Genomic DNA, 72,089 nt, shown 5'->3' on the forward strand with positions numbered 1-72,089 from the left:
TCCTAATGTACAGGAGGTTACATTTTCGTCAAGGGCTTTTATATAGTGGAGGGAGAAGGGTGTGTTTCATAGTTTATAGCCCATGTCTCTTCACAGGGGCGGCCAATGATTGAGCAGAGCCCTAACCTTATGAAAACCCAAATCTCTCATTTGGAAGCTAAAATTACATTGAATCTTTTCACCAATAATTGTATATTTATACATTTGAATTGCACAACAATTCCATGTGAATCTGATAACTATACTGTGTAGACTTTCCCAGATACAGTTTAGGTTGTCCTGTCATCAGTCATAATGTCTCAGATGACAACCGAACATACATCATATTCATTAAGTACCAACGCATATTATCAACTGGTTCTATTACCGAAATATGGTTCCTTTCCCTCCACTTGTTTGATGTCCCAGACTCTCTGTTTAACAAAGGCTATTCAAGAGTCCCCCTGTAGAGTCAAGAGAGAGGGACGAGAGAAAGGTATTTAAGGCGGGGGTCATAAACCTTACCCACGAACGTCATGACAAGGACAACTAAAATCATAACAGCAATGACAACTGTATATGTTTGAGTGCCTGTCTGGCACTATTACATGTATATGTGTGTTCTTCTATGTGTTTATTTGAATGAGTGTGTGTGTATTTGCATGTGTACAAACACCTGCACGGCATCAGCCTCAGGCAAACCGGCATTAGTTGTAAAAACACTGCCACTTAGTGTCATTCAAATGTACTTTTGATTATGATTTATTTTGACTTTAAATTATTATTATTTTTATCTTTTATCTTTGACAATCATTCTCTCTCTTACACTTGTCTCCAATTCCACATACCAACCCCTCAGCTTCCTTCATCCCATCCCATCTATCTCTGCTGGCCACCCACTTCGGGTTTCTACGCAACACATATCTTTCAACTATACTGTGATGTTTAATGTACAATTTCAATCTATCGGATCGAATAGAATCCACAGATTGCGAGTTGAAGATAAATACTTTTACTAAGAGTATTAGTATATTAGTAATTGACTGACCAGGTCTCTCCAGATCTCCTAACAGTACTATTGTTAGGGTCAATTTTAGATCAATGCTATGTATTTTCAGTCATGGCTGAACCTGCAACCAGAAACAGGCTACCTGAGGGCAATACCAAAATAAATGGTCTATTGATTCTGTATCCTCACAACAAAATCTGCAGAGCTTCGATGATTTCATGCCCCAAATATTCAACATTTTGTTGGTGGCAAGATTTCTATATAATCATTTCAGCAGAAAAGCACGAAGTCTTGCGTTGTTTTATACACTGCTCAAAAAATAAAGGGAACACTAAAATAACACATCCTAGATCTGAATGAATGAAATATTCTTATTAAATACTTTTTTCTTTACATAGTTGAATGTGCTGACAACAAAATCACACAAAAATTATCAATGGAAATCAAATTTATCAACCCATGGAGGTCTGGATTTGGAGTCACACTCAAAATTAAAGTGGAAAACTACACTACAGGCTGATCCAACTTTGATGTAATGTCCTTAAAACAAGGCTCAGTAGTGTGTGGGGCCTCCACGTGCCTGTATGACCTCCCTACAACGCCTGGGCATGCTCCAGATGAGGTGGCGGATGGTCTACTGAGGTATCTCCTCCCAGACCTGGACTAAAGCATCCGCCAACTCCTGGACAGTCTGTGGTGCAACGTGGCGTTGGTGGATGGAGCGAGACATGATGTCCCAGATGTGCTCAATTGGATTAAGGTCTGGGGAACGGGCGGGCCAGTCCATAGCATCAATGCCTTCCTCTTGCAGGAACTGCTGACACACTCCAGCCACATGAGGTCTAGCATTGTCTTGCATTAGGAGGAACCCAGGGCCAACCCCACCAGCATATCGTCTCACAAGGGGTCTGAGGATCTCATCTCGGTACCTAATGGCAGTCAGGCTACCTCTGGCGAGCACATGGAGGCCCCCCAAAGAAATGCCACCCCACACCATGACTGACCCACCGCCAAACCGGTCATGCTGGAGGATGTTGCAGGCAGCAGAACGTTCTCCACGGCGTCTCTAGACTCTGTCACGTCTGTCACATGTGCTCAGTGTGAACCTGCTTTCATCTGTGAAGCGCACAGATTTGCCAATCAAATTTTGTCTGTCATAGTTGAAGTGTACCTATGATGAAAATTACAGGCCTCTCTCATCTTTTTAAGTGGGAGAACTTGCACAATTGGTGGCTGACTAAATACTTTTTTGCCCCACTGTATGTATAAGTTCGTATGTGTAAGCAAGCATGTAATTGAGTATGTATGTGTTCATATCCACTTCATAATGTTCAGACCATTTTACAGTTCCCATACCTTCTTTTTTCCCCCGTAAACTGAAGTGCCTGTAGAATTTAGTACAGCCACAGTGTTATGGAGCTGTCTCGGAATAGCTGTCCATCTATAAAGAGTTAGTCCACAATGATAACGGCACGCCTACCATCCTTCCTTTGTTGTCTTTGTACCGGATACATTCTATTACAAAGTTTATTTTATCTCCCTTGGAAATTTGTCATTGAGACCAAATTTGGTCCCTTTAAGCTCCCTTCCTCTGCTTTTGATCAGCTCCTTTTTTTGGTAGTCTTCAAATTTTGCGATGATCAGTTGGGGACCCTTGGTCTTGTTGCTCTGAGCTCCAAGTCTGTGTACTCGGTGGAAAGCCACCTTGTTTACAGTCTCTACAGGAAGTTTCAAGGCGAATTGCATGAATTCTCTGACCACGCCCACTGGATTATTGGATGCGTCTTCAGAAATCCCAGAAAAAAAATATTTTCATGCATGCTACGATTTTGTATGTCTAGTAGCGACTCCTTCATCACCCTGTATTCCCTGAGTAGACAGTCCATGTTGGAATCGTGAATTTTTACCTTGAATGTGATTGTCTTGTCAGGTTAAAGTTATTTTGTGAGGTGGTCGGATCGTTCCATGAAGGAGTATGTTGTTCCTCCATTGCGTAAAGCTGTTGGTACTTGTTGATTTCCCTCAGGATCTCCTTCGTGTCCAGATTGGCTCTTTACTGTAACCAGTTGTTTTACGAAAACATAACAATGAGTCTTTCCCACGATGACGACAGGTGTCTGTAGTACAGCCAGCTAGCACTCGCGGAATCCACACACAAAAATGAACACAAACTTGCAGTCCCAGCCGTAAAGACTAACCGTGTCATGGAATCCTTAGCAACAAAACTTTAGTTTGGATTAAAATTGATTTAATGAAAATGTTTTAATGATAACGTATTGAGGCTGATGATGTATTGACGTATGGCCCTCCAGGGGTTTGCGTCTTCATTAACTCCAACTGGTGTGCTAATTTCAGGGCGGTGGAAGTATCAAGCCACTTTTCCCCTGTCTTGGAATATCTGATGGTCAAATGAGGACCCTTCTACCTCCTGAGGAAGTTTTCAGCTGTTAATGTGTCTGCTGTATACATTCCACCTCAGGATGATAAAAATAAGCTGCCTCTTAACAAACTGTACCAGGCTATAAACAAGCAGGAAACCTCATACCCAGAGGCTGCCTTTATTGTTGCCGACGATTTTAATTTCACGTCACAAAGACACATGATTCCCAGCTTCCATCAACATGTCTCCAATGCCTCTAGGTGCAATAAAGTTCTAGACCACTGCTATTCTACTTATAAGCAAGCATACAAGGCCCTACCTCATCTGCCATTCAGCAAATCAGATCATGACTCCCTACTTATTGTTTCTTATTTACAAGCAGAAGCTGAAACAATAAGCACCCGTGATTCGCTCCATTGAGAAATGGTCAACAGAATCAGAGGGTATGCTACAGGACTGCTTTGCTAGCGCTGATTGGAATATTGTTTTGAGACTCCGCCGATAATGTCAACGAGCTAACCACCTCTGTCACCGGCTTCATTATAACATTGTACCCACGGTGAGGGTTCGCTGCTTCCCAAGTCAAAAGCCCCGGAATAACACTGAGGTTGGTGCTAAACTAAAGAGCAGGGCTACCGCACACAGAGTTACAGAAGACAACCCTGATACTATGGCCAAAGACAGGAATAAGTACAAGGCCCGCTATAACCTCTACAGAGTAATCAAATGAGCAAAAGGACACTATGGGAATAAGGTGGAATCATAAACTCAGCAAAAAAAGAAACGTCCTCACACTGTCAACTGCGTTTATTTTCGGCAAATTTAACATGTGTAAATATGTGTGTGAACATAAGATTAAACAACGGAGACATAAACTGAACAAGTTCCACAGACATGTGACTAACAGAAATTTAATAATGTGTCCCTGAACAAAGGGGGTTCAAATTCAAAAGTAACAGTCAGTATCTGGCGTGGCCACCAGCTGCATTAAGTACTGCAGTGCATCTCCTCAAAGACTGCACCAGATTTGCCAGTTCTTGCTGTGAGATGTTACCCCACTCTTCCACCAAGCCACCTGCAAGTTCCCAGACATTTCTGGGGAAATGGCCCTAGCCCTCACCCTCTGATCCAACAAGTCCCAGACATGCTCAATGGGATTGAGATCCGGGCTCTTCTCTGGCCATGGCAGAACACTCACATTCCTGCCTTGCAGGAAATCACGCACAGAACGAGCAGTATGGCTGGTGGCATTGTCATGCTGGAGGGTCATGTCAGGATGAGCCTGAAGGAAGGGTACCACATGATGGAGGAGGATGTCTTCCCTGTAACGCACAGCGTTGAGATTGCCTGCAATGACAAGCTCAGTTCGATGATGCTGTGACACACCGCCCCAGACCATGATGGACCCTCCACCTCCAAATCGATCCCGCGCCAGAGTACAGGCCTTGGTGTAACGCTCATTCCTTCGACGATAAACGCGAATCCAACCATCACCCCTGGTGAGACAAAACTGTGACTCGTCAGTGAAGAGCACTTTTTGCCAGTCCTGTCTGGTCCAGCATCGATAGGTTTGTGCCCATAGGCGACGTTGTTGCCGGTGGTGTCTGGTGAGGACCTACCTTACAACAGGCCTACAAGCCCTCAGTCCATCCTCTCTCAGCCTATTGCAGAGAATCTAAGCACTGATGGAGGGATTGTGGGTTCCTGGTGTAACTCGGGCAGTTGTTGTTGCCATCCTGAATCTATCCCGCAGGTGTGATGTTTGGATGTACCGATCCTGTGCAGGTGTTGTTACACGTGGTCTGCCACTGCGAGGACAATCAGCTGTCCATCCTGTCTCCCTGTAGCTCTGTCTTAGGCATCTCACAGTACTGACATTGCAATTTATTGCCCTGACCACATCTGCAGTCCTCATGTCTCCTTGCAGCATGCCTAAGGCACGGTCACGCAGATGAGCAAGGATCCTGGGCATGTTTCATTTGGTGTTTTTCAGAGTCTGTAGAAAGGCCTCTTTAGTGTCCTAAGTTTTCATAACTGTGACCTTAATTGCCTACCGTCTGTAAGCTGTTAGTGTCTTAATGACCGTTCCACTGGTTCATGTTCATTAATTGTTTATGGTTCATTGACCAAGCATGGGAAACAGTGTTAAACCCTTTACAATGATGATCTGTGAAGGTATTTGGATTTTTACACATTATATTTGAAAGACAGGGTCCTGAAAAAGGGACTTTTCTTTTTTTGCTGAATTTATTACACAGGCTCCGACGCCCGCCGCAGGTGCTACAGTCCATTACTGATTACAAAGGAAGACCCAACTCTGATCTGCCTAACGATGCCTCTCTAACAGATGCATTTTATGCACACCTTGACATCAACAACATTGAACCAGGTGTGAGGGCCATCACCGTCCTAGAGGACTAGGTGAGCTCGCTGTCCAAGGCTGATGTGAGAACGATCTTTAATCAGGTCATGGGGCCCGACAGTATTCCAGGGCACGTTCTCAGTGCATGAACAGAACAGCTGGCCTGGCATAATCACAGTAGTTTTCAACCTCTCTGTTTCAAAATGACCACAATCATCCCTGTTTGTAAGAACTCTGGCTTCATGCCACAATGATTACCGCCCTGTAGCACTCACTTCTGTAATCATTAAGTGCGTTGAGAGGCTGGTTATGGCACACATTAACTCCACCATCCCAGCCAGCCTAGAACCACTCCAATTTGCATACCGCCCCAACAGAGCCATAGATGAAGCAATTTCAATTGCCCTCCTCACTGCTCTCACCCACCTAGATAGGAGGAATACCTATGTGAGAATGCTGTTCATTGACTACAGCTCAACATTCAACACCATTATCCCCTCCAAGCTTGTCACCAAGCTTAGGACTCTGGGTCTGAACACCTCCCTCTGCAACTGCATCCACATCGGCAGTGGAGCAGATAACCAGCTTGAAGTTCTTGGTGTCCAAATCACTAGATTTAAAATGGTCCACACACACCTACAGTCGTGAAGCGCAACAGTGCCTATTCCCTCTCAGGAGGTTGAAAAAGTTTGGCATGCTGTACCATTGAGAGCATATTGACTGGTTTCATCACTGCTTAGTATGGCAATAACACCGCCCTCAATTGCATGGTGATAAGGAGGGTTGTGCGGACAACCAGTACATCACTGGGGCCGAGCTTCCTGCAATCCAGGACCTCTATATTAGGCGGTGTGAAAAGAAGGCCCAGAAAATCCTCAAAGACCCCAACCACTCAATCCACCGACTATTTTCTCTGCTGCCGCACAGCAAGAGGTACCGGTGCGTCAAGTCTAACACCAACAGGCTCATGAACAGCTTCTCCCCCCAAGCAATACGACTGATAAATAGCTAACAAGTTTAGCTTGTATATTTATTTACCTTTTATTTCAATATTTGCACTGTCACTATGCACACTCACAGGGCCCACAGACACTCACTCACACATAAAATGCATATACATTTATGCTGACTCCACACACATATACACACACACACACACACACACACACACACACACACACACACACACACACACTGCTGCTACTCAACACCTCTCCGAATTTGTCAGAAAAAAAAAAAAACTCTCCACCAGAGCTTGTGTAGCTTTTTTCAAACTACAGCATTTTTGGCTGAGGTAAGTCAAAACTGAGCGCACAGATTCGACATCTGCGAATATAGTTTTGATTCACCCGTCGCAAGTTTAGTACATTTTGTTGTAAGCTTGCAAACATAATTTAAAAAATGTCACTGGCAGGAAGAGCAGTGTGTGCCAAACTACAACAACAAAAAAGGTAAAGTTTCAGATTCTTTTACTTTTAGTGTCTCTGGCGTTCTAGTCCACAAGCCATTCAGGAAAGAGAGTGGTTAAAGATGACAGCCACCAGTAGTCTCTTGCGTCGGCGTGTCCATAACTCTCCTTCTGAGGAGTCTGTGGGAGACGAGGCACGCTGTGTCTTCCTAACTGCTCCACTTGAATGTGCTCCAGCCAGCACTCTGTGCTAGTCCGTTGATAAAGGAATGCCTTGGTGTCCTGATTAGCAATTAGCAGGTGTGTTGGGTGAGCAGCGCTGTGGCACTGTCGTCAGCTGGCTTGGTGCTGAAAGTAGTGCAGCCTTCCACAGTGCTGCTGTCCGTGGTGCTGAAGTGAGCACACCTGTTTCCTGTGCTGAGGAGGGTGGCTCTGTCCATGACACTGCACTGGGAGTCCTTCAGCCACACCTATGCCCATGCCTCTCACGGTGCCACATACACACATCGCAAAAGCACAGCCCCCACACCACTGTGCTTTGGAAAAATGGGTGGGGTTATATCGTGCCTTGTTGGCCATGTCCGGGGGTATCGTCGGACAGAGCCACAGTGTCCCCCGACCCACCCCGTCTTTATAAATTGAGTCTTCAAATAATTGACTCTGGTAAGTTTCCCACCAGCGCGTTGCAGTAGGGAAGTAAAGCGGAAGTCGAATCCATCACGTGGGAATAGATTATAGCATGCAATGAGAGGCTTTGAAGCCTTATTGGTACTGCTCAGAAAAGCAGTCCTCCATAGGAATGAATGGAATTCTACAGCATTTCATTTAAATGTTTCAAGGACAACACTACATGTATTTAAATATTTTGGTTGTTATAGTGAGGACAGTAACATTAGTACTTGCTACTTTAAGGATTTTTTCAAATATATTTTTTTATTTGAAATGTTTATGTTTAGCTCACACAATATAATAAAAAAGTATGCATTAAGTGTCTGTAATAGAATAAACGTGACAAAAGAAAGGTAGACATTTATGAATGCATTTCTATAGCTTCCTAAATATTTTTTACAATGTGGGGGGAGTGCCAAGATGGAGGCATTGGTGCAGTGTAGAACAGGGGTAGGCAACTAGATTCAGCTGCTGACACTTTTTGGCCAAGCTGATGGTCAGCGGGCCAGAACATGATTATAACAATAATTTTCTTACCTTGATTACATTGAGGAACAATCACAAATCTCTCTTTTTTAAATTCTTGGGAATACTTGGGAACAGATTTCCGAAATTAAACTAGTTTTTAGCTGAATTTCTGGGGATTTTACAGTCTTTCTTTTACCAAAAACAATAATAACAAAATTATATTTTTTTCACAAAAATGTTTTGGGGGGCCCAAAAAAAATCACTTGGGTTACCGACGTCAGTAAGATGAAGTAAACAAAGATTAAGTAAACAAATGTCATCTTCTAATTCACGTTCTGTTTGCTATTTCATGCAGCAACAGTATAGAAAGAAGCTAAACAAATGATTTTGTATTGGAATTTCTTATTGTTTAAATTTGAGAGATACTGTGTCATTCATGCAAAGTAATATAAAGCATATTAGGCATAATCATTGATCATACTGACCTGGAGGATTGGTTAGCATTTTTTATAGTTTAGAGTACATCACAGTCACTCTAAAGCTAGCGGGAAAGGGTAGCTCTGATCTTGTTCATCTAAACACAAATACACTATATATAGAAAAGTATGTGGACACTCCGTTAAATTAGTGGATTTGGCTATTTCAGCCACACCCGTTGCTGACAGGTGTATAAAATGGAGCACTCAGCCTTGCAATTACCATAGACAAAAATTGACAGTAGAATGGCAGATAGCCTAGTGGTTAGAGCATTGGGCCAGTAACCGAAAGATTGCTGGCTCGAATCCCCGAGCTGACAAGGTAAAAATCTGTCATTCTGTCCCTGAACAAGGCAGTTAACCCACCGTTCCCTGGTAGGCTTTCATTGAAAATATGAATTTGTTCTTAACTGACTTGCCTAGTTAACTAAAAACACAATAAAAATGACCTTACTGAAGAGCTCAGTGACTTTCAATGTGCCACTGTCATAGGATACCACCTTTCCAACAAGTCAGTTATTCAAATTTCTGCCCTTATAGAGCTGCCTCGGTCAACTGTAAGCGGTGTTATTATGAAGTGGAAACATCTAGGAACAACAATGGCTCGAAGTGGTAGTCCACACAAGCTCACAGAACGGGACCACCAAGTGCTGAAGCTCGTAGCGTGTAAAAATCGTTTGTCCTCAGTTGCAACACTCACTACCAAGTTCCAAACTGTTTCTGGAAGCCACGTCAGCACAGAGGCAATGTCAGCACAAGAACAGAAACTGTTCGTCGGGAGTTTCATGAAATAAGTTTCCATGCCAAGCGTAGACTGGAGTGGAGTAATGCTTGCCGCCATTGGACTCTGGAGCAGTGAAAACACTTCTCTGGAGTGATGAATCATGCTTCACCATCTGGCAGTCCGACGGATGAATCTGGGTTTGCCGTATGCCAGGAGAACGCTACCTGCCAGAATGCATAGTGCCAAATGTAAAGTTTGATGGAGGAGGAACAATGATCTGGGGCAGTTTTTCAGGACTAGGCCCCTTAGTTCCAGTGAAGTTCTTAAAGCTACAGCATACAATGACATTCTAGACGATTCTGTGCTTCCAACTTTGTGGCAAAAGTTTGGGGAAGGCCCTTCCCTGTTTCAGCATGACAACGCCCCTGTGCACAAAGCTAGGTCCATACAGAAATGGTTTGTCGAGATCGGTGTGTGAGAGCTTGACTGGCCTGTACAGAGTCCTGACCTCAACCCCATTGAACACATTCTGGATGAATTGGAACACAGACTGCAAGCCAGGCCAATCGCCCAACCTCACTAATGCTCGTGGCTGAATGGAAGCAAGTCCCCGTAGCAATATTCCAACATCTAGTGGAAAGCCTTCACAGAAGAGGCTGTTATAGCAGCAAAAGGGAGACCAACTCTATATTAATGCCCATGATTTTGGAATGAGATATTCGACGAGCAGATGTCCACATACTTTTGGACATTTAGTGTAATTAATCTCAGTCAGTGATTGACAGTAGCCTATAGGTATTATTGCATGTTAAATGAGATTCAATCTAGTTTAATCAGTTTAATTTTGGCCTATTTCATTCAGGTAAACTAGTATATTGGCTTGATAGCGGAATTGGTCTTTTTGGTTTGCTAGACATTGATGTAAACTCACCCCATTCCGTACAAATGTGCGCAACCGCAACATTCAAATGAGGCTACAAAGAAAACTAATGGGACTGTAGTGACTGTGTTGACGTCAAAATCGGGGGTGTGAACTAGGTTTCTATTCAAGCGTTGATCAACATGGTAATGGCTCTATAGTTTTGGAGAAAAGTTGAAAAAACTGACCCTCCGTTACATCTTGACGTGTCATGTCATAACGTACAACACGCATAAAGCAACTATTTCTGTCTTACAGTCTCTATCCTCCAGGTGTAGCACTTCTATCATCCTTTAAAAACAAAAAAATGGACAGTGACGGGGGTAAGGGGGGATACCTAGTAATTTTTTGCGTCATCATTAAATGAGATCATCATTCTCAAAGCCGCTGTTTACTTCTAAGATCACTTTAGCACCACCCTAAAAACCCAATTCAAATTTGAGACAACCTTCAAATGGGTATGTAATGACACATTATATAAACTCTTTATAGTGTTTTATTTACATTTTAGAGGCGATAAGGTAATAAGTTGGACAGATCGAGTGAAAAAAAAGCAATTTTTCCCACACAACCATCTCTCCTTCTCACTGTCACGCATTAGTTTCGCTTCCCCACCCGCCATTTAAAAAAAAGACCCAACGGGGCTCATTGCCTGCTTGAATTATGCAGAAACGGGCAGCGTTTAGGTCATGTAATTGATTCTGTTGGAAAGGGGAGAAATTGTGCTTTACAATGGTATTGACATTACAGTTGATCTGGAGGTATTACGTTTTTGGGGAGCTAAAATAAGGGCAATTGTACGGACCGAGGCGATGTACTAGTTTACGTTACACATCGAGGGTTCTTGGTTGAACGTGGACGCAACGTGGACGCACGCCGTGCAGTCCTTGCACACCAGGCGAAATGCAGTGGAAAGAGTGTGTCCCTTATTTTCATGGACAGATTTTGGGTGAAGTAAAACCTCTCGCTTCGCCTCTTCCTCTCTGCCATAACACAAAAACAGTTATGCAACCTATTTTCAACTGATCAATTATTTGGGATGTGTAGTCATCTTGTATAACTTACGCTGTGTAACTGGAGATGACAGAAACTACACCTCCCAAATAACATTGCGATTAATTGCTTATCTAGTTTCACGGAGTATAGCCAGTTCACTACTTAAAAATCCCGTTTCATGACTGACTTTATTTATAAACAAATACTTATCCGTTCTCATGGCGGAATCTGCAGCCTGTCCTGCATTCCAGCTTGGAAAACCTCGATATGATCAGGTAAAGCATATTTTTTGACTTTTTTGTATCATTAATCCCATTGTTTGGTATCTCTACGAGTGCACAAAAAACACTATAGATCCGACCTCTGCCTGCGATCACATCATTATGCTCGCTGCTTGTGACTTTGTACAAAAGTTGCCTCTGATGTCCGATCGATACATGTTTGTAAAATCTTTGTAGTGCCATCCTGTTTATGTTCTGTGCAAATGCAAGAAAGTATCCTACTTTCTTGAAATTAACAAGTAGCGAAAACGAGGGGTGGGGATGATAGCGGGGTTGGCCGCCCCACTGTAGCTAAATGCTGAGGCTAAAATACTTTGCGAACATCCTATGGTCCTAATAATGGCGTTTTGCGTGCCTGATCTGTAAATCAGTCTTACTTAAAGAAAAATTGGCAAAATGTTCTAGATTTTTTTCAGGTTCTTTATTACACTTGAGTAGACTGCACTGAATAGTTATATAGAACAGCCTAAATATAATTGAATAGCTTTATTATGACTTTTTATGTGACATCCGGATTATTTTTATCTCTTTGCGCCTTTTTATCTCTCGGCATAATCTGAAACCTTCATGAGGGATAAAAAAGTGACAAGTAAGAATTTATGTAGGCCTCATCACTTTGTTTAAAAAAAATGTGTTCCTTCCAACTAGTGATGCACCAATATGACATTTTTGGCCAATACTTATTTTCCTTGCCAAAAAAAACCTGATACCGATAAAGCTAATTGATATTTAACATTTTAGTGGCTTTTGAAGCATTCTAATACAGTTTAAATAGTTAACACACAAGTGGCGTCACTACAGTCCCTGGTTCGAATCCAAGCTGTATCACATCCGGCCGTGATTCCCATAGGGCGGCGCACAATTGGCCCAGCGTCGTCCGAAATTGGCTTTTTGTTCGTAACCAACTTGCCTAGTTAAATAAAGGTTACACACACCACAATGACCAAAAACCTATTTTGTTGGCATTTACGTATGTTCCCATTACCAGTAAAACATCATCAAAACATTTTTTTTTTCACTTACTTGCTGTGCTGTTTCGTTGATCAGTTGTTCAGTTGTTTCATTCTCAACCAGGATTTCTATGGAACGGCGTTTGGGTCTTTGCGTGTCAAAAAATATACTCTTTAACACTATTTGACTTGTCAAATAAGCTTGTTGACCAATCAGGACCTGAATATGACGGCACGTCACATAATAATTTAACTCATTCCTACATTTTTTTACGTAGTGTAATCAATGTGTAATAACTATCACTTGTATTTCATATGTCACAACGATTCATCGATACGTATGCTATGATGTCTCGCGCACCTACAGTGCTGGTCATAAAAAAAGCTAGCTAGCTCATGGATGCAAACAATGTTCTTCCCCAAAAACATAGCAAAACGACAATCTGTTTCAGTAGCTAAAGTTAGCTAGCTAACTATGTGTCATCGTCTAAAATAACTCAAATTTATAATTCTGTTTTTATTTGATTAATGGTCGGACCCATCTATGTGAAGCTAGCCACAATAAGGATTAGCCACAACAGTGGACTTTGCAGTTAGCCTTCAAAATAAAAGTATGGCATAATTTTACTATTTGTATTCATTTGCATCACTGTCAATGATGTACTTTTATTTTGACGGAAAACCGCAAATTCCACTATTGTGCCTAATCCTTTTTGTGGCTAGCTTCACAACACATGACATGGTCCGGCCACGCCTCATTAGCCAGATGAAGCTAGCCGGCTGCTTATAACGTTAGCTTTGGGCAACAGGGTTAAGTTGCTAAAGCTAGCTACCTCAGAAGTTGCGGTCGAACAAATTATACTTTATTACCAACGCGGTATTATAAACACATCGTTCGTGGCCGGTGTTTGCTTGTTTGCAGACTTTTTTTGTACAGCTTTGCCAGTGCTACTGTATCTTTTTTTGACACGCAAAGAACTAAACGGCGTTCCATAGTATGTATGTCGTGAAGCTAATAGCAGTGATGCTATTACTGTGTACCTCTGGTAGGGCAACATCTGAAAAATAGAACACTTGGTAGTGTGTACCGATGCTCAACCAGTCGGCGAAAGCCAACATCACCCACGACAGAGAACGGTTAATTGTCAAGGGCAATGAATTCCATTATCTTGGCTTTAATGGATTTCGCCTTTGAGTTGTCTCGCTGAAATTTTGTTACTCTTTCAAATGACTGCTCGACTTGTTGACTGCTCGATCCAAATAGCAGACATTGCAGGCTTGTTTAGGAATGCTGTGTTGCATTTATAGCGCAACATTTTACGTGGCGTCATTACTTCATGTACCCACGTTATATATGTATACACGTCAGCTTTGACATCAGTTTTCCACATCAGCGTTAAACTAGACATCGATACTGATGTTGGCATTTTTAGCTAATATCTTCCGATTCCGATATGTTCACCGATATATCGTGCATCCCTACTTCCAACCATTTAAATATGCCTCTTCTAATGACCCAAACTAAATGATTCTGCTGCGCTATGTTTGAGGTGAGGGGTGTTGTACAAAACAAAGTCATCAGTGTTTGAATAATCTGTAACCAATCAGATTATCAAAGCTAATGACATTTTTAAATGACGCTTTACCCATTTGTGTTCTGGCTCTGGCCCAACCCACCGATTGCTGGGACCAATCAGAACGGTTAGAATGTGTTTGCATTCTAGAAATCGTCAGGGAGGCATTCAGGTCATAAGAAGGAATTCCCCTTGACTACTCCCCCAAATTGGAGAAAGCAAACATTCTTTCCCATTGACTTGCATTGTAAAAGAGCCAACTTCTCTGTAGATTTTTTGTTACACAGAAATAACAAAACATACCGAAAAGCTGCTGTCTTGTTCAATGTAACCAGGTCAAAAATCCCGACCTATGGTTCGCAATGCTCCCACATAGGGAAATAGAGCCAGCAAGAAGAGCCCTGTGGCTTCAGGCTATTCTGCATGGGAAATGTGGGGACCCGGTGTCCAATTAGGCTACACGTAGCCAATGGGGTAACCACAGGTTGTTTTCACCATAGGAAGCGGGACCTCAACGTTCTATCTAATACCGATTGGGACAATCCAGACTCATTGCGAAGAAGAAACTATCCTCCATGGGCGTTGTGTAGTGTTCGGCTTGAGCAAGGAGTTTGGATAGCCAGGCAAACATCAGATAGTTCAGCTCCTAAGAATCTGGGCCATCCTGTTGCAATGTGTGCCAGATTAATGGTCTGTCTACCTTTAGACAGACTATGCCCTTCCCTGGACCACTCATGGCTGTGCCCCTGCCCAGTCATGTGAAATCCATAGATTAGGCCCTAATGAATTTATTTCAATTGACTGATTTTATATTTTGAGGTTGGACATTGCGCGTACCACTAATATCGGCCGATTCCGATATGCTCACCCGATATATTGTGCATCCCTAGGCTGAATACTTTCCGAATGCACTGTATGTGAGAATGCTGTTTATTGACTACAGTTCAGCATTCAACACTATTGTTATCTCCATGCTGTACCCTTTGTTCACCCACAACTGAGTCGTTTTGAATGACACAACTCCATCAAGTTTGCTGACGACACCATGGTTGTAGGCCTGATAACCAACAACGATGAGTCAGCTTATAGGGGAAGGTATGTGACCTGGCATTGTGGTGCCAGGACAACAACCTCTCCCTCAACTTCAGCAAAACCAAGGAGTTGATTGTTGACTTCAGGAAGCAGAGGAGGTAACATGCCCCGATCCACATCAACGGGACTGCAGTAGAGAGAGTCAGCAGTTTTATGTTCCTTGGCGTCCACCTCACGAGGACTTGACATGGACCAACAACACCACCACTCTTGTCAAGAGGGTGCAACTGCGTCTCTACATCCAGCTGAAGAAAATCGGAATGCCACCCAGTCCTCTCCAAATACTACCTCTTCAAAATATAGAGGGTTCTGACCAGTTGCATCACGGCCTGATACAGGAATTGCTCCATCCACAGCCACATGGCCCTCCAGTGGGTGGTGAAGACATCTGTGTACATCACTGGGACTGTGCTCCCACCCATCCAGGACATCTACTCGAAATGGTGCCTGAGAAAGGCCTGCAGCATCAAGGACCCACACACCCCAGCCATGAGCTATTCACTCCCTTACCATTGGGCAGACTGTATCGGCTCATGAGGTCTGATGCCAACATGCTCAGAGACAGTTTCCATTTACAAGCCACTAGAATGACCACTTGCACTGACTTTCCGCACCTCAGCACCAGGGTTAGGGTGTAACGGATTACAAAGAAAACTAACTGCAATTACCAGCTAAAATATTGTAATCAGATTACAGATATTTTTGAAAAACTAGATTATTACTTCGAGGATAACTTTTAAATTCAGAATTATTTTGGGGACACCTTTCTGTTTTCTCAATGACATTCCAATCAGCATTTAAAAAAAGGCGCATGCTTTAAGTTTGTTCTGCCTGAGCGAGTCTAACCACAAATCAGAGACCACTATGACAACGCACCAAATGTGTTTGATGGATCGCGGGAAAAGACAAGGATTAGGCTTTTGTAGGCTACAGTCCAAAAGCTTTGTATTCCAATGGTGCGACCGCTGTCGGCAGCCAAAGATAATCCTACTTGAATAAACGTTTGGAGATAAGGACTACAGCCGTGGTACGTAACCAGCGGACGGACGGACGATACTGATATCTCTTATTATTGATATCTAGACTACATAGCACATTGATGTGAATCACACTGCTGCTCTCATAGTGGTTGTTGTGGATTGCTGTTCACAAATGTATGTGTATTTTAACCCAATTGGTTGAATTGAAGAAGTTTTTAAGCTGCCCATCAATCATTGTTTTTGCGACCAGGGGTATATTTATTAGAGAAACTGTTTACAGTTTAAGAATCACACGGAAGCAAGAAGAGCAAAACAAGAGTTTCTATTGAACAAATTCAGGTAGGTCCCTTCTCGTTTCATTCCGTTTGCTTCTGTTTAAGAAATGTTTTGCATCAGAAGCAGAGTAATGAATATGCCTCCGGTGGACAGCCAGTGAAAATACGCTGTTGCAACAGCTGCATAGTCCGGATCCCAGGCTATGGAATGAAAGTTTGAGTTCCATGCTGTCAAAAACACTTTTAATTTTAAGAAGACCAGGAGTGGGGCTTTTTATTTTCTTAATGGAAAATTACCATTTTGTTTTTCATGTGCAAATAGCACTTTTTCGGTGTTCAAGCATGCCATTCAGAGAGCAGCATTTATTTTTCAACTCAAAGCAATGAGCCCAATCAGTCCTCCATGATAAAGGCAGAACTGAGCGATTTCTGTTAGTTGGGCCAACTGCAAAATCAAAATAAGCTATATTGTAAAAGTATTTTTGGTATTAATTTAAGGTTATAGTTAGGCATTAGGGTTAGCAGTGTGGTTAAGGTTAGGTTTAAAATCAAATAGTATGACTTTGTGGCTGTGCCAGCTACTAACCTGAGCCTCATAAGGGGAAAGTGATCTAAAAGTACCTGAAAGTAATCAGATTACAAGTTATTACTGATTACAGTTTTGGACAGGTAATTAATAACTGTAGAAGATTACATTTAGAACGTAACCTACCCAACCCTGCATAACACACACACACACACACACACACACACACACACACACACACACACACACACACACACACACACACACACACGCGCAACACTAGTGCTATTAACCAAAATGTCAATTCGTTTTTTTCGGAGGTCAATGGAAAGCTTCTCTAGAGATATATCAGATCAAACCAGAACTGTGTGATGTAGTAGGGAGTTGTAGATTCCAATAGGCCTATATTCTACATATTTTTGCACAGAAAATGTGACCATAACAATGACCATAATCCATTGCGTGTCTACTTGTCCGTTCTGTGTTTCTTTTACGCCTGCTATGTAAAAGAGACAGAATGCGTGATCGAGAGGGATAGACACTGAGGTATAATAAGTGGGTAGAGAGTATTTGCTTCATGAAGTATCTTTACCTGAAAATACATTATCTATGTGATTAATAGATGGTATTCAGCAGTCATAAAAGTATGCCTTATTTACATTGAAGAACTACTAAAATTGTGATTTTTGTCAGACAGCATAGCTAGCAGCTCTATAGAGATGATGACTTGGAATTAGATAATAAAGTCATCAAATAAAACAAATGTAATATACACAATTTAAATATTTTAAAGTAATGTCAATAAATTAAACTGGAGTTAATAAGTGATAAGCAGTAATGGGCAGTCACTACCATCACGGGACTTAGTGCATTTAATGTTGAAAAAAAGTAGCGAGATCAAAAACCAACCGACACCGAATCGACTTCAAAAAACACCAATCACTCAGCACTATGATACACACTGTCAAGCCCTGGTCTTAGTATTTTGTGTTTTCTTTATTATTTTGGTCAGGCCAGGGTGTGACATGGGTTTATTTATGTGGTGTGTTTTGTCTTGGGGTTTTTGTTAGGTATTGGGTTTGTGGCTTAGTATGGTTATCTAGCATAGTCTATTGCTGTCTGGAGTGGTTCTCAATCAGAGGCAGGTGTTTATCGTTGTCTCTGATTGGGAACCATATTTAGGCAGCCATATTCTTTGAGTGTTTCGTGGGTGATTGTTCCTGTCTCTGTGTTTGTTGTCACCAGATAGGCTGTTAGGTTTTCTCACGATTATTGTTTTGTTAGTTTTGTTAGTTTTGTGTAGTTTCTTCATTAAAGAACCATGAATAACAACCACGCTGCATTTTGGTCCGACTCTCCTTCACCACAAGAAAACCGTTACAGAATCACCCACCACAACAGGACCAAGCGGCGTGGTGACAGGCAGTGGCAGCAGGAGCAGCGAAAGGAGGAATGGACATGGGAGGACGTTTTGGACGGCAAGAATATGGACTATACTACTTGGGAGGAAATAGACAGGTGGGCGGTCGACCCAGGGAGAGTGCCGGAGCCCGCCTGGGATTCGCTGGAGCAGTGCGAGGAAGGTTATAGGAGAATGGAGTTGGAGAAACGAATACGGCGGCGTGGAAGGAAGCCCGGGAGTCAGCCCCAAACTTCCTGTGCTTACCGGGGGGCTAGAGAGACTGGGCAGGCACCGTGTTATGCTGTGGTGCGCACGGTGTCTCCAGTGCGGGTGCATAGCCCGGTGCGGTACATTCCAGCTCCGCGTATCAGCCGGGCTAGAGTGAGCATCGAGCCAAGTGCCATGAAGCCGGCTCTACGCATCTGGTCCCCAGTGCGTCTCTTTGGGCCGGCTTACATGGCACCAGCCTTGCGCTCGGTGTCCCCGGTTCGCCTGCATAGCCCAGTGCGGGCTATTCCACCTCGCCGCACTGGCAGGGCGACCGGGAGTATTCAACCAGGTAAGGTTGGGCACGCTCGGTGCTCAAGAGCTCCAGTGCGCCTGCACGGTCCGGTCTATCCAGTACCACCTCCACGCATCAGCCCTCCGGTGGCAGCTCCCTGCACCAGGCTTCCTGTGCATGTTCTCGGCCCTGTACCACCAGTGCCAGCACCACGCATCAGGCCTACAGTGCGCCTCGCCTGTCCAGCGCTGCCAGAGCCTTCCTCCTCTCCAGCGCTGCCGGAGTCTCCCGCCTATCTAGCGCTGCCAGAGCCTTCCTCCTCTACAGCGCTGCCGGAGTCTCCCGCCTGTTCAGCGCAGTCGGAGCCTTCCTCCTCTCCAGTGCTGCCGGAGTCTCCCGCCTGTTTAGCGCCGCCAGAGCCTTCCGCCTCTACAGTGCTGCTGGAGTCTCCCGCCTGTCCAGAGCTGCCAGTCTGCAAGGAGCTGCCAGTCTGCAAGGAGCTGCCAGTCTGCAAGGAGCTGCCAGTCTGCAAGGAGCTGCCAGAGCTGCCAGTCTGCAGGATGCCGCCAGAGCTGCCAGTCTGCAAGAGCCGCCAGAGCTGCCAGTCTGCAAGGAGCCGCCAGAGCTGCCAGTCTGCAAGGAGCCGCCAGAGCTGCCAGTCTGCATGGAGCCGCCAGAGCCGCCAGTCAGCATGGAACCGCCAGAGCCGCCAGTCAGCATGGAGCAGCCAGAGCCGCCAGTCAGCATGGAGCAGCCAGAGCCGCCAGTCAGCATGGAGCAGCCAGAGCCGCCAGTCAGCATGGAGCCGCCAGAGCCGCCAGTCAGCATGGAACCGCCAGAGCCGCCAGTCAGCATGGAGCAGCCAGAGCCGCCAGTCAGCATGGAGCAGCTAGAGCCGCCAGTCAGCATGGAGCAGCCAGAGCCGCCAGTCAGCATGGAGCAGCCAGATCCGCCAGTCAGCATGGAGCAGCCAGAGCCGCCAGTCAGCATGGAGCAGCCAGAGCCGCCAGTCAGCATGGAGCAGCCAGAGCCGCCAGTCAGCATGGAGCCGCCAGAGCCGCCAGTCAGCATGGAGCAGCCAGAGCCGCCAGTCAGCATGGAGCAGCCAGAGCCGCCAGTCAGCAAGGAGCCGCCAGAGCTGCCAGTCTGCATGGAGCCGCCAGAGCCGCCAGTCAGCATGGAACCGCCAGAGCCGCCAGTCAGCATGGAGCAGCCAGAGCCGCCAGTCAGCATGGAGCAGCCAGAGCCGCCAGTCAGCATGGAGCAGCCAGATCCGCCAGTCAGCATGGAGCAGCCAGAGCCGCCAGTCAGCATGGAGCAGCCAGAGCCGCCAGTCAGTATGGAGCAGCCAGAGCCGCCAGTCAGCATGGAGCAGCCAGTCAGCATGGAGCAGCCAGAGCTGCCAGTCAGCATGGAGCAGCCAGAGCTGCCAGTCAGCATGGAGCAGCCAGAGCCGCCAGTCAGCATGGAGCAGCCAGAGCCGCCAGTCAGCATGGAGCAGCCAGAGCCGCCAGTCAGCATGGAGCAGCCAGAGCCGCCAGTCAGCATGGAGCAGCCAGAGCCGCCAGTCAGCATGGAGCAGCCAGAGCCGCCAGTCAGCATGGAGCAGCCAGAGCCGCCAGTCAGCATGGAGCAGCCAGAGCCGCCAGTCAGCATGGAGCAGCCAGTCAGCATGGAGCAGCCAGAGCTGCCAGTCAGCATGGAGCAGCCAGAGCTGCCAGTCAGCATGGAGCAGCCAGAGCTGTCAGTCAGCATGGAGCAGCCAGAGCTGCCAGTCAGCATGGAGCAGCCAGATCCGCTATTCAGCCAGGATCCGCCATTCAGCCAGGATCCGCCAGTCAGCCAGTCAGCCAGGATCTGCCAGAACTGCCAGCCAGCCAGGATCTGCCATAGCCAACTACCTGCCTGAGCTTCCTCTCAGTGCTGAGCTTCCTCTCAGTGCTGAGCTTCCACTCAGTGCTGAGCTACCCCTCAGTCCCGAGCTACCCCTCAGTCCCGAGCTAACCCTCAGTCCCGAGCTACCCCTCAGTCCCGAGCTGCCCCTCAGTCCAGTGGGGCCCTTGGTGAGGACTACTAGGCCAAGGTCGGCGGCGAGGATCGCCTATCTAAGGACGCAAGGCAAAGGGACTAAGACTTTGTTGGAGAGTGGGGTTCACGTCCCACGCCGGAGCCGCCACCATGGACAGACGCCCACCCGGACCCTCCCCTATGGGTTTAGTTGTGCGGTCGGGAGTCTGCACCGCTGACTGGCGGGGGGGTTCTGTTACGCCCTGGTCTTAGTATTTTGTGTTTTCTTTATTAATTTGGTCAGGCCAGGGTGTGACATGAGTTTTGTATGTGGTGTGTTTTGTCTTGGGGTTTTTTCGTACGTATTGTGATTGTGGTTTAGTGGGGTTTTCTAGGTAAGTCTATAGCTGTCTGGAGTGGTTCTCAATCAGAGGCAGGTGTTTATCGTTGTCTCTGATTGGGAACCATATTTAGGCAGCCATATTCTTTGAGTGTTTCGTGGGTGATTGTTCCTGTCTTTGTGTTTGTTGTCACCAGATAGGCTGTTTAGGTTTTCTCACGTTTATTGTTTTTGTTAGTTTATTCATGTATAGTTTTATTGGATTAAAGAATCATGAATAACCACCACGCTGCATTTTGGTCCGCCTCTCCTTCACCTAAAGAAAACCGTTACACACACACACACACACACACAATCCCCCCTTTCCCAAAACATGTGTAAATATTGGACAAAATTGTGCCTTCCTTTATTATACCTATGCTAAAATGTTTATTCTACTGAGCCATTACTTTGTTTTCTTATTTCTTATTGTTGCATTGTCGGGAAGGAACCTGCAAGTAAGAATTCCGTAGGACGATGTATACCATGTGTATCCCGTACATAAGACTAATGAACTTGATACTTGAAAAGATAGTAATTTACACAGGCTATAGTGAGTCTCTTCTCACAGCTCCAAGAGGCTTAAGTGTATTTAGACCTCCATTTCGCAACCTCTGATGCAATTGCCTAACCAAAATCATTTTGTTCATGTGAAACATTGAATCATCCTGCAATAGCAATTTTGATTTTTATCATTACAAGCCTCCAGTCATATGATGTCAAACGCTGCATTTATCAATGGGTGATGGAAGGTTTCATTGTTTCACGAATAGAGCATCCGTCCATATTTTGTGGCCCAAAAATCTTCAGCACAGGTTGGCTTACGGTAAAAAAAAGGCATATGCAGTAAAATTTTCAGTTCGTTGCATCACACCAGTTAAAATTAGGCCAGGTCTTGAATCTCACTGACTCCTTTTGCTGCTGCCCGTGATACATCTCTGCTAGCTGTGTGTTGTGTATTCTCTGAAGAACTGAAGCACATGCATAATTAAAACAGTCTTCTCACATGGAGCCTGTGCTCTTCTCCCAGACAAAACTGGAGCTACAGCAGCGCTGCAGATGCAGGAACTTAATTTGAGCCAGTTTGCTACAGCAGAAAAACAATCCTGCATCAACAGGAAATTATAATTATTTTGTGGGTTATAATTAATGGACAGTTTTGTAGGGGTTGATACATTTTTCGTAAGGTAAAATCAAGTCTGAAATTTCAAAGTGTAAATTATTAACTTCAGAAGCCTTTTTCATCCTCAAATACACCACAAGTTATCCAGCAACAGGGTGATCAAATTAAGATCCCACCTCTGTACACATGAGCTGTGAAGACATTTATATATGGGCTGTGAGGACACTGAATAACCAAAGGATACACAGACTTACAGAACGGTAGCTACTGCATTCTTCACAATTACATGGCATTAGAGGTGGAGGAGTCTGTTTTCAATTAAAACTGAATGTAGGAAAGATAATGAATATGGAGGGACGAACTCTCCTGTCTTGCCTTTTGTCTCCTGCCTTTCATAAGTGATGCATGGCTTGAAGGCATCTGTTTGAAGCTGCCATGTTTCAGTCCATCTGGTTTGCCAAATTGAATCTTGGCAAGCACTGCCATCAGGCCTTTTCAAACTGTTGGCTCACAATGTATGGTCGGGCCCATCTAGTAAGGGGAAGGGAAAAACCACCAAGTTTAGTTTAGTTCATTAGGATCCCCATTAGCTACTGCACATGCAGCAGCTACTCTTCCTGGGGCCCACATAAATTCAGAACAGTTAGACAAGGTCTAAGAGTTCAGAACAGTTAGACAAGGATTTTTATATATACAGTGGTAAGAAAAAGTATGTGAACTCTTTGGAATTACCTGGACTTCTGCATAATCTGTGTATCATTTTGTTATTCAGTGTCCTCACAACCCATATATAAATGTCTTCACAGCCCATGTGTACAGAGGTGGCATCTTAATTTGATCACCCTGTTGATGGATAACTTGTAGTGTATTTGAGGATGAAAAAGGCTTCTGAAGTTAGTAATTTACACTTTGAAATTTCAGACTTGATTTTACCTTACGGAAAATGTATCAATCCCTACAAAACTGTCAAAATAATTCCAAAGGGTTCACATACTTTTTCTTGCCACTCTATGTGTGTGTATTTAATATATGAAGGCTATTCCATGTGAGAAATTGCCAAGAAACTGAAGATCTCGTACAACGCTGTATACTACTTCACAGAACAGAGCAAACTGACGTTAACCAGAATAGAAAGTGGAGTGGTTTGAGAAACAGACGCCTCACAAGTCCTCAATGAAGTGAAGAGGCAACTACGGGATGCTGGCCTTCTAGGCAGAGTTGCAAAGAAAAAGACATATCTCAGACTGGCCAATAAAAAGAAAAGATTAAGATGGGGATAAAGAACACACACTGGACAGACGAACTCTGCCGGTACCTGCCTTCAGTTTCTTGTCAATTTGGAATAGCCTTCATTTCTCAGAACAAGAATAGTTTCAGAAGAAAGTTCTTTGTTTCTGGCCGTTTTGAGCCTGTAATCGAACACACAAATGCTGATGCTCCAGATACTCAACTAGTCTAAAGAAGGCCCGTTTTATTGCTTCTTTAATCAGAACAACAGTTTTTAGATGTGCTAACATAATTGCCAAAGGGTTTTCTAATGATCAATTAGCCTTTTAAAATGATAAACTTGGATTAGCTAACACAACGTGCCTTTGGAACACAGGAGAAATGGTTGCTGATAATGGTCCTCTGTACACCTATGTAGATATTCCATAAAAAATCTGCCGTTTCCAACTACAATAGTCATTTACAACATTAACAATGTCTACACTGTATTTCTGATCAATTTGATGTTATTTTAATGGACATAAAATGTGCTTTTCTTTCAAAAACACGGACATTTCTAAGTGACCCCAAACTTTTGAACGGTAGTGTATGTCTCAAAATAAGAGCAGTGGTGAAAAAAGTATCCAAACTGTCATACTTGAGTAAAAGTAAAGATGCCTTAATTGAGAATTACTCAAGTAAAAGTGAAAGTCACCCAGTAAAATACTACTTGAGTAAAAGTCTGAAGGTATTTGGTTTTAAATGTACTTAAGTATCAAAAGTAAATGTAATAGCTAAAATATACTTAAGTATTGAGAGTGAGTATAAATCATTTAAAATTCCCTATATTAAGCAAACCAGACTGCACCATTTTCTTGTTTTCATTTATTTATGAATAGCCAGGTTCACACTCCAACATAATTTGCCAAAAAACTAAGCATTTGTGTTCATTGAGTCCACCAGATTAAAGGTAATAGGGATGACCATGGATGTTCTCTTGATAAGTGCATGAATTTGACAATATTCCTGTGCTGCTAGCCATTCAAAATGTAACGAGTACTTTTGGGTGTCAGGGAAAATGTATAGGAGGAACGTAGTGAAGTAAAAGTTGTCAAATATAAAAAGTAAAGTACAGATACCCCAAAAAATTAATGAAGTAGTATTTTAAAGTATTTTTACTTAAGTACTTTACACCACTGAATAAGAGTTATACATTGGAAAGATACCAAGAGACACTAGGCATGAATGTAAACAAGTAAGAAGGACTCTGCGAAAGAGGGGTGACGAAAACATGCTCAAGTGCACTGTGTCTTAAGAGTCAACCCACACATCTGTTCTGTCTTACTTTGTATCCCTCAAATATTTTCAAGTAATTTAACTCTAAACAACAGTTAGCAGTTTGACCACTTTCCTTCAATCCACATCATTTGAAATTGAGACGTTGATTCGTTATTTAAATGTTGAATTTGGGTACCCACAAACAACACGTTATTAAAGATCATCTGACTATACGACTAAAATGTATTAAGGCATTCATAAAGTATTCATAAGCCCTACATAGCTTCACAAAGCATTTGTAAGTAATATAATACTACGTAAAGGTTGATAGAAATTTGGAAAATGTTGCATAAACTTTTTGTCACCCTTCACATAACATGTGATTTGCTTATGGAGGATTTCTGAGGCATCCATATTTGCCTTATGAAGGATTTATGAAGGCTTCAATGAGCCTTAAAAGTTATATTTTGTTTAGAGTGGGACTGGATTATTGAAGATGTGCACAAGCAATTTAGTTACTATCGTTAATGGTATACAATAAAGGATTGAATTGGGTGGTTTGAATTTTTTCCTGCGAGGTCTCACCCACTCTGTGCACCACTGATAACATACATAGCCATTGAAGATGTTCTCTCCCTCTTTCTCCTGATTTCCCCCTCATTCATTCCCCCTCACATACAAGTGTGCTACCTATTTACAGAGAGATGGGGTGTTAAGATTTGGTATTGCATTAGCTCATCAAGAATTAACTACTTGCTTTGTCTTTTCCAGAGTTCATTTCTTGGCCGGCTGAAACACTTTGTAGAGATCATTGACCCCAGCACACTCTTTGTGTCTGAGGTAAGGTACAGTCGAAAACATCAATCCACATACTGTTTTACTACTTCAGCAATTGTTTTTTGTAAGAGACCAGACTTGCATATGAGACTTGGGAATGGTGGCAACAGGAGAATACCGTCCAATACTTTAGATCTGGAATCAAATCAGATAACACAGGGTCGGACTAGGAACAGAAATTGACCTACAAATTTCTCATACACCAGCCCATTTTTCCCTCAAAGGCCCCATTGTTAGCCCAAATAATTTTGGGACAGGCCCACTGGGCTAAAGATGCCCGATTTCCTTCTATGAGATAACACATTAACTCGAAACCTACCTATTATTAATTATCTTGTTGACTCAAATTACTTATCTCTCCAGAGACGATTGACAGAATGCATTAAGCTCCTGGATGAATTTAAACACGGAAAACTATCACCTGGAGTTTCTGATCTACAGGTTAGCTTTTTGTTTTTCAGAAATTCCTTTGTCAGTGTTACAGAATATATACTTTTCCAAAATGTAATTTTATTTTAAGCATAATGTTTATGACACTTTCAATGTGTAGCTGTAACACATTCAGCTGCCCAGCTGCCCAGCATTTCCCCTCACTGCGCTGAACTGACATAGCTGTTTTTTTTTTACTATTTAGCTATGGGAAGCCCAAAAGGTCACGCAGGTAAGTTGTGGCACACGTCTGTTCATACATGACCCCATGTACAGTTGAAGTTGGAAGTTGGAAGTTTACATACACCTTCACAAATCCTGACATTTAACCCTATTAAAAATTCCCTGTCTTAGGTCAGTTAGGATCACCACTTTATTTTAAGAATGTGAAATGTCAGAATAATAGTAATAATTATTTTTTTCAGCTTTTATTTATTTCATCACATTCCCAGTGAGTCAGAAGTTTACATACACTCATTTAGTATTTGGTAGCATTGCCTTTAAATTGTTTAACTTGAGTCAAACATTTTGGGCCCATTCATTCAGTTTTGGCCCATTCCTCCTGACAGAGCTGGTGTAACTGAGTCAGGTTTGTAAAGGCCTCCTTGCTCGTACACACTTTTTCAGTTCTGCCCACACATGTTCTATTGGATTGAGGTCAGGGCTTTGTGATGGCCACTCGAATACCTTGACTTTGTTGTCCTTAAGCCATTTTGCCACAACTTTGGAAGTGTGCTTGGGGTCATTGTCCATTTGGAAGACCCATTTGTGACCAAGCTTTAGCTTCCTGACTGATGTCTTGAGATGTTGCTTCAGTATATCCACATAATATTCCTCCCTCATGTTGCCATCTATTTTGTGAAGTGCACCAGTCCCTCCTGCAGCAAAGCACCCCCACAACATGATGCTGCCACCACTGTGCTTCACGGTTGTGATGGTGTTCTTTGGCTGGCAAGCTTCCCCCTTTTTCCTCCAAACATAACGATGATCATTATGGCCAAACAGTTATATTTTTGTTTCATCAGACCAGAGGACATTTCTTGAAAAAGTACGATCTTTGTCCTCATATAGATACTTTTGTACCTGTTTCCTCCAGAATCTTCACAAGGTCCTTTGATGTTGTTCTGGGATTGATTTTCCCTTTTTGCACCAAAGTACGTTCATCTCTAGGAGACTGAGTGGTATGATGGCGGCATGGTCCCATGGTGCTTATACTTGCGTACTATTGTTTGTACAGATGAATGTGGTACCTTCAGGCGTTTGGAAATTGATCCCAAGGATGAACCAGACTTGTGGAGGTCTACCATTTTTTTCTGAGGTCTTGGCTGATTTCTTTTGATTTTCCCATGATGTCAAGCAAAGAGGCACTGAGTTTGAAGGTAGGCCTTGAATTACATCCACAGGTACACCTCCAATTGACTCAGGCTAATTGACATCATTTATCAGAACCTTCTAAAACCATGACATCATTTTCTGGAATCTTTCAAGCTGTTTAAAGGCACAGTCAACTTAATGTATCTAAACTTCTGACACACTGGAATTGTGATACAATGAATTATAAGTGAAATAATCTGTCTGTAAACAATTGTTGGAAAAATTACTTGTGTCATGCACAAAGTAGATGTCCTAACCAACTTGCCAAAACTATAGTTTGTTAATAAGAAATTTGTGGAGTGTTTTAAAAAAAAGTTTTAATAACTCCAACCTAAGTGCATGTAAACTTCCAACTTCAACTGTATGTGTTGCCATACATACATTTTCCCTCTCCTCTTGGAAGCATGATGATGATGTCACACTCTTTCTCATATCTGAATGTAGGCCATCATTCATCCTGACACAGGAGAGAAGATTTTCATGCCTTTTCGAATGTCAGGTATGACTTCCAAGTGAAGATTTTCACCAGAGTGACTTTTATTTTGTTAATGGTAATTTTTACCCTGATTTTATATCTTTTTTTGCATCTAAACAGGTTATGTCCCATTTGGAACACCAATTGTAAGTCTTATATGAAATTATTAATGTATTTCATATGTATCTATGGATACAATATTCAACTTTGTCCTGAAGATGATTAGTGTATGTAAATACGTGTAACATCTGGTATGGTCACTTGTTTAATAATACACTGTTGGTTGTACTGACTTTTTGGTTTTGAGGGAAGCAGTCATTCTGGAGACCTTGCAAGACTAGAGCAGTTGCACTATTGTCTCCCTGTCTGGCCTAATCTAGGTTGTGGGCCTTCTTCTTCCAAATCAGACTGTGGTATCCACCATTTTCTGGCAGGTAAAGACATTACAAGCAACCTTTTCAGCAATAACGGTCCCATGTTGTTAATATCCACATTGGATACGCTCTCCTTCCCAGTGAGGTAAAGTGATGTAATTGAATTTCACAGAATGTTTTTTTTTTCTCCTTTCAGTGGCTTAACCAGAGTCACAATGCCTGTGTCAACTACTCAAACCGCAATGCTACTAAGGTAGTGTATGATGCTACCAAGGTAGTGTATGAGAGGATCATCTATATTATTTACGGCTTGATTCTCAGAAAAGCTATTGAATTACAATTCTGTGTAAGTGTTTTTGGTCCACATACTGTGCTGCTCCATAGCAACTAGCACTACATCTCCTGCATCTGGCACTGTAGACTTCCTTCATTTTAGCCATGGCTCATGTCCATTAGGCACCAAATAGAAGAAAATGGACTGAAACAGCGAGGGACTGCCTGGACTTGTGCAATAATAGACACACATGTTTGTTTTCCGTTGCAACACGTTTAGCTATGGTTTGCTCTAATTAACACCACCCAGATGTACTGTATAGAAAGTGTTTTGAACATGTGACTGATGTCAAAGTGTACATTTTCCATTCAAGGTTTTGGTATTCAAGAGAGTGATTTTAGCCAATGTTAGCCTTACGTAAGAGGCTGTGAGATACTAAGTCATTCGTGTTGTTGTTCATATTAGCCTACACCGACTTCCACGTTTCTTCAAGGTTACTTCGGAGCTGTGACCAGTGCTGTCTCTCTTGCGGTCAGTTGATGATTATTATACATGTATGGGAATGAATATTCAGTTTCAGCGATTCTGTCCGGCCTATTTCTGCTATATGTAACGTGTTAAATGGGTTTAGAGCACAGGCGGCCAATAGCACCTTCATTGGGGAGGACAGGCTCATAGTGATGGCTGAAACGGAATGAATGGAATAGTATGGAACACATCAAATACATGGTTTCCATGTGTTTGATACCATTCCATTCCAGCCATTATTATGAGCCGCCCTCCCCTCAGCCGCCTCCTGTGGTTTTAGAGTGTATCCTAAACTTTGTGCTGTGTTGTTCAGGTAGGACTGAATGTACTGATTCAGAAAGCCAACAGGTTGAGTCCAGCGACCCGAATGATAATACAGAGACTCATCCCTTTCCCAGCTGTGGGTAAGTATTTGTAAATCATTTGAATAAAAACACATTAATATAGTATTAATGTGAACATCTAGACTTGATTTAAAATCAGTTTGTCACAAAGTAATATGAGCTACAGGTGCAAATGAATAGGCTGCATTGCGTTTACTTTTGGGTTCATTCTCCGTCTGTCCTGTATGTAGGTCTTCTCCTTTTTGTTAATAGAGCTTTGCTATAAATGCATCAATCACAGGGATAAATCACCTTTAACAAGAGCTGCAAAACATTTGGTGTCAGAGGAGGCAGAGCTTTGCTGCCGGTTTCTTCTCTATAAGCTTTGTATGGTTAGCAATGTGTAGCTAATAGCTACCCTCCTACTACATAGATCTCTGTTCAATATTGTCAAGGTTGTACTATATATAAGCTCTCCCCAGTTGTAAATGTGAAACCTATGTGCTTACTAAGGGCCTGTCTATAGACCTCACATGCTGAAGCAGAATACTCCAAACAAATCAAGATGAAATAGATACATTGGCCCTGTTGGAATACTCTTAAAATGCATCCTTCCTTCCTGCCATCCCTAAAGTAGTCGGCGGCAGGTAGCCTAGCGGTTAGAGCGTCAGGCCAGTAACTGAAAAGTCAGTGGTTCAAAGACTGGAGCTGACAAGGTGAAAAATCGGATGTGCCTGTGAGCAAGGCACTTAACCCCAATTTGCTCCAGGGGCTCCGTACTACTATGGCTGACCCTGTAAAAAAATCTAAATTTCACTGCACCTATCTGACTATTCTAGTTGTCTAGTAGTGTCAGATCAGTGATTACTTCAAGAATAGGAGGAAGGAAAGATACGTTTTTAGAGTATTCAAATGGGTAGGTCTCAATCTCAGCTGAATGTCAGACATTGCCACTGTCACAACCAGTATTCTCTGCTTACTCAGTCAGTGCCAACATTTGCAACGTGGGCCTCATGAGGCACAATGAGTTGTCGGAGGGCGTCAACGTGCTGGACGAAAATGGGAACATATTGGGCTCCTCAAAGATTGCTGCCAAACATGTGAGTGGCTGGTCATCAGTGAGACCTCTCGCACAAGCCTTTATAAAAATACTGTTTCCTTCCTGGCCACAGAGAGAAAATGAATGGAGTCATTCCACTCGCTAGCTATCAAACATACTGTGCAGATACAGTGCCTTCAGAAAGTATGCATACCTCTTGACTTATTCCACATTTTGTTGTGTTAAAGCCAGAAAAATAACGGCTAAATCGGTCCGCTAATATACAGCATCAGTCAAAAGTTTTGACACACCTACTCATTCAAGTATTTTTCTTTATTTTTACTATTTTCTACATTGTAGAATAATAATTATGGCAAGAACAGCTCCTAATATGGACTTGGTCTTTTACCAAATAGGGCTATCTTCTGTATACCAACCCTACCTTGTCACAACACAACTGATTGGCTGAAATGCATTAAGAAGGCACACCTGTTAATTGAAATCCAGGGGGTGCCCCTACTATGACAATATTTGTACATTATTCTTAAAAAAAATCTTTAAGCTCTGTCAAGTTGGTTGTTGATCATTGATAGACAGCCATTTTCAAGTCTTGCCATAGATTTTCAAGACGATTTAAGTCAAGACTGTAACTAGGCCACTCAGGAACATTCCATATTGTCTTGGTAACCAACTCCATTGTATATTTGGCCTTGTGTTGTAGGTTATTGTCCTGCTCAAAGGTACATTTATCTCCAAGTGTTTGTGGGAAAGCAGACTGAAACAGGTTTTCCTCTAGGATTTCCCCTAGCTCTATTCCATTTATTTTTATTTTTAAAAACTCGATGACAAGCATACCCATAACATGATGCAGCCACCAACATGCTTTAAAATGTGAAGAGTGGTACTCAGCGATGTGTTGGATTTGCCCCAAACATAACACTTTGTATTCAGGACATAAAGTTACTTTCTTTGCCACATTTGTTGCAGTTTTACTTTAGTGCCTTATTGCAAACAGGATGCATGTTTTTTGAATCTTTTGTATTCTGTGCAGGCTTCCTTCTTTTCACTCTGTCATTTAAGTTAGTATTGTGTTGTAACTACAATGTTGTTTATCCATTCTGTTTTCTCCTATCATGGCCATTAAACTGTTTTAAAGTCACCATTGGCCTACTTGTGAAATCACTGAGCGGTTTCCTTCCTCTCCAGCAACTGAGTGAGGAAGGACACCTGTATCTTTGTAGTGACTGGGTGTATTAATACACAATTCAAAGTGTAATGAATAACTTCACCGTTCTCAAAGGGATATTCAATGTCTGCTTTTTTATTTTTACCCATCTACCAATAGGTGCCCTTCTTTGCGAGGCATTGGAAAACCTCCCTGGTCTTTGTAAACACAGATTCAACCTGTGTTTAACATTCACTGCTCGACTGAGGGACCTTTAAAATTGTCCCTCAAAATTCTGAAAACATAATTCCACTTTGACATTATGGGGTATTGTGCATAGGCCAGACAATTTTAAATTCAGGCAGTAACACAAAATGTGGAAAAGTCAAGGTGCGTGAATACTTTCCGAAAGCACTGTATATCAAATTCATTGTTTTAGCATATTCAATCAGTATTTAGAATTAAAGATACCCTGACCAAGATGGCCATCCTGTAATCATGTCCATTCTAGTGTTCTATTTAGTTCTCTGTTCCTGGCAAAATATTTTGTCTGCAAAATGTCGACATTTTATATTCGATGCAAAATGTGTATTTTTAATGTGTGGAGAATCAGTTTCTGAATAGTCTGTCTGTGACTGAAGTCAGTATGATTCTTCATATGAGGTTCAATAAAGTAAGAACAGGTTTATTTTATAATTTATTATTAGTAAACATAAACATATTTATGTGTTTTTCCTCATATGTCCATATGCTGCATCCTTCAAACCTCATGGGAGGGGGAATTTAATCCAACATATTGCAATATTTTGAATTGAAGCATGTGCACAATATTGTTCTTTCCCCCCAGGCAATTATGGAGACAGCCTTTACCAGAGTAGTCCTCCCGATGCCAATATTTGTCCTTCCTCCCATCATTATGTCCTACCTAGAAAAGTAAGTCATGCTTCTAGATGGGTCAGAAATATTTAGTGTACTGCCTTGTCTAGTCCCTTCATTAATATCAGAATAGTGTCAGTTGAGTTATGGTCATCCCAATACCTAAAGCCTGAAAAATAGGGTCCTGGATAGGACAATGTTTTCACCATATTAACATTCTGTGGCATTTCATTTTTTGGAAGGGTGGAGGTGTAATCATTTTGTAATCATGTGTAAGAAATGTTGTATTAGTGTTGAGATTGTACTCAATAAATGTGTGCTTCCCTTCTTGTCTGTTAGACTTCCAATGCTGCAGATGAATCGGAGGCTGTTGCTGCCCATCCACAGCCTGGTGTGTCTGGCTACCTTCAGCCTCTCCCTGCCCCTGGCCATCAGCCTATTCCCACAGATGTCTCAGGTACCACTGCTGCTGCTATCCCTGGAGGCTGGCTGGACAGCTGGGAGGAATTAACCTCACACACACTTCACTTGTCTCTCTTGTAATTAAGAACGAACGATAAAGGTTCTGGATTTAGAGGTACTGTGACAGGCTATTAGGTGTTGCAGACGGTTGGTAGGCGTATTGTGTGTTTACATGTTTCTCTGGTTCAACTTCAACAGATAGAGGTGTCTCAGCTTGAGCCGGAGATCGCAATGGCAACCGATTGCAAGGTGGTGACCTACAACAAGGGACTGTGATGACTGGCCCCCGAGGAGAGAGTAGAGGACAGGGCACTGAACAGAGGTGCAAATTAGCCTCCTTTTTGACTGGCTGTAACGGACACTCCAGGTCTCTCTCTGGTGTAGGGTGAAGTTGCCCCTAGATGCTGATCTTGGCTCAGTTTTGTATTTTCCCACTAATGGATTGGGGAGGAGAAGCTTATCCCAGATCTGAACCTGGGGGAAACTTCACCCTGGATCTCTGTCTCCCATAGCATGGTAACAGCTCCAGGCACTTTTTGGTGCATTAAAATAGTGTTGCATAGATAATGTACTGTCTTAATCAATGGTTTTAATACAACACATTCCATGGAATGTGAAAATTATGCAAATCAGTAAGGATTGAGGGAGGTTAACAGAACAATATTGTTGTCATATGTAATATGTTGTAATATGTTATGATGGAACTTTATAATGTAATGCCCATACCATACCAGCTATATCGCAATTGGTCATGCTGATCAACCCAATTGTTTAAATTTTTATGAGATGTTTTTGTTGTTGACCTGAAGTTTAAAAAAAAATATGTTTAAGTAAAAGATACAATCTAAAATAGTTTTACAATCCCATGAATCAGTGTTGAGTGATAGATCCTGACAGACTGTTACATACCCCTTGACCTATTCCACATTGTTTTGTTACAGCCTGAATTCAAAATGGATTAGATAGATTTGTTTTCTCTCACCCATCTACACACAATACAGAAATATCTAATTTACATAAGTATTCACACCCCTGAGTCAATCACATGTTAGAATCACCTATGGGAGTGATTACAGCTGTAAGTCTCTACGAGCTTTGCACACCTGGATTGTACAATATTTATACATTATTTTTAAAATTCTTCAAGCTCTGTCAAGTTGGTTGTTGATCATTGCTAAACATCCATTTAAGTCTAGCCATAGATTTTCAAACGTAATTAAGTAAAAACTGGAAGTAGGCCACTCAGGAACATTCAATGTTGTCTTGGTAAGCAACTCCAGTGTATATTTGGCCTTGTGTTTTAGGTTATTGTCCTGCTAAAAGGTTGTTGATCCATCCTCCATTTCTCCTATCACAGCCATTAAACTCTGTAACTGTTTTCAAGTCACCATTGGCTGGCCTCATGGTGTAATACCTGAGCGATTTCCTTCCTCTCCGGCAACTTAGTTAGGAAGGATGCCTGTATCTTTGTAGTAACTGGGTGTATTGATACACCATCCAAAGTGTAATTATTAAGTTCACCATGCTCAAAGGGATATTCAATGTTAGCTTTTTTGTTGTTGTACCCATCTACCAATAGGTGCCCTTATTTTGAGGCATTGGAAAACCTCCCTGGTGTTTGAATCTGTATTTGAAATTCACTGCTCGGCTGAGGGACCTTACAATTATCTGTATGTGTGGGGTACAGAGAGGAGGTAGTCACTCAAAATCATGTTAAACACTATTCTTGCACACAGAGTGAGCCAATGCAACTTTATTATGTAACTTGTTTAGCAAATATTTTCTCCTGAACCTATTTACGCTTGCCATAACAAAGGGGTTGAATACTTATTGACTCAAGACATTTCAGATTTTCATTTATAATGAATTTGTAAAAAAAACTCTAAAAACATTCCACATTGACGTTATAGTGTGTGTAGGCCAGTGACACAAAATGTGGAAAAAGTCAAGGGGTGTGAATACTTTCTGAAGTCACTGTATAACAAAAGATGGGCATCCTGTAATCATCTCCATTCTACTGTTCTATTTAATTCTGTGTTCATGGAAAAATATATTGTCTGTAAACATAATCTCAATTGAATCCATTTTAAATTCAGGTTTTAACATAACAACATGTGGAAATAGTCTAGGGGTGTGAATACTTTATGAAAGCACTGTATAATGTGAAAGAGCAGGCTAGGCTATTCTGTAGGCTACTTGAGTCTGATGTAAAGATTACAAAGATGCCCCTGTCCAGAAACGGCCCCTAGCCTCTACACCCCGTACCACAGGCTATGGTTGAATCCCAGTTCTCCACCCTCGTCCCTAGGTGTGCACCATCATGGATTTAAAAGCACTGGATTGGTGTAAGATTCCACCACTATTATGGGGAATGTGCAAGTGCACACTTGGGGAGAAGGGTGGAGAATCGGGATGCAGCCTAGGTCTGTTTCTTGACTAGGGCCATTCTAGGACATTCTAGAGGAAGTCGGTTTGTGGACCATGGTTGCTAAAAATAAAGTTTTCTATTCTACGTTTTATATTTTTGTACATTCCTTTCCCGATGATAATTGCATGAGAAAGGGTACAATACAGTATTGACTGATTGAAGAAGTTATATGACTGGTGCACAGTTATATTGCACAGTACAATGTTTTTGTGTGCATATAATATTACCAGAATATATTGTACTAACCAATGTGTTATCCATTACCTCCTCTACATACAGTGCCTTGCGAAAGTATTCGGCCCCCTTGAACTTTGCGACCTTTTGCCAGATTTCAGGCTTCAAACATAAAGATATAAAACTGTATTTTTTTTGTGAAGAATCAACAACAAGTGGGACACAATAATGAAGTGGAACGGCATTTATTGGATATTTCAAACTTTTTTAACAAATCAAAAACTGAAAAATTGGGCGTGCAAAATTATTCAGCCCCTTTACTTTCAGTGCAGCAAACTCCAGAAGTTCAGTGAGGATCTCTGAATGATCCAATGTTGACCTAAATGACTAATGATGATAAATACAATCCACCTGTGTGTAATCAAGTCTCCGTATAAATGCACCTGCACTGTGATAGTCTCAGAGGTCCATTAAAAGCGCAGAGAGCATCATGAAGAACAAGGAACACACCAGGCAGGTGCGAGATACTGTTGTGAAGAAGTTTAAAGCCGGATTTGGATACAAAAAGATTTCCCAAGCTTTAAACATCCCAAGGAGCACTGTGCAAGCGATAATATTGAAATGGAAGGAGTATCAGACCACTGCAAATCTACCAAGACCTGGCCGTCCCTCAAAACTTTCAGCTCATACAAGGAGAAGACTGATCAGAGATGCAGCCAAGAGGCCCATGATCACTCTGGATGAACTGCAGAGATCTACAGCTGAGGTGGGAGACTCTGTCCATAGGACAACAATCAGTCGTATATTGCACAAATCTGGCCTTTATGGAAGAGTGGCAAGAAGAAAGCCATTTCTTAAAGATATCCATAAAAATTGTAGTTTAAAGTTTGCCACAAGCCACGTGGGAGACACACCAAACATGTGGAAGAAGGTACTCTGGTCAGATGAAACCAAAATTGAACTTTTTGGCGTAAAAGCAACACAGCTCATCACCCTGAACACACCATCCCCACTGTCAAACATGGTGGTGGCACCATCATGGTTTGGGCCTGCTTTTCTTCAGCAGGGACAGGGAAGATGGTTAAAATTGATGGGAAGATGGATGGAGCCAAATACAGGACCATTCTCAAAGAAAACCTGATGGAGTCTGCAAAAGACCTGAGACTGGGACGGAGATTTGTCTTCCAACAAGACAATGATCCAAAACATAAAGCAAAATCTACAATGGAATGGTTCAAAAATAAACATATCCAGGTGTTAGAATGGCCAAGTCAAAGTCCAGACCTGAATCCAATCGAGAATCTGTGGAAAGAACTGAAAACTGCTGTTCACAAATGCTCTCCATCCAACCTCACTGAGCTCGAGCTGTTTTGCAAGGAGGAATGGGAAAAAATGTCAGTCTCTCGATGTGCAAAACTGATAGAGACATATCCCAAGCGACTTACAGCTGTAATCGCAGCAAAAGGTGGCGCTACAAAGTATTAACTTAAGGGGGCTGAATAATTTTGCACGCCCAATTTTTCAGTTTTTGATTTGTTAAAAAAGTTTGAAATATCCAATAAATGTCGTTCCACTTCATGATTCTGTCCCACTTGTTGTTGATTCTTCACAAAAAAATACAGTTTTATATCTTTATGTTTGAAGCCTGAAATCTGGCAAAAGGTCGCAAAGTTCAAGGGGGCCGAATACTTTCGCAATGCACTGTATTTAAAACTGGAATCTTTAGTTGCTAAATTCATTTTTGGACTTAACTTAATTATATATATCCATTAATTCTTGAAGAATATAACTTATAAATGCCTCATTAGTTTAGTTCAAATGTACCCCATCAGAACCCAAAATATAAGATTATTTTACTCCAATGTTTGTAAACAATGTAAACAAATACTGTGTAGCCTCAACATGGTTAAAACTATAATTGGTATATCATGGATGGTCAGTCCTTGCATCAATAGCTTTGTCTATGAATTTGAAAGTGGTGATATTTTTCCAGACGCATCATCACTCAGCTTTTAACCAAATCAGAGGTAGGGTGACCACTTTATTTCAATTAAGGATTATATTCTATGTATTTTCTGCTACTCAAAATGTACTAAATTTTATCTATGATTCAATTGCATATCAAAATGTTTAGTAATATTCTAAAATATATAAACTTTTATTTGTCTTCTGTCAAATGCATGTATGTGTGACAGTGAGCCATTTATCTTTGCGTGACAATGAGGGTCAGCTTCCGCATAATTCATTCATTTATCAGGTGCTGTAAAATATTGGAAAAAGTTTGGCGTTCATGATATGATTCATTACATTTCATCGAAGATAAAATCATGTCAGAATTTTGCAAGGCACTAATTGTAGTCAATCTGTATACAAGAAAAATACTAGCTAAATCAACCGCTAGAGGCCACTAAATGCCTACGGGTAGACTCTTCTAAAAACGTCCGAGTTGAAAGGTCGAAGGTTGTTTTGAAGATGGCTGCCCCCCAAGATGACATGTTTTCTCTCTGCGTCGACCCCACTAAAGTTAGCAGTTGTGTGGAAGTCCGATTTATTGACAAGATTAAGGTAATGTGCAGACAATGATTATTTTGAAAAGGCTAATTTCAAGTTTATCGGATCTAGCACCGTTTTGATGCCAAATTCATTGGCACGCATGCTGTCAATCTGTAGACTGGCTGGGCAAATCAAAAAATTATTCGCAGGACAGAATTTGTTGTCATTTTGTTGACGTTTTCTGGCAGGCTATAGCTACGTAGTTACTTGCTAGCTGTGTTAATGTTTTAGATTCATCATGGTGTAACCGATGTGAAATAGCTAGCTAGTTAGCGGGGTGCGCGCAAATAGCGTTTCAATTGGTGACGTCACTCCCCTTTCTCAGCAAGGGCCGCGGCTTTTGTGGAGCGATGGGTAACGATGCTTTGAGGGTGGCTGTTGTAGATGTGTGCAGAAGTTCCCTGGTACGAGCCCAGGTAGGGGCGAGGAGAGGGACGGGAAGGTTTACTGTTACAATGGCTTATTGTAGTTAGCAAATTACGTTAACCACCAATTACAGTCACTACCGTCATGCCACATGGATTGCTATCTGATTCCTTTTAAAACTAGCTAAGCTTTTTGTCTATTTAAACAACTAGCATCTTGAAACGTTAGCTATCTAGGTATGCACAGAGATACCTTTTGGGGGGCTAATAAAGTGCAACGGCTAGCCTGTTCTGAGTCAATAGGATACACTTTGTGTGGATAAAGTATGGGTAGGTGCATATTACTGAAATTGACAATGCTTTTTATATCTAAACATTTGGTTTTTATTTTAGGGCAAGGGGTTATTCGCCAAGAAGGCCATCAAGAAAGGAGACACCATTTTTATTGAGCGCCCTCTTGTCTCTGCCCAGTTCTTGTGGAATTCCCTGTACAAGTACAAAGGTGAGGTGTTATAGGTTCAAGATTTAGGTGATTGACAGACTGAACACATCCTCCTTCCTAAAATCGTGGAGCAAAAATGTTCCAGCATGCTTTGCTTTCGCATGCTTTGCTTTCGCATGCTTTGCTTTTTAGATTAACATAGGCCAAGGGGGAAACCTCACATTTTGAGTCTTTTGAATGGTCTTTAATATTTAGTGACATGACCCTTAGTTGTCTCATTTATCATCCATCCCTGTCTCTTCTCCAGCCTGTGAGTTTTGCTTGCGTGCTCTGGAGACAGCCGAGGATAATGCCCGTAGACTCAGTGGCATCCCTGACCTCAGTCTACCCCACCCCGAGCTGTGCAAAGTGCATCCAGAGCTGCACCAAGCTTGCCCACAATGCCAGGTGTGTGCCTCTCACAAGTCCTCCTCATCTGCACTGCCAATTAAGGACTGGACAGTACTGATCGAAAAACACATTGTAACCCATTTTTGAAAGTGGGTTTTAGCATATATTTTCGTTTGTCTCCTGCATCTTCGCAAACTGAAGTTTAATTGTAAGGATGTTTTTTCTATTAATAGCGTAAAATTAAGATGTACAGAAAGACTCATGTGAAGGCCAAATTACAGAGGAGGAACTTCTTGATGCAATTAAAGCCTTTAAGTCCAGTAAAACTCCAGGGCTGGATGGCATACCAGTTGAGGTACATCAAACCTTTTTCCATTATTAGCATGTTTTGATCACTTCTATAAAAATGGTAGACTATTGAATACTCAGCAAGAAGGTCTGATTTCACTATTACTGAAACCGGACCCAGGTGGTAAATCCAGCCCACCTAAAAAACTGGATGCCCTTTACACTTCACTGTTGTGATGCAAAAATTCTAGCAAAATGCATAGAATAAAAAATTTTTTGAAACTAATTGTCAGAAAAGTTTTTTTTACATGGACGATACATAGGAGATAATATAAGAGAAGTACTGGAAACAATAGAACACTATGAAAAATCGGGGAAACCGGGCCTGGTGTTCATTTTGAAAAGTACAACTAGGATTTATGTATAAATGGAGTATCTTAATTTTGGAGGATCTCTTATACAATGGGTTAAAGTTATGTATAGTAACTCCAGTTGTAAACGAGTAAATAATGGCTACTTCTCAAAGTATTAAACTGTCAAGACGAGTGAAACAATGTTGTCCACTATCAGCATATCTATTAAAAAACACGTACCATTCCAGTGTTTAATTGCTATATTGTAATTACTTTGCCACATATTTATTGCCTTAACTCCCTTATCTTACCTCATTTGCACTCACTGTATATAGACTTTTTGTTTTCACCACAATGCATTTTAATAGAAAGTTAGCAAAATTAGATATATTGTGCCATGAAAAGGTCTATTTGTGGAAAAATCACCCTGATTAATTATTTAGTCATATCCCAGTTTACGTACTTACTCATGGCCCTGGATACACTGAACGACTTGTTTTTTAAAAATTGTATGAGCAAAGAATATTCAACTTTATTTTTAATGGCAAGCCAGACATAATTAAACGTGCCTATTTATATAATTCATATGAATTCAGAGGGCTGAAATTTAAATATTAAAGCATTGAACCTTTCACTAAAGGCTTCAGTCATACAAAAGTTGTACTTCAATCTGAACTGGTTTTCCAGCAGATTAGTAAGAATAGCTCATCCCGCATTCAAAAAAGGCTTTTTTCCTTTTAGTCAGATTACAACACCTTTCACTTTCAGTTATTTGAAAATGAAATAATCTCTAGAATATCCCTATTTTTGAAACAAGCCATGGAAAGCTGGTTGCAATTTCAGTTTAATCTACCTTAAAAGACAGAACAAATATTACAACAAATATTATGGTTAAACTCCTATACTAATTGATACAAAAAATATATATTTTATTTTTGGAAAAATCATAATTATCTAATCTTTGTTAATGATATCATAAATGCAACTTATGTCACACATACGGCTAACATTAATATACGGAAATGTCTGCTTTATTCAAAATTACAGCCAACTGATTGCAGCATTACCACGGGATGGGGGAGAAAGTAAGGAACTTGTCTGTCGGCCCTCCATTAGACCAAAATTGGTTAAAGAAAAAATAAATATACCAGTTTCATTTAAGGACCAAAAAATGGACAGCTGCGCCATAAAGGTTGCAAAATAGTTGGGATGAGATTTTCAATGTTCCTGATTCCATGGCACATGGTTTATGAACTGATGGATTCAAAACGTATAGTTGTCCCATTTAAATTATTTTGCTAAATTCTTGCAACCATTAAAATGTTATGTATATGGGGGAAACATCCATCCCAGCTCTGTTGATTTTGCTGTGGGGATACAGAATCATTAGATCACTTGTTTTGGTACTGTCCACATGTAGCGTGTTTTTGGTCACAGGTTCAGAAATGGCTTAAGATTTACAATATTTACCTGGAGATGGCACTGCAAATAGCACTGCTGGGTGACTTGAAAAGCCATAGTCAATCAATCAATCTAATAATACTCTTAGTAAAAATGTTAATCTTACATTTTTTTCTATGAGAATAGAAAGGTTCAGAACTTTAAAAAATATTTGGGAATGAGATTGATGGGAGGATTTGAGGGTATCAGAAGGGTGGTACAAAAAAAAGATAACTAATGTCTAATATTCTGTGAATGTATATTTTATGTATAAGCTTTAAGTAGAGGCCTAAGTATGGTTGTCCATTAGATTACTCCAATTAGGGGAATAATAATAAAGGGGAAATTAGAAAACATACGGGGGATTGGAAATTATGAAGACAATGACATAGATTGTGGGTTCTATTAATAGTCATTTCAAGCTGATCTACCCCCTAAAAAATACAAATAAAAACATACATTGTATTGGAAAGCAATATGGAAGATTCCTACTTTGCCTGTGTTTTCAGATCAGTAAAGATTAAGGATTAGAAGCCACTTAAATGAGATGTACCTGCCCAATGCCACATGGAGATGTGTTGATATGCTGTAGCTACTTCCTCCAATCTAGTCCAGTGTCTCGTTTTGGGTTTCAGTGAGACTTTGTTTCCCCCTGCAGGTGATGTACTGTAGCAACGAGTGTCGGCAGGCTGCGGCAGACCAGTACCATCGGGCCCTGTGCCTAGGCACCTCCCAAGAGGACCCAAACCACCCCATCAGCAAACTAAAGGATGCCTGGAGGTGAGAGATGGATTTTCTGTTTAATTGAATACCACTAGATGGGGCCCATATTTTTCTTGGGCTGGATTTAATATTTTTACTAGCTGTCAAATCCTTGCTTCCTCATTTCCTCTAATTCCTCACCTCCCTCTCAAAGCACCCTCCCTTGCAACTCCCTTGCTTTCAATTAGATTTGTGTAAATGAGGACGAGAAAGCAAGGATTTGACAGCTAGTAACTTTTTCAGATCCAGCCCCAGTAATATTTTGTCTGTTATTGCTGCAGTATGAATTGACATTGTCCCTTATCTGTCCCCTAGGAGCATGCACTACCCTCCTGAGACCTCCAGCATCATGCTCATGGCCAGGATGGTGGCCACTGTCAAACAGGTGAGCCTCCTCTGCCTCCTGCCTCAGCCTTTTTTTGTTGAGCTTCTCCAGTTCCAAAGTGGGTTGCACTTTGTATTTGCATTCTGTCTTTGTGGTGAATGTTAGTTTGAGATTAAGGTTTTTGGAGATTGAAAGATCTTCACAATGCCTGGAGAAGCATTTAACCTGTCAGTTTGATATAATAAACCTATATTCTTTGCATACCTGTGCATAATATGTATTTCTCAAACATAATAATAATAATAATGTTTGAATCATTTGTGTCATGCAGGCCCAGGACAAAGGGCACTGGCAGAAGCTGTTCTCTCAATTCTGCAGCCGTGCGGCCAACGAGGAGGAGGAGGAGATTGCACATAAGCTGCTGGGAGAGAAGTTCCAGGTAAGCATAGAGATAATGGCTGTGTCTAAAAAGGTTAGCTACAAGCTGTTAAATCCTTGCTTCCCCCATCCTTGTTTCCTAAATTCCCCTTAAGGCTCATTGGAGGTCTGAGGAAAGGACCTTGGAACACTCCTCCAATGTGCTTTGAGAAGAATTGAGGAAACCAGGTTTTGAGCTTCAAATTTGGTTTAAAAAAAAAATGTGGTCAGTATTACCTTTGAGTCACCATTGGAATAGATTTTAAAACGGTTACTTAATGACTGTTACCTTCATTTTGACATATTGTATTGGGTTTGTAGGGGCAGTTGACCGTACTACGAACCCTGTTTACAACGGCACTTTACGACGATCATCTCAATCGGGTGAGTGTGGCACCATTTCCCCTTTCACAACCAATTTATTAATAGACATAAAGTCGTGGCCAAAAGTTTTGAGAATGACACAAATATAAATTTTCACAAAGTCTGCTGCCTCAGTGTCTTTAGATATTTTTGTCATATGTTACTATTGAATACTGAAGTATAATTAAAATTACAATTATAATAAGTGTCAATTATATGAAGTTGATGCAGAGTCAATATTTGCAGTGTTGACCCTTCTTTTTCAAGACCTCTGCAATCTACCCTGGTATGCTGTCAATTGACTTCTGGGCCACTGATGGCAGCCCATTCTTGCATAATCAATGCTTGGAGTTTGTCAGAATTTGTGGGTTTTTGTTTGTCCACCCACCTCTTGAGGATTGACCACACGTTCTCAATGGGATTAAGGTCTGGGGAGTTTCCTGGCCATGGACCCAAAATATCGATGTTTTGTTCCCTGAGCCACTTAGTTATCACTTTTGCCTTATTGAAAGGTGCTCCTTCATGCTGGAAAATGCATTGTTCGTCACCAAACTGTTCCTGGATGGTTGGGAGAAGTTGCTCTCGGAGGATGTGTTGGTACCATTCTTTATTCATGGCTGTGTTCTTAGGAAAAATTGTGAGTGAGCCCACTCCCTTGGCTGAGAAGCAACCCCACACATGAATGGTCTCAGGATGCTTTACTGTTGGCATGGCACAGGACTGATGGTAGCACTCACCTTGTCTTCTCCGGACAAGCTTTTTTCCGGAAGCCCCAAATAATCGTAAAGGGGATTCATCAGAGAAAATGACTTTACCCCAGTCCTCAGCAGTCCAATCCATGTACCTTTTGCAGAATATCAGTCGGTCCCTGATGTTTTTCCTGGAGAGAAGTGGCTTCTTTGCTGCCCTTCTTGACACCAGGCCATCCTCCAAAAGTCTTCGCCTCAACTGTGTGTGCAGATGCACTCACACTTGCCTGCTGCCATTCCTGAGCAAGCTCTGTACTGGTGGTGCCCCGATCCCGCAGCTGAATCAACTTTAGGAGACGGTCCTGGCGCTTGCTGGACTTTCTTGGGTGCCCTGAAGCCTTCTTCACAACAATTGAACCGCTCTCCTTGAAGTTCTTGATGATCTGATAAATGGTTGATTTATGTGCAATCTTACTGGCAGCAATATCCTTGCCTGTGAAGCCCTTTTGTGCAAAGCAATGATGACAGCACATGTTTCCTTGCAGGTAACTATGATTGACAGAGGAAGAACTATGATTCCAAGCACCACCCTCCTTTTGAAGTTTCCAGTCTGTTATTCCAACTCAATCAGCATCACAGAGTGATCTCCAGCCTTGTCCTCGTCAACACTCACACCTGTGTTAACGAGAGAATCAATGACATGATGTCAGCTGGTCCTTTTGTGGCAGGGCTGAAATGCAGTGGAAATGTTTTTGGGGGATTCAGTTAATTTACATGGCAAAGAGGGACTTTGCAATTCATCTGATCACTCTTCATAACATTCTTGAGTATATGCAAATTGCCGTCATACAAACCGAGGCAGCAGACTTCGTGAAAATTAATATTTGTGTCATTCTCAAAACTTTTGGCCACGACTGTACATGTTTTTCGAGCTGGTACTTAGCTACTTCTTCGCTTCCAGTAGACAAGACTGTAAAATAATGTCTTTGATTGAACAATTTCTTATGGACATGTGTGATTATGATGCAGATAGTTTATGCTATAAGGTGTGTCCTTGCATGTTACAGTGGTTTACACCTGAGGGATTTCGTTCCCTCTTCTCCCTTGTGGGGACCAATGGACAGGGTATAGGTACCAGGTAAGGTTAATCTCTAAATCTCCAACTCATAAATAATGCACTGTGCCATTAGTCTGAATATTATTCAATTTAAAGTGCTGACATTGTTTTCTTATGTCTCGTTATCTAGTTCTCTCAGCCAATGGGTTCATGCATGTGATGCTTTGGCGCTGACTAGCCAGCAGAGGGAGCAATTGGATTCCTTCATTGACCAACTATACAAGGATGTCGAGAAAGGTCACAATTCCCTCCCTACACTCAAATACAGTGCCGTTTCCTGTGACATCTGTACCGTTTGAGGAATACTGCAAAAAACTGTCTGATAAATAGATTTGAGTCTAAACCTACATTACCAAGAAAGTTCTTCAGAGGCTTTGTACAGCTCACATTTTTATGAAAGATAGTAAATAATACTTGGCGCCTCTGAATTGGGGTGGCTTGACTCAGGCATATTTGAAATCGTTACTAATATGGAATGAATCTCCTCTACTGACAATGGAGGTCAGAGCTGAATTAGATTTGTCTCCGCAGAGACCGGTGACTTTCTGAACTGCGAGGGTTCCGGGCTCTTCCTACTGCAAAGCGCATGTGAGTCGTCACTATCGGATGGTTTCTAACCCCAGCTCCCAGAATCCTCAAACTTGCTCAACATACAGAATCAATTAAATGAACTAGAAATACATTTTTTCACTGGTCAAAAGTTTGATTGTTTGATTATTTTGTCTACTCTCTAGGTAACCATAGCTGCATTCCGAATGCGGCGGCATCTTTCCCGAGCAACAACTTCTTGCTTCATCTCAGTGCCCTAAGTGACATCAGCCCTGGAGAGGTCAGAAGAGGGGGGGGTGATAAATTCTGGCCGTGGATAGATGGGACAGAACATCCTGGCTTGCTCTGTTGTCAGCCGGTATTAGGGGTCTGAGGCTTTAAGGATTAGAGCGGTTGTGTCAAGGCTGTCAGAGAGATTGAGAAGGCTTGCATCTGCCCGTTACAGAAGCGTCAGAAGGGGCCAGAGAAATGTTTTGCCAGCCGATTGAATTCTGGCAAAAAATGTGAGCGCTTTTAGTGTCGTTCTAATGACCATGACAGGATAGTGACAAGATTTGGCGCCTGCTGCTGAATAAACATGAAACAACCAGATAAAGTAACAAAACTTGAACAATAACTCGAGTAGTTTGAAGTGGCTAACTGTCCTTGTTGTGTAAATGAATCCCTATATAGTAACTGTAATGGGGGGTCTTTTGATGTGAATGTCCTCATCTGCTAACATGTTAAACTCTGTTTCCTCACATCTCCAGGAGATCGGTATCAGTTACTTGGACTGCTGTCAGTGTGACAGGAGCCGTCATAGCAGACACAAAATCCTGAGGTAAACAACTGAAATCCCCTGTGTACCAATCCTTTTGACAGACTCAAACTGTTCCTAGTTCAGTCAAGATCAATGGCCACCCTCCCAGGCAATAACGGGCAGTCCTGGGCCAGCACAGCCAAGGAGTTCTGGCAGTTATTCCGGTGCCTACCTATGCTCCGGTACTGATTTTTACCCCCTTAAACCCAGGGCTGGTTTGCTCTGCGGGAACCCATTTTGGATTCATATTCACTGTATCCTGTTGAAAGGCACTTCACCTTGAAAATCTGCAGCTCCCAGAAACTGAAGGTAGTGAAGCATGAACAAAGACTGCTCTCGGTCTCTTTTCTCAGAAAATGAGAACCAAAGATGGTGGATAAATTAAGATGGTTCACTCTGGTGGTTTACCGTTGAAAAAAGAAAAGTCAAACATTTCCTGTGCTTTGTATACACTTTATATATAAAAGTATGTGTACACCCCTTCAAATGAGTGGATTCGGCCATTTTGACAGGTGTATAAAACCGAGCACACAGCCATGCAATATTCATAGACAAACATTGGCAGTAGAATGGCCTTATTGAAGAGCTCAGTGACTTTCAACTTGGTACCGTCATAAGATGCCACCTTTCCAACAAGTCAGTCCGTCAAATTTCTGCCCTGCTAGAGCTGCCCCGGTCAACTGTAAGTGCTATTATTTTCAAGTGGAAACATCTAGGAGCAACAATGGCACGACCGCAAAGTGGTAGGCCACACAAGCTCACAAAACGGGACCACCAATTGCTGAAGCGATTTGCGTGTAAAAATCATCTGTCCTCGGTTGCAACACTCTCTACCGAGTTCCAAGCTGCCTCTGGAAGCAACGTCAGCACAAGAACTGTTCGTCGGGAGCGCCATGAAAGGGGTTTCCATGGTCGAGCAGCCGCACACAAACCTAAGATCACCATGCGCAATGCCAAGCGTCGGCTGGAGTGGTGTAAAGCTCATCCCTATTGGACTCTGGAGCAGTGGAAATGCGTTCTCTGGAGTGATGAGTCACGCTTCACCATCTGGCATTCCGACGGACGAATCTGGGTTTGGCGGATGCCAAGAGAACACTACCTGCCCGAATGCATAGTGCCAACTGTAAAGTTTGGTGGAGGAGGAACAATCGTCTGGGGCTGTTTTTCATGGTTTGTGCTAGGCCCCTGAAGGGATATCTTAATGCTACAGCATACAATGACATTCTAGACGATTCTGGGCTTCCAACTTTGTGGCACTAGTTTGAGGAAGGCCCTTTCTTGTTTCAGCATGACAATGCCCCCGAGCACAAAGTGAGGTCCACGCAGAAATGGTTTGTCGAGATCTGTGTGGAAGAACTCTCAACCCCATCAAACACCTTTGGGATGTATTGGAACGCTGACTGCGAGCCAGGCCTCATCACCCAACAACAGTGCCCAACATTAAAGCCTTCCCAGAAGAGTGGAGGCTGTTATAGAATCGATGGGGGGACCAACTCCTAATGAATGTCCATGATTATGGAATAAGATGTTCGACGAGCAGGTGTCCACATACTTTTCGCCATGTATTATATATTCCCACACTGAAGTTGGAATAATACTTTGAAATGTTGAAAATTATGATAATGCCCCTTTGGTATAAGAGCTGTTTGGAAATGTCAGCCTGTTTTTGTGGGATGGCGTTTTGGCCTGCCTGGTGACATTGGTTTGTTAGTAGACCAATACCAAAGAGTTCTAAACCTCTGCCAATAAGAGCTAGTTTTCAGTTTTCACCTCCCAACTCAGACCCTCCCAGACAGTCCTAGCTAAATTCTTGCTTAAGAAATTGCTCTTTTTGCTTCTTTTCAAAGGTTTAAATTTATAACAATCACAGTAACGTACTTAATTGTTACCCAGAAATGATTTGATATTGAGATTAAAATGTCAGCATTAGACCTTTAACTGGTTGTCTCCCCCATAGACACCAATGCAATAGCAGCTAAGTCTGTTCTACTTAGTTCATTGACTTTCAATGAACCAGAACAAAACAGCGAGTAGGGTGTCTCGCTTCCTCTTCCTATTCAGACCCACATTGTATTACGCTTACATAAACAGTAAGTTTACCGTGTTGAATCATGGCATTTATTTTTGAGGAGCTCGCAGATTGACTGTAAATGTATTTTATCAGTCTGCGTTATATTCTTTATTCTTCCTTTTGCTCTCTCGCCAAGGCAATCTTTGTCCAGAACGAGACACGCAGCCGTGTGACTTATGTAACATCGTTATTCTCTTCCCAGGGATAACTACCTGTTCATCTGCTCGTGTCCAAAATGTGTGTCTCAGATGGATGAGTTGGATCTGACGTCGGACGAGGAGGAGGAGGAGGGGGAGGCCGAGGGGGATGACATGGAGGACGAGATGACGGACGTCTGAGGGGGTAAAAAGACCCGCTCTGTTCCCACTCACCCCCTCCCCTCTAATCCACTCACTCAGCCATGCTAGCTAACTGCACAGTGAAAACCAACCTTAAAGAAGACCTTGCATATCGCCAAACATATCAAATTCGTTATGTAACTAAATATTTTTTTCAAGGAAAATAAGTCACTCACTGGCCCTACTCTTTGGATCTCCCCCTTGAAAAGCGTTTGCTCACATTACTGTACAGTAGCAGACGTTTTGGCTGTCACCTCTCGTGTATCTTCTGCTTATTGGAAAAGTTTACATGGAAGACATCCAGTTCACTAATGTTTTTCATTTATCACCGTTTTTAGTACATCTAGAATGGTAGAAACCATTAAATTGGCAAGATGTCATTTATTCCTCGTGTTGAGTGCATTAGGTGTAGATTAATTCAGACAGAATTATATAGTGCCTGTTCTGCGAAGGATAATTCACTTGGCAAACCAAGTAGTGATAACATTACAGTATAGAAGAAGTAACTGACCCTAATTAAGTACATATATTTTCATATGAGATTAGAAACGGTCATTGCAAGCGATGAGGTAACCATCAACCAGGATATTACTCTGAGACCTTGAGCTGTTGAAAGCTTTTGTCAGTTAACTATTTGCCCTTTATTGAGTAGAGCAGATTTTCACTGTTATTTGACGAATGAAATTGCTGCTACTGCCCACACATGAATCAATACAACCGCAATGACTGTAATCTTCAGTGCCAACATTTTCAATGTTACCGGACAAATATGGCTAACGTCGAATGACTAACTTCAATTATCTCAGTTGGCATTTCAGAGCAGTGGTGCATGAGAACAAATTGCTTTTGATGTCACACAATGAAATGCTGCAATGTAAGAGCAGCAGTAAATAATGTATGAGAATCCTAGAAATTATAATTTGTATTGCTCTGGCATAAACCATTGAGATTAAAATGTCTTGTCTCTTATTTGCTTTATTTGTATTCTCAGTACAATTTGGATTAAAGCAGAAGTTAAGCCAACTGGCAATTTCTCAGTCTTCATCAAATATGAACCACAAGTCAACATTGTTTGAAGCAGACTGATATCCTGTGGATAACTAGATATTCTGAAGTCATTAAGTCTTATTTGTGAGTTGTCGCATACATCTTTGAGAGCATGAAGATTTGACAAGTATTCCTTTCTAGTTATTTTCTACTTCATTAGTGGGTCTTTTAATGATGGTTTCATTTGTGTGCCTGTTATTATAGGCTATCTATTTGCCTGATGACTCAAAACGGAATTATTCTGCTGCTCTATCGTTTGATACATTAGTCAGACTGCCATCATTGAAGTTGTTTGTGGTGACGTCAAAATGAGGGGTGTTGTACAAAACAAAGAAATCAGCGAGTGGATCTTTAACCAATCAAGAGTATCAAAGCCCATTACTAATTTTCATGTGATCTTGCTCTGGCCCAACCCATCATTTTTTCTATTATAATTGATTCCCATTATAAAAATCTTCAGGGAGGTACCCGATCCAGACTCGGAGAAGAAACTAGCGTCCGTGAGCGTAGTGTTTGGCCGGAGCAAGGATTTTTGGGTAGCCAGACAAATGATCTATTGGTACTAGATAATGTGACTGATAGCCACATTTTCTGAGTGACCTATTTTGTGATTTCACACAAGCTCCCATTTTTTTTTCATTAACCCAAATGTTCATCAGTGTCAGCCTATCTTCCCTATGGGAATGGTTTAGATGAGTCAAATGCAAATTTCCAGTGGAAGAGAACGCATGTTTTTCTTCCATGAGAGGATGCTCATAGCTGGAGCCAGGCATGGTGGTAGGCTGGACCTCTGAACAAATCCAACACCCATTGGTTTAAATTACTGCACACCTTTATAGGGTTAGTGTTTCCGTACAGCCATACAGTGGGGCAAAAAAAGTATTTAGTCAGCCACCAATTGTGCAAGTTCTCCCACTTAAAAAGATGAGGCCTGTAATTGTCATCATAGGTACACTTCAACTATGACAGACAAAATAATAGAAAAAAATCCAGAAAATCACATTGTATGATTTTTAATGAATTTATTTGCAAATTATGGTGGAAAATAAGTATTTGGTCAATAACAAAAGTTTATCTCAATACTTTGTTATATACCCTTTGTTGGCAATGACAGGTCAAATGTTTTCTGTAAGTCTTCACAAGGTTTTCACACACTGTTGCCGGTATTTTGGTCCATTCCTCCATGCAGATCTCCTCTAGAGCAGTGATGTTTTGGGGCTGTTGCTGGGCAACACGGACTTTCAACTCCCTCCAAAGATTTTATATGGGGTTGAGATCTGGAGATTGGCTAGGCCCTTCCAGGACCTTGAAATGCTTCTTACGAAGCCACTCCTTCGTTGCCCGGGCGGTGTGTTTGGGATCATTGTCATGCTGAAAGACCCAGCCACGTTTCATCTTCAATGCCCTTGCTGATGGTAGGCTTTGTTACTTTGGTCCCAGCTCTCTGCAGGTCATTCACTAGGTCCCCCCGTGTGGTTCTGGGATTTTTGCTCACTGTTCTTGTGATCATTTTGACCCCACGGGGTGAGATCTTGCGTGGAGCCCCAGATCGAGGGAGATTATCAGTGGTCTTGCATGTCTTCCATTTCCTAATAATTGCTCCCACAGTTGAATTCTTCAAACCAAGCTGCTTACCTATTGCAGATTCAGTCTTCCCAGCCTGGTGCAGGTCTACAATTTTGTTTCTGGTGTCCTTTGACAGCTCTTTGGTCTTGGCCATAGTGGAGTTTGGAGTGTGACTGTTTGAGGTTGTGTACAGGTGTCTTTTATACTGATAACAAGTTCAGACAGGTGCCATTAATACAGATGATGAGTGGAGGACAGAGGAACCTCTTATTAAAGAAGAAGTTACAGGTCTGTGAGTGCCAGAAATCTTGCTTGTTTGTAGGTGACCAAATACTTATTTTCCACCATAATTTGCAAATCAATTCATTAAAAATCCTACAATGTGGTTTTCTGGGTTTTTTCTCTCATTTTGTCTGTCATAGTTGAAGCGTACCTATGACGAAAATTACAGGCCTCTCATCTTTTTAAGTGGGAGAACTTGCACAATTGGTTGCTGACTAAATTTCTTCTTTGCCAAGATAATCCATCTACCTGACCGGTTTGGCATATCAAGAAGCTGATTAAACAGCATGATCATTACACAGATGCACCTTGTGCTGGAGACAATAAAAGGCCACTCTAAAATGTGCAATTGTCACACAACGCCACAGATGTGTTACATTTTGAGGGAGCGTGCAATTTGCATGCTGACTGCAGAAATGTCCAACAGAGCTGTTGCCAGAAAATTGGATGTTCAGTTCTTTACTATAAGCTGCCTCTAACATTGTTGTAGAGAATTTGGCAGTACATCCGACCGGCCTCACAACTGCAGACCACGTGTAATCACGAGAGCCCAGGACCTCCACATCAGGCTTCTTCACCTGCGGGATTGTCTGGGAGGGCTCTTTCTGTCTGTAATAAAGTCCTTTTGTGGGGAAAAACTCATACTGATTGGCTGGGAATGGCTCCCCAGGCCCACCCATGGCTGCACAACTGCCCATTCATGTGAAGTCCATAGATTAGGGCACCGAACACCTGTTAGGGCACTGAATTGGGGAGGACGGGCTCATAGTAATGGCTGGAACGCAATAAATGGAATGGTATCAAACAAGTGGTTTCCATGTGTTTGATGCCATTCCATATACTTCATTCCAGCCATTATTATGAGCTGTCCACCCTTCAGCAGCATCCTGGGGAGGAAGTGCAGTTCATCAACTGGAGGCACACACAGCGTATCGATCTGTGCAAACCTGCTACAGTAAGTATCTTTCTCGCTGATATGAAAAATAAGGGACATATCAGCATATGTTTTGAAAACCATTTTGCAAGCCATAATTATTTACATTTCTAAACGTTAAAACACAGCATCGGAATTGTTCACATGCAGACAACCGTGGGCAAAGCTAACCACTGAAAACCCTCCGGATGAGGTTTTTCGTGATCGGTGTGGCAGCCACACACATACACAACAGCATTGCCACTTTGTTTGAACCTCTATAGGGTTTGAGTGTAGGCAGTGCAACACATTGCAATTTTGGAATGTGGGCTTTTGGCGGGGCGGTCCAGTTTGGTCCACAGTAGGGTTCGAATTCAGGCAGCCATACACAACACACAGCATTGTCCCTACAAATGGAGAAAGTGGGAAGATAGAAGGGGACAGGAAGTGGGTTGAGGTGGGTGGAGGGGGATGATGAGGGGGGTGGTGGTGTCTGAAAGGCAATTTTATGCACACAGAGAAAGAGGCCTTTATTCTATCTAACCAAGGCCAAAACACAAATAATCTACATTTCAATAAAGAAATTGGAAAGAAAGAGAAGTGGGCACATTATAATCATTGCCACGCCATGCAGATGGAGAGAAATTATAAAATTAACATCTCATGATTTAAAGCATGGTTAAATCAGATAAAATTATGTCAGACTTACATGTGCAGGCTTGACATTCAAATTATAATTCATAATATAAACCCTTCAGTATCTGATTAAATATTCATACATGGAGGCTCATCTTTTCACAGGTAACTATGAAACACGTAGCCAAATTCCATAATACGCATCACTTATATGAAAAGCATGGCAGTATGCTGATTGTCACAGTGAAATGTGTTTTCTCTTTGATGGAGATCAATGGTACATCTAAATAACTAACATTTTCAATTACCAGGAGTCCCACAGACTAGTAATCACAAACATTCAAATTCATCACTTACAGATGTAGGTTTTATGACTCCGTCTTTTTTGACTGAATTTGCACCTACTTGTAACATATTGGATTATGTTCAGATTGGATTAGGCATCAGATTACTTTTTCTTATATTTTTGGACAACATTCTCTTTTGTCAGTCCCTTTCCTCTAGGTGGACAGTGATATGACTAATAATTGCCAATACTACACATTTCTACCAAAACTTGTTTGAAGTGGGCACACCATGATTGACGGGTCAGTGCTGAAATGGAAGCTGTTTTGAGACCAGAACGAGTCACTGGGCTTGAAATGGGTACCGTATGGAAACAATCTACAATATATACACACATTAAGCCCATCTAAAAATTGGTTCCCTCAATGGATACCATGACTGCCTTGGAAGGCTATTCCAAGGGTGAGTGATAGATGACCAGTCGAGCTGGGACCAGCCAACCTGAATGATGGCGGTTGCACCGTAGCTCACCATGTATGAATACAAACATGATGGAGAGCAATATCATGATCACTGTCAGTACCGTAGTAAAATAACACTTTTAGGGTTTAGATAGAATGCTTCAGATACAGTTGAAGTCGGAAGTTTACATACACCTTAGCCAAATACATTTAAACTCAGTTTTTCACCATTTCTGACATTTAATCCTAGTAAAAATTCTCTGTCTTAGGTCAGTTAGGATCACCACTTTATTTTAAGAATGTGAAATGTCAGAATAATAGTAGAGAGAATGAATTATTTCAGCTTTTATTTATTTCATCACATTCTCAGTGGGTCAGAAGTTTACATACACGCAATTAGTATTTGTTAGCATTGCCTTTAAATTGTTTAACTTGGGTCAAACGTTTCGGGTAGCCTTCCACAAGCGTCCCACAATAAATTGGGTGAATTTTGGCCCATTCCTCCTGACAGAGTTGGTGTAACTGAGTCCGGTTTGTAGGCCTCCTTGCTCGCACACGCTTTTTCAGTTCTTCCCACAAATTTTATATTGGATTGAGGTCGGGGCTTTGTGATGGCCACTCCAATACCTTGATTTTGTTGTCCTTAAGCCATTTTGCCACAACTTTGGAGTCATTGTCCATTTAGAAGACCCATTTACTACCAAGCTTTAACTTTCTGACGGATGTCTTGAGATGTTGCTTCAATATATCAACATAATTTTCCTCCCTCATGATACCATCTTTTTTGTGAAGTGCAGCAGTCCCTCCTGCAGCAAAGCACCCCCACAACATGATGCTGCCACCCCCGTGTTTCACAATGGGATGGTGTTCTTCTGCTTGTAAGCTTCCCCCTTTTTCCTCCAAACATAATGATGGTCATTATGGCCAAACAGTTCTATTTTTTTTTCATCAGACCAGAGGACATTTCTTCAAAAAGTACGATCTTTGTCCCCATGTGCAGTTGCAAACCGTAGTCTGGCTTTTGTTATGGTGGTTTTGGAGCAGTGACTTCTTTCTTGCTGAGCGGCCTTTCAGGTTATGTTGATATAGGACTCGTTTTACTGTGGATATAGATACTTTTGTACCTGTTTCTTCCAGCATCTTCAAGGTCCTTTGCTGTTGTTCTGGGATTACCTTCAGGCATTTGGAAATTTCTCCCAAGAATGAACCAGACATGTGGAGGTCTACAAATTTTTTTCCGAGGTCTTGACTGATTTCTTTTGATTTTATCAAAGAGGCACTGAGTTTGAAGGTAGGCCTTGAAATACATCCACAAGTACACCTCCAATTGACTAAAATTATGTCAATTAGCCTATCAGAAGCTTCTAAAGCCATGACATTTTCACATTGTTAAATATTTGGGAGGCGCATGGCGATACGGTGCGGAGCTCGATTTGGCCTCCACAAGCTCCCGGAAGCACCACAATTGAGTCACACCCTCCATACTGAGCCTCCAGGACAGCATTGCCAGATCAAGCATAAAAGGCTCTGCATGGTCAATCTGAGTTGCCGTACAGCATTTTACTGTGATTTGGCCTCATCTGAAGTCAGAGCATTCATACTTCTTGCGCTTCACAGAGCTGTTGTGTAGTACGCTGTCAAGGAAGTGAGTCTGTGTTTATACAGGATCTCCCATCCCCACCTACCTCCAACCAATCATGTCAATAGAGAGCGATACCACAGGAGGTTGGTGGCATCTTAATTGGGTAGGACGGGCTCGTGATAATGGCTGGAGCTGAATCAGGTGAATGCTATCAAATACATCAAACACATGGTTTCCATGTCTTTGATGCAATTCCGTTTGCGTCGTTCCAGCCATTATTTTGAGTCGTCCTCCCCTCAGCAGCCTTCTTCCCATTAAAGAAAGCACCGGCACCACAGCTGAATCAGTTGGGATCTCGCATTTTGCCACACACTGTTTGAAAAACCATATGATCAAACGAAGCTTCGGACGTCATTGATCACGTGGTAGCGTTTGAAACTAACGTGTATGCTTTGAAACCTGTTTGAAATGAGTAACCTAGATTTTTAAAAACAAAAAATACATTAATTAAAGACGGTGGCTAGGGCTGCGGTGTTCACAAAATTTTGTCAGCCGGTGATTGTCTAGCAAATAACATTAACACATTCTGGCTTCCACTGATGCAGACCTTTGGAACATCTACATTTTAAAAAGTCTAATAAATCCATGTAATATAGCCTACACCTTAACAATAAATACATTCATTATTTTGGTCAGGTCTGAAGAAACATGATATGAAGAAAATGTAGTTTATTTAAGAAGAAGAGAATCTCATACTCTGAGTTGTCCTTATGTTAGGTCCTGATGTGGCTATGCCAAATAGCTGTGGGGTACACTAGTTCATTTAGCAGATAAAGATTTTCTAATAATGAATTCTGTGGCATTATTTTATATTATGACGAATACAATTGAACAAAGCTGAATAAAATAGAAAGGACATTTTCTCCAAAAGATTTGAGGGAGTGCACACCTGCTGCTATTCTGTGTTGAGCGGTTAACAAAGGAATAGGTACTCCTATATGCTTAATTTAGAGTTATTAATGTAACTTTAGTTGTTCCACAAACGTTGGGCTATATGTTTTGATTTTTAATACATTGTAAGGCTGCATGATTCGACTCTAATGATGATTTGAAAAAAGTTGCTTGAAAGTGATACTTGAAAGCTTTGTTGCTTGAAAGCTTTGTTGTACAGTGCAGGCTGTACACTTTATCATTCTCTCATTCACAATTTGACTAATGCCTCAAATTTGCCAGCGGCATCCCCTTTGTGTGGCCGTAATGCACCCTTAAAAACATCCAGGCCTTTTGCGGCCAGTGGCCGTTGTGCTGCCTGCTCAGTGCCTCTCACTCACCTGGCTCACGGGTCTTTCTCACAGGCTACAAGTAAAGACAGACACATCGCGGACACAACTGCATGTGTCCTTATCCAATTCCGAGGTGCATATTGAAGATATTGGAAGAACTGTCCATATTTACTTTTTTTTTTTTCAACAAGATAAGTAGGCCTAACGAACAGCAAAGCACTAGCCTATGTCGATCTACTCTCCCCCATAGTACAAAAGCTGACCTATTCTATTCTGTGCAATAAATAAATATTCCAAACATAGTCTGGGACAGTCATGGATATGATAGATCCCAAATTATGACAACCTCTAGCATCAACATGCTTTATTTAAAAAGGTGCATTTTTATGGTGAACTTTAAACTCACACGCTGCTTATGTATGCAAGTTAGGCTCTACACCCCTTGTAAAGCTGATTAATGTGCTTCGTTTTAAGAAGTTTTTGGGCCACTTTAGTTGTGATACAAACCTTATCAAAACATATGGGCTAGGCTAGGCTATGGGCTAGGCTACATGAGGTGTGCGACTATGATTAGAAAACATTTTTTTTGTAAAGGAATTGCATCTTGCCTTATGCTGGGAATCATTCAGAAGACCATTATCATGCACCTGTCTCAAAACAGGGGCAGGAGAATAAATACATGTCACCTATGCACTTAAATAACAAATGGAGCACGCGTTTCCCATGGTTCAATTTCATGCCAGCCAGGTGGGCTATACTCCTGTTGTAAAGATAAGCAATGTGCTTAATATTAGGAAAGTTGAGAAAGAAATACAATAGGCCTAGCCTATAGAAAGCTGATGGGATCCCCGCAATTGCATTGCCTATAGAAATGTTACGCAACATGAGCTCATGGGCTCTCAATAAGTGTTTGATTAGATTTTTGATTACATTTGCATTGATGTCAGAGTGATTAGATGGACAATAGAGTGCTGAGTACCAGGCAGTTAGCAAGTTTGGTTGGCTACTAATGACTATCAGCAGCATCAGAACTTGGATAAGCTTATTTACCGTGACTAAATTGTCAGGTAGAATTTGACTGCCTTCATGACTCGTGACCTCGGTAGTACAATTACTCCAACAGCCCTAACTGTCTATCCATTGCATGATTTAGGATGTTAAATTTAAAAAACTGAACAGCCTAGGCTTTGTTTCCAGAAAACAGGATTCCCCATTATAGTGAATGGGGAAATGGCGATCTTGATGGTCAGTGTTCGTGGATATTTATATATATATATATATATATATATATATATATATTGAACACAATTATGGTACAAATAATTGTTTCTATTTTACCAGGACGCATGTCCTTGAACCAATTACTCTAAAATCACACACATACGAAGTTATAAGGATCATTTAGATGCTAATGGTTGACTGCAGTACCTCGGTCGGCCTTCAGTTTGAGATACTCCATGAGAGAGGGCAGCACTGAGCTAGCCTACAACGTAACTTCCTAGAGTAGCTCAAACTGCTCATGCAATGTTTCCGAAAATTCCTCCATGTAGCAAGATGGCGATACTGAAATAACACTTCCTGATCATCAAATGCGCCACTGAGCATTCTCATAGAAAACAATGGGGTGATGTCAGATGGCTTCCTCCATATTTTTAACAGTCTATGGTTTAGGATTGTATAATCTTAGTTGAGCAACCTCTTACATGGTGGAAACCAGCTAATCAGAAGTCAGGTACAGGTCTTGCCCAAGAACAAGAGAACAGGAGCATTCAAGTAGGACCATTTACTGTATTAATCGGATGATTCTACAGAAGATGGAGTACAGGCTGCAGAACTGGAAAACAAACATTTGTTTATCAACAAACAAGCAATACTTTAACCTGAAATAATATTAGGCCTATGATGTTGCTGTTTCTTTGTATTAGGAACTGGTTTGATGCCGAGTGTTTTTAATTCCTCAACACTGTCACACCCTGATCTGTTTCACCTGTCTTGCTTGTCTCCACCCCCCTCCAGGCAGTGGCAGTTCTAGTTTGTATGTCTCCCTGGGCAACCCCCCCCCCCCCAACAAAAATAAGCACCATTTTGCACTAACTGTCATTTTTATTCAGACATTTGGAACAACACAAATAAATAATCATAACATTTAACATTATACAGTGCCTTGCGAAAGTATTCGGCCCCCTTGAACTTTGCGACCTTTTGCCACATTTCAGGCTTCAAACATAAAGATATAAAACTGTATTTTTTTGTGAAGAATCAACAACAAGTGGGACACAATCATGAAGTGGAACGACATTTATTGGATATTTCAAACTTTTTTAACAAATCAAAAACTGAAAAATTGGGCGTGCAAAATTATTCAGCCCCTTTACTTTCAGTGCAGCAAACTCTCTCCAGAAGTCTCTGAATGATCCAATGTTGACCTAAATGACTAATGACGATAAATACAATCCACCTGTGTGTAATCAAGTCTCCGTATAAATGCACCTGCACTGTGATAGTCTCAGAGGTCCGTTAAAAGCGCAGAGAGCATCATGAAGAACAAGGAACACACCAGGCAGGTCCGAGATACTGTTGTGAAGAAGTTTAAAGCTGGATTTGGATACAAAAAGATTTCCCAAGCTTTAAACATCCCAAGGAGCACTGTGCAAGCGATAATATTGAAATGGAAGGAGTATCAGACCACTGCAAATCTACCAAGACCTGGCCGTCCCTCAAAACTTTCAGCTCATACAAGGAGAAGACTGATCAGAGATGCAGCCAAGAGGCCCATGATCACTCTGGATGAACTGCAGAGATCTACAGCTGAGGTGGGAGACTCTGTCCATAGGACAACAATCAGTCGAATATTGCACAAATCTGGCCTTTATGGAAGAGTGGCAAGAAGAAAGCCATTTCTTAAAGATATCCATAAAAAGTGTTGTTTAAAGTTTGCCACAAGCCACCTGGGAGACACACCAAACATGTGGAAGAAGGTGCTCTGGTCAGATGAAACCAAAATTGAACTTTTTGGCAACAATGCAAAACGTTATGTTTGGCGTAAAAGCAACACAGCTGAACACACCATCCCCACTGTCAAACATGGTGGTGGCAGCATCATGGTTTGGGCCTGCTTTTCTTCAGCAGGGACAGGGAAGATGGTTAAAATTGATGGGAAGATGGATGGAGCCAAATACAGGACCATTCTTCGATTCTTCCAGAATGGTCCAGACCTGAATCCAATCGAGAATCTGTGGAAAGAACTGAAAACTGCTGTTCACAAATGCTCTCCATCCAACCTCACTGCGCTCGAGCTGTTTTGCAAGGAGGAATGGGAAAAAAATTCAGTCTCTCGATGTGCAAAACTGATAGAGACATACCGCAAACGACTTACAGCTGTAATCACAGCAAAAGGTGGCGCTACAAAGTATTAACTTAAGGGGGCTGAATAATTTTGCACGCCCAATTTTTCAGTTTTTGATTTGTTAAAAAAGTTTGAAATATCCAATAAATGTCGTTCCACTTGTTGTTGATTCTTCACAAAAAAATACAGTTTTATATCTTTATGTTTGAAGCCTGAAATGTGGCAAAAGGTCGCAAAGTTCAAGGGGGCCGAATACTTTCGCAAGGCACTGTATGTGCAAGTAGAGATACTGGGGTGCAAAAGAGCAAGAGGATAAGTAACAATATGGGGATGAGGTAGTCGGGTGTGCTATTTACAGATAGGCTGTGTACAGGTACAGTGATGGGTAAGCTGCTCTGACAGCTGATGCTTAGTTAGAGAGGGAGATATAAGACTCCAACTTCAGTGATTTTTACAATTCGTTCCAGTCATTGGCAGCAGAGCACTGGAAGGAAAGGTGGCCAAAGTAAGTGTTGGCTTTGGGGGTGACCAGTGAAATATACCCGCTGGAGCGTGTGCTACGGTGTTGCTACGGTGACCAGTGAGCTGAGATAAGGCGGGGCTTTACCTAGCAAAGACTTATACATGACCTGGAGCCAGTTGGTTTGGCGACGAATATGTAGTGAGGACCAGACAACGAGAGCATACAGGTCGCAGTGGTGAGTAGTATATGGGGCTTTGGTGACAAAACAGATGACACTGTGATGGACTACATCCAGTTTGCTGGGTAGAGTGTTGGAGGCTATTTAATAAATGACATTGCCGAAGACAAGGATCGGTATCGCCCTGTAGCACTCACTTCCTTCATCATGAAGTGCTTTGAGAGACTAGTCAAGGACCATATCACCTCCACCCTACCTGACACCCTAGACCCACTCCAATTTGCTTACCTCCCCAATAGGTCCACAGACGACGCAATTACAATCACACTGCACACTGCCCTAACCCATCTGGACAAGAGGAATACCTATGTAAGAATGCTGTTCATCGACTACAGCTCAGCGTTTAACACCATAGTACCCTCCAAACTCGTCATTAAGCTCGAGACCCTGGGTCTCAACCCTGCCCTGTGCAACTGGGTGTTGGACTTCCTGACGGGCCGCCCCTAGATGGTGAGGGTAGGTAACAACATCTCCACCCCGTGGATCCTCAACACTGGGGCCCCACAAGGGTGCATTCTCAGCCCTCTCCTGTACTCCCTGTTCACCCATGACTGTGTGGCCATGCACGCCTCCAACTCAATCATCAAGTTTGCAGACGACACTACAGTGGTAGGCTTGATTACCAACAACGACGAGACGGCCCACAGGGAGGAGGTGAGGGCCCTCGGAGTGTGGTGTCAGGAAAATAACCTGTCAACAAAACAAAGGAGATGATCGTGTACTTCAGGAAACAGCAGAGGAAGCACCACCCTATCCACATCAATGGGACAGTAGTGGAGAGGGTAGTACGTTTTAAGTTCCTCTGTGTACACATCATGGACAAACTGAAATGGTCCACCCACACAGACAGCGTGGTGAACCTCAGGAGGCTGAAGAAATTCGGCTTGTCACCAAAAACACTCACACACTTTTACAGATGCACAATCGAGAGCATCCTGTCGGGCTGTATCACCGCCTGGTACGGCAACTGCTCCACCCACAACCGTAATGCTCTCCAGAGGGTAGTGAGGTCTGCACAACACATCACCGGGGGCAAACTACCTGCCCTCCAGGACACCTACACCACCCGATGTCATAGGAAGGCCAAAATGATCATCAAGGACAACAACCACCCGAGCCACTGCCTGTTCACCCCGCTATCATCCAGAAGGTGAGGTCAGTACAGGTGCATCAAAGCTGGGACCGAGAGGCCTCCCGGTTGCGCAGTGGTTAAGGGCGCTGTACTGCAGCGCCAGCTGTGCCATCAGAGTCCCTGGGTTCGCGCCCAGGCTCTCTCGTAACCGGCCGCGACCGGGAGGTCCGTGGGTTGACGCACAATTGGCCTAGCGTCGCCCGGGTTAGGGAGGGCTTGGTCGGTAGTGGTGTCCTTGTCTCATCGCGCACCAGCGACTCCTGTGGCGGGCTGGGCGCAGTGTACGCTAACCAAGGTGGCCAGGTGCACGGTGTTTCCTCCGGCGCATTGGTGCGGCTGGTTTCCGGGTTGGATGTGCGCTGTGTTAAGAAGCAGTGCGGCTTGGTTGGGTTGTGTATCGGAGGACGCATGACTTTCAACCTTCGTCTCTCCCGAGCCCGTACGGGAGTTGTAGCGATGAGACAAGATAGTAGCTACTACAACAATTGGATACCACGAAATTGGGGAGAAAAAGGGGTAAAATTCACAAAAAAAAAAAACATGGGTCCGAGAGACTGAAAAACTGCTTCTATCTCAAGGCCATCAGGCTGTTAAACAGCCATCACTAACATTGAGTGGCTGTTGCCAACATACTGACTCAACTCCAGCCACTTTAATAATGACAAATGTATGTAATAAATGTATCACTAGCCACTTTAAACAATGCCACTTTATATAATGTTTAAATACCCTACATTACTCATCTCATACAGTACAAGTAATCTAACCTAACAATTTCACAGCAACTACCTTATACACACAAGTGTAAAGGATTGAATAAGAATATGTACATAAACATATAGGATATATATGTTTATGTACATATTCTTATTCATTCCTTTACACTTGTGTGTATAAGGTAGTTGCTGTGAAATTGTTAGGTTAGATTACTTGTTAGATATTACTGCATGGTCGGAACTAGAAACACAAGCATTTCGCTACATTCGCATTAACATCTGCTAACCATGTGTATGTGACAAATAAAATTTGATTTGATTTAGGATAGTCAGTTTTACGAGGGTATGTTTGGCAGCATGAGTGAAGGAGGCTTTTTTTACAAAATAGGAAGCCGATTCTAGATTGGATTGGAGATGCTTAATGTGAGTTTGGAAGGAGAGTTTACAGTCTATCCAGACACCTATGTATTTGTAGTTGTCCACATATTCTAAGTCAGAACCGTCCAGAGTAGTGGTGCTAGTCGGGCGGGAGGGTGCGGGCCGCAATCGGTTGAAGAAAATGCACTTAGTTTTACTTGCATATAAAAGTAGTTGGAGGCCTCGGAAAGAAGTGTGGTATGGGATTGAAGCTAACCTTTAGTTAACCTTTCTGGCGCAGGCGTTCCGCTAGCAACCCACCTCGACAATATCCGGTGAAATTGCACAGCGCCAAATTCAAAATACAGAAATAGTCATAATAAACATACATAAAAAACACAAGTGTTATATATCGGCTTAAAGATTAACTTCTTTTTAATCCACCCGCTTTGTCAGATTTCAAAAAGGCTTTACGGTGAAAGCATACCATTATCTGAGGTCAGTGCCCCGCTTACAAAAGCATACAAACATTTTACAACCAAGTAAGAGGTATGTAAAGGAATGACAAAAGTCAGAAATAGCGATAAAATTAATCACTTAGCTTTGAAGATCTTCCTATGGTTGCAGTCACAAAAGTCCCAGCTACACAATAAATGTTTGTTTTGTTCGATAAAGTTCCTATTTTTATCCCAAAAACTCAGTTTTGCTGGAACGTTTAGTTCAGTAATCCACTGGCTCAGAGGCGGTCAAAACATGCAGACGAAAACATCCTAATAGTGCCAGTAAAGCTCGTCGAAACATGTCAAACGATGTGTATAATTCTCATCCAGATGTCGAAATACTGCCCCCAAGCCATAAGAAGTTAACACAGTGTCCAAAGAAGGGCCAGATTATACAGAATGGTGTCGTCTGCGTAAAGGTGGATCAGTGAATCACGCAAGAGCGACATCATTGATATATACAGAGAAAAGAGTCAGCCCAAGAATTGAACCCTGTGGCTGGGAGGAGGTGCTCTTATTCGCCATGGACTTTAGTGTCCCATAGAGACTGCCAGAGGTCCAGACAACAGACCCTCCAATTTGACACACTGAACTCTATCTGAGAAGTAGTTGGTGAACCAGGCAAGGCAGTGATTTGAGAAGCTAAGGCAATTTTTAAAAATCTTTATTTAACTCGTTTAACTTATTTAAGTCAGTTAAGAACAAATACTTATTTTCAATGACAGCCTAGAAACAGTGGGTTAACTGCCTTGTTCAGGGGCAGAACAACAGGTTTTTACATTGACAGCTCAATTTTTTTATCTTGCAACCTTTCGGTTACTAGTCCAATGCTCTAACCACTAGGCTACCTGCCCCACACACCTGTTGAGTCTGCCGATAAGAATGCGGTGGTTGACATAGTCGAAAGCCTTGGCCAGGTCGATGAAGATGGCTGCACAGTACTGTCTTTTATCGATGGCGGTTATGATATCGTTTAGGACCTTGAGCGTGGCTGAGATGCACCCATGACCAGCTCGGAAACCAGATTGCATAGTGGAGACGGAGTAGGAGTAGGGGTGTAGGGGTGTAGGGGTAGCCAGGTGGAAAGCATGGCCAGCCGTAGAAAAACGCTAATTGAAATTCTCGATTATCGTAGATTTATCGGTGGTGACAATGTTTCCTATCCTCAGTGCAGTGGGAAGCTGGGAGGAGGTGCTCTTATTCGCCATGGACTTTAGTGTCCCAAAACTTTTTGGAATTAGTGCTACAGGATGCAAATTTCTGTTTGAAAAAGCTAGCCTTAGCTTTCCTAACTGACTGAGTATGTTGGTTCTTGACTTCCCTGAAAAGTTGCACATCGCGGGGTCTATTCGATGCTGGCAGAATGCCACAGGATGCTTTTGTGCTGGTCAAATGCAGTCAAGTCTGGAGTGAACCAAGGCCTATATCTGTTCTTAGTTCTTCATTTTTTGAATGGGGCATGATTATTTAAGATGGTGAGGAAAGCACTTTTAAAGAGCAACCAAGTGTCCTCTACAGGCGGGATGAGGTCAATATCCTTCCACGATACCCGAGCCAGGTCGATTAGAAAGGCCTGCTCTCTGAAGTGTTTTAGGAAGCGTTTGACAGTGATGAGGGGTGGTCGTTTGACCATGGACCCATTACGCACGCAGGAAATGAGGCAATGATCGCTGAGATCGTGGTTGAAGACAGCAGAGATGTATTTAGAGGGCAAGTTGGTCAGGCTGATATCGAAGAGGGTGCCCATGGTTACGGATTTAGGTTTGTACCTAGTAGGTTCCTTGATAATCTGAGATTGAGGGCATCAAGTTTAGATTGTTGGACGGCCGGGGTGTTAAGCATGTCCCAGTTTAGGTCACCTAACAGTACGAACTCTGAAGATAGATGGGGGCAATCAATTCACATATTGTGTCCAGGGCACAGCTGGCAACGAGGAGAGACTTGTTTCTGGAAAAGTGGATTTTTAAAAGTAGAAGCTTGAATTGTTTGGGCACAGACCCAGATAGTATGATAGAACTCTGGCAGGCTGTCTCTGCAGTAGACTGCAACTCTGCCCCCTTTGGGAGTTCTATCTTGTCGGAAAATTTTATAGTTAGGGATGGAAATTTCAGGATGTTTGGTGGCCTTCCTAAACCAGGATTCAGACACGGCTAGGACATCCGGGTTGGCGGAGTGTGTTAAAGCAGTAAATAAAACAAACTTAGGGAGGAGGCTTATATATATATATTCCAATTGGTGACATTTGAGCGATCAGTTTTCTATCGCTCATTTGCACGTCAATGATATCATGTCACCGTGTGGGACTGTGGGTCAATTAACCTTGTCGGAGTGGGCGCCCTGATTCTAGTTTGTGGTCTGTTTGTCTTGTCCTGTCCCATGTATATATCTTTTTCTTCGTATATATTTCATATATATTTTTTTTTAATTTTTTTTTTTTATTTTTAAATTTTTATTTTATTTTATTTTTATGACAATATTTTTTTGTGCGGGCGCACCATGGTGCCCTGGGCGGCTGCCAATGTCGCCTATGCCTAAATCCGACACTGCCTCCAGGTGTCGCCCATCTTCCCCATTATACCTGTGTTCTCTGTTTGTCTGTTGCCAGTTCATTTTCTTCACCAAGCCCACCAGCGTTTTCCCCTCACTCTTGTCTGTTTCTAGTTCCTGTTTTCTAGTTTTTTCTAGTTCCTGTTTTCCTGGTATTGACCATTCTGCCTGCCCTGAGCCTGCCTCCTATTCTGTACTTTATCACTCCACACTGGATTATTGACCTCTGCCTGCCCTGACCCTGAGACTGCCTACCGTTCTGTACCTTTTGGACTCTGATCTGGATTACTGACCTCTGCCTGCCCTGACCCTGAGATTTTGCCTGCCCCTGTTATAGTAATACATTTTTGCTACTTCGACACTGTCTGCATCTGGGTCTTCCCTAAAACGTGATAAACACGGGTAGTTGAAGTTCTCATTAATTTCCCCCACTGATGGTTTGGGAACTTTAGAATTTTTTGACATTTTCAGAATTTCTCCAAACGTTTACATTTTTTGTTGTAGACAATCAAAATAAAAACCGTCCAACTTTTTTTGTGAAAGAAGCGAAGCCTGGATGTCAAGATGAAGGCCGTCCCAAGGAGTCCAAAATGTGGTCTGACACTCAAAGTGCAAATTAGACTTGAAACACTCTGGCTATTCAGGTTAATCTATTCTCGATTTCCGATCATTTTCTGTGGGACATTCTACACATCCTTTCTGGATGAAGCCAATTACGTCAAGCTAATGCTAGTAGTCAGAATATTTAGCAGGCTAGCGAGATGGCTCTGCTAGATAATACTTTTTTCAATATCAAGAGCTACCCTCACATCCAGCGGCTAGCTTCCTGATGCGATATTCATCCTACAAAATGTCACATTCATGAAGCAATTATAACAGAAGTATTTTTGGGACTTGGGCAGCTCTATAAGACAATCCTGTTATTTTAATAGCACATCTATGATTTAAATTAACACCATTGAGATATATGATTGCATTAAATTACAGTACGGTATTAGAGTGGATTAGCCAATTACACCTCTGGCATTTGGGAATGTTGGTGATTGAAAATCGGTTTTTATAGTCTGCAAGTTGATTGATACTTAATTCCCAGCGGGCAAATTTGTTTATTTAGTCGGAAACATGATAAGTTGTAAATGCACATCTTTTTTGCAACCAGAAAAGTATGGCTTTAGCTGGTTTACTGAAAGATAACAATGAAAATATGAAACCTTTCCATGATGTCTTTTTGAAAAAAAAGTCTGAAGTCTCTACAACCAGAACCAGTTTAAAACCAAATCTTGCCCACTGGGTTATCTTTTAGCTTTTGATAAGATCTTTGCATCTCTCTCCTAGGGTCACAACCTCACCACAGAGGCTTGGAACTGAAACCAAGAGGAGAGGCTGAAATAAAAAAGAAAGTGAATTTGAAAATCAAACATGTTCATTAGCTGGTCTCACTGGACCAGAATACTTGGGCCCAAACAATGTGGGCATAAGTATAATTTCAATACCCGTTTATGAGCTCATTAGAGAAAGACTGGCTGAAAAATATTAGCCACTCATAAGTAACTTGATTCCATTGCATTTTCTCTGGATTTGCCACTGATTTAATTGCACTTCAGTGATCTAAAGACATGACACTGACTGAATGTTCTAACTTTCACCTTAATTAGCATGGCTTTGTGTTCTGTGAAATGAGTTCAGTGATAGCAAAGAGCTAAAGTGGAGAGGTGGTGGTGATGATCAACATTAATGAAAGTGGTTGAGAGATTTCTTTAAAAAAGGTTTCCATGGCACTGAAAGCCACAAGCTTTTTGCCATGAAATTGACTAATGTTTATGACAAAGGCCCTCAGACATCTCACTGACTTTGTATGATATGAGCGTGCTCCTTCCTGGCTATGAATATTAGCCAGTAGCTACAATGTAGGTAGGCGTTGATTGAAGTCAAGGCCGTTGACTTCAGAAGAATTGGTGATTTTCCATTAGACAGTAGAAATAGTCAATATGGACGAATACCATCTGTTTGGGAGTCTTATTGATTTCAGGAGGTTTCTATTCAGGAGGTTCCTGAGTGGTGCAGGTTTCTAAGATAGTTTATGTCAGTGCAAGAGGTGTCACTGCAGTACCTGGTTCAAATCCAGGCTGCATCACATCTAGCTGCAATTGGGAGTCCCATAGGGCAGCGCACAATTAGCCCAGCTTCGCCGGGGTAGGCTGTCATTGTAAATAAGAATTTGTTCTTAACTGTCTTTCCTGGTTAAATTAAATACAGTATGCAGTTGGTGTTTTACACTTCAAACACCATGTACGATGTCGTTTGTGTTGAATATGGTTTATTATTATTTTATTTATATGTGAATATTCAGAAATCTGGGCCCACATCTCAGATTAGGGGTGCTGATCTAGGATTAGTTTTAGATCGTAATGAACATGATTATATTCATCCTAAATCAGCACTTCTACTCTGAGATGCTTTATGACCACGGGCCCTGATCCATAGCAGTGAGTTGATTCTAATAGTAGGGGTGTAAATTCAACTTCTGTTAGCTGTGTGTACCCCCACTCACTTTTCCCACTCAGGGGGAACCTCTTGTTACTGTCAATCTCTAATGGAAATGCGCTAAAAAGGCTTCAGTGCCACTGTGAACTGACCCTTTCATGATGTATGGCGTCCGTTTTTTGGATCCAAAAGAACCGATCCCTTCTGTAAATATTAATTCCCTGTCCCAAATGAAAAAGCCTGTGTCATACTGTCGTCATGACAGTATGACACAGGCTTTTTCATTGGCCTGGGGGTAGGGTTATGACAGTCATAAATACCTCTTCCCCTCTTTTTCCCTCTCTCTACCCTCCTAATGTTACAGTTGCAAAACCCTTGGTTAACATAGATATTCTGGGAACATCAGAAGGTGGGGGGAAATGGACTATATTCTGGTAATCCGACCAATTGAACATATGCGGTGGTACTTAATGAATATGATGTCAATTCGGTTGTCATCTGAGACATTCTCATCAATGATAAGATTACATAAACTCTACAGTGGAAAGTCTACACGTCAGAGTTATCTGATTCACATGGAATTGTTGTTCAATTTAAATGTTTGAATATGAAATTATTTGTGATGGGATGAAATTTGATTTTATCTTCTAAAATGTGAGATTTGGGTTTTCATAAGGTCTGCTCAATCAGTGGACCGCCCCTGTGAAGGGTCAAGGGCTATAAAACTTTTCAAACACTCCCTCCTCTCCCTTCCTATATAAAGCCTTGACGACAATATAACCTCCTGTTCCGAGGATGTGAGGACGACGGTCCGATGTCAGAATGGTTCAGATAATAACTACAGAACGAAGCAAACATCAGCGTGAGCTTTGGTTGCGAATGGTATGAACTTTGAACTCTTATTCACTACAGAAGTGATACCTCCTAGCCGTTGAGTTAGCAACAGCCGCTGCAAACACAGGTTAGGAAGGAACAGACAGTGTATCCCGTCTTCCACACAACAACGTTAATCCAACGTATCCAATTGACCACCAGAGACAAAGGACTCGGTTTGGCAACACTGCCTTCCATCTACCACCAACCTACCGAAGCGCAGCTCAGAGTAAATATTTATTGCATTTTCCTTTTCCAAATGGGCGGTAATTTAGAATGCATGAGATTCTGTATTTACGATAGCACAGCTTTGCCCTTTGTTCCTCAGTCTTCCCGCTCTTTCACTCAAACCCAGCCCTTTTCTTTTGTGTAACCAGCTGTCCTATCTGTTCCGCCCCCTAGGGACGTTTTCCTTTATGACGTAATTTGTAATCAAGTTATGATTTAATTATGTGTATATGTAATTCTGTGTGATTAGTTAGGTATTTAGTAAATAAATAATTAAACCCAATTTTGTATTGCTGATTCAACTTGTTAGCCAGGGTTCGTGCAGATAACCAAGAATTTACAACTTTCAGATGAGACTGAATTAAGGTGACAATTAATATTGACTGCTATTGATGTAAAATATTACTAGGTCTTTAAGACGTCCTCAATTCATGGGAAACAGGAGTCTCATCAAATGTCCATGTCCAGTTGCAGGGGGTCAGTCATTAAAAATATTTTTTTTGCTCCATGAAGTTATCCAACAATGTGTACGCTGCCACCGGGACTTCGTGGTGGACACCCACATATCTCGATCAATGAGAGAAGACTTGAAATAGACAAGATGGCGGCGTACACATTTTCGGAATAATTCACAGATGAGCAAAAAAGTATTTTATTTTAATAACTGAGCGTTTTCTAAATTCAAACGGGCCCCCTGCGACTGGACATAAACATTTCATGAGACTTCTGAATCGAGGACGAAGACAGTATCGCCAAACTAAAGTTGGTTGAAAATTTGCTGTGCTACAATCAATCACATTTATATATACAGTGCATTGCGAAAGTATTCGGCCCCCTTGAACTTTGCGACCTTTTGCCACATTTCAGGATTCAAACATAAAGATATAAAACTGTATTTTTTTGTGAAGAATCAACAACAAGTGGGACACAATCATGAAGGGGAACGACATTTATTGGATATTTCAAACTTTTTTAACAAATCAAAAACTGAAAAATTGGGCGTGCAAAATTATTCAGCCCCTTTACTTTCAGTGCAGCAAACTCTCTCCAGAAGTTCAGTGAGGATCTCTGAATGATCCAATGTTGACCTAAATGACTAATGACGATAAATACAATCCACCTGTGTGTAATCAAGTCTCCGTATAAATGCACCTGCACTGTGATAGTCTCAGAGGTCCGTTAAAAGTGCAGAGAGCATCATGAAGAAGAAGGAACACACCAGGCAGGTCCGAGATACTGTTGTGAAGAAGTTTAAAGCCGGATTTGGATACAAAAAGATTTCCCAAGCTTTAAACATCCCAAGGAGCACTGTGAAAGCGATAATATTGAAATGGAAGGAGTATCAGACCACTGCAAATCTACCAAGACCTGGCCGTCCCTCTAAACTTTCAGCTCATACAAGGAGAAGACTGATCAGAGATGCAGCCAAGAGGCCCATGATCACTCTGGATGAACTGCAGAGATCTACAGCTGAGGTGGGAGACTCTGTCCATAGGACAACAATAAGTCGTATATTGCACAAATCTGTCCTTTATGGAAGAGTGGCAAGAAGAAAGCCATTTCTTAAAGATATCCATAAAAAGTGTTGTTTAAAGTTTGCCACAAGCCACCTGGGAGACACACCAAACATGTGGAAGAAGGTGCTCTGGTCAGATGAAACCAAAATTGAACTTTTTGGCAACAATGCAAGACGTTATGTTTGGCGTAAAAGCAACACAGCTCATCACCCTGAACATACCATCCCCACTGTCAAACATGGTGGTGGCAGCATCATGGTTTGGGCCTGCTTTTCTTCAGCAGGGACAGGGAAGATGGTTAAAACTGATGGGAAGATGGATGGAGCCAAATACAGGACCATTCTGGAAGAAAACCTGATGGAGTCTGCAAAAGACCTGAGACTGGGACGGAGATTTGTCTTCCAACAAGACAATGATCCAAAACATAAAGCAAAATCTACAATGGAATGGTTCAAAAATAAACATATCCAGGTGTTAGACCTGAATCCAGACCTGAATCCAATTGAGAATCTGTGGAAAGAACTGAAAACTGCTGTTCACAAATGCTCTCCATCCAACCTCACTGAGCTCGAGCTGTTTTGCAAGGAGGAATGGGAAAAAAATGTCAGTCTCTTGATGTGCAAAACTGATAGAGACATACCCCAAGCGA

The 72,089-nt window shown here is 42.0% G+C and overlaps 2 protein-coding genes across 4 annotated transcripts; both read left to right on the plus strand.

Moving 5' to 3' along the window:
* The first annotated feature begins 11,506 nt into the window (after positions 1-11,506).
* LOC139422104 (sideroflexin-5-like) lies at positions 11,507-35,640 on the plus strand. The gene is made up of 14 exons (XM_071173252.1): positions 11,507-11,665; positions 25,737-25,805; positions 26,166-26,243; positions 26,437-26,463; positions 28,050-28,104; positions 28,201-28,226; positions 28,461-28,514; positions 28,651-28,707; positions 29,194-29,259; positions 29,570-29,660; positions 30,564-30,679; positions 32,631-32,716; positions 32,999-33,116; positions 33,320-35,640. The coding sequence occupies exons 1-14, from the start codon at positions 11,609-11,611 to the stop codon at positions 33,395-33,397; spliced, it is 978 nt and encodes a 325-aa protein (XP_071029353.1). The 5' UTR covers positions 11,507-11,608; the 3' UTR covers positions 33,398-35,640.
* Positions 35,641-38,186: 2,546 nt separating this feature from the next.
* Positions 38,187-49,939, plus strand: LOC139420882 (protein-lysine N-trimethyltransferase SMYD5-like). Of its 3 annotated transcripts, XM_071171265.1 has the most exons (13): positions 38,190-38,288; positions 39,035-39,143; positions 39,391-39,530; positions 42,213-42,334; positions 42,632-42,701; positions 42,973-43,080; positions 43,380-43,442; positions 45,178-45,248; positions 45,358-45,464; positions 45,759-45,815; positions 45,962-46,056; positions 46,526-46,596; positions 48,849-49,939. In XM_071171265.1, exons 1-13 carry the CDS (start codon positions 38,196-38,198, stop codon positions 48,982-48,984), a joined length of 1,242 nt encoding a protein of 413 aa, XP_071027366.1. In that variant the 5' UTR covers positions 38,190-38,195; the 3' UTR covers positions 48,985-49,939. The 3 variants fall into 3 exon arrangements, with proteins under 3 accessions (XP_071027367.1, XP_071027366.1, XP_071027368.1); XM_071171266.1 differs by lacking the exon at positions 39,391-39,530 and having other exon boundaries at positions 38,187-38,288; XM_071171267.1 differs by lacking the exons at positions 39,035-39,143; positions 39,391-39,530 and having other exon boundaries at positions 38,204-38,288.
* The last annotated feature ends 22,150 nt before the right edge of the window (positions 49,940-72,089 follow it).

The sequence above is a fragment of the Oncorhynchus clarkii genome, chromosome 12 (genome assembly GCF_045791955.1).
Source record: "Oncorhynchus clarkii lewisi isolate Uvic-CL-2024 chromosome 12, UVic_Ocla_1.0, whole genome shotgun sequence".
NCBI classification, from domain to species: Eukaryota; Metazoa; Chordata; class Actinopteri; order Salmoniformes; family Salmonidae; genus Oncorhynchus; species Oncorhynchus clarkii.

Coding starts and splice junctions, on each gene's coding strand:
- LOC139422104 (XM_071173252.1), top strand. CDS start 11,609: ATGGCGGAATCTGCAGCCTGTCCTGCATTCCAGCTTGGAAAACCTCGA. Junction 28,227..28,460: donor TCCCATTTGGAACACCAATT/GTAAGTCTTATA, acceptor GGCCTAATCTAG/GTTGTGGGCCTTCTTCTTCC. Junction 29,661..30,563: donor CATCCCTTTCCCAGCTGTGG/GTAAGTATTTGT, acceptor CTGCTTACTCAG/TCAGTGCCAACATTTGCAAC.
- LOC139420882 (XM_071171265.1), top strand. CDS start 38,196: ATGGCTGCCCCCCAAGATGACATGTTTTCTCTCTGCGTCGACCCCACT. Junction 43,081..43,379: donor TGCTGGGAGAGAAGTTCCAG/GTAAGCATAGAG, acceptor TTGGGTTTGTAG/GGGCAGTTGACCGTACTACG. Junction 46,057..46,525: donor GTGACATCAGCCCTGGAGAG/GTCAGAAGAGGG, acceptor TCACATCTCCAG/GAGATCGGTATCAGTTACTT.